This window comes from Zingiber officinale, chromosome 9A (genome assembly GCF_018446385.1).
Source record: "Zingiber officinale cultivar Zhangliang chromosome 9A, Zo_v1.1, whole genome shotgun sequence".
Taxonomy (NCBI): Eukaryota; Viridiplantae; Streptophyta; class Magnoliopsida; order Zingiberales; family Zingiberaceae; genus Zingiber; species Zingiber officinale.
Window position 1 is genome coordinate 133,029,566 of NC_056002.1, and position 72,089 is coordinate 133,101,654.

General features: G+C 39.6%; 3 protein-coding genes and 1 pseudogene across 4 annotated transcripts; 2 read left to right on the forward strand and 2 right to left on the reverse strand.

Annotated features, from left to right (window-relative positions):
• The first annotated feature begins 14,053 nt into the window (after window positions 1-14,053).
• Window positions 14,054-16,917, forward strand: LOC122019605 (annotated as a pseudogene).
• On the reverse strand, window positions 16,911-18,978 carry LOC122018566 (abscisic acid receptor PYL3-like). The gene is made up of 3 exons (XM_042575914.1): window positions 18,681-18,978; window positions 18,211-18,426; window positions 16,911-17,507 (listed from the first exon to the last, which is right to left on the reverse strand). Exons 1-3 carry the CDS (start codon window positions 18,777-18,779, stop codon window positions 17,298-17,300), a joined length of 525 nt encoding a protein of 174 aa, XP_042431848.1. The 5' UTR covers window positions 18,780-18,978; the 3' UTR covers window positions 16,911-17,297.
• Window positions 18,979-21,271: 2,293 nt separating this feature from the next.
• Window positions 21,272-35,679, forward strand: LOC122018565. Its single transcript, XM_042575913.1, has 13 exons — window positions 21,272-21,545; window positions 21,671-21,787; window positions 21,897-22,029; window positions 22,359-22,455; window positions 22,859-22,902; window positions 24,305-24,461; window positions 25,276-25,347; window positions 26,199-26,282; window positions 30,098-30,199; window positions 32,998-33,045; window positions 34,515-34,640; window positions 35,094-35,186; window positions 35,431-35,679. The coding sequence occupies exons 1-13, from the start codon at window positions 21,344-21,346 to the stop codon at window positions 35,563-35,565; spliced, it is 1,410 nt and encodes a 469-aa protein (XP_042431847.1). The 5' UTR covers window positions 21,272-21,343; the 3' UTR covers window positions 35,566-35,679.
• Window positions 35,680-36,202: 523 nt separating this feature from the next.
• On the reverse strand, window positions 36,203-39,196 carry LOC122021156 (malate dehydrogenase, mitochondrial-like). Of its 2 annotated transcripts, none has more exons than XM_042579237.1 (7): window positions 38,878-39,196; window positions 38,601-38,774; window positions 38,338-38,506; window positions 38,188-38,249; window positions 37,981-38,105; window positions 36,954-37,071; window positions 36,203-36,599 (listed from the first exon to the last, which is right to left on the reverse strand). In XM_042579237.1, the coding sequence occupies exons 1-7, from the start codon at window positions 39,130-39,132 to the stop codon at window positions 36,459-36,461; spliced, it is 1,044 nt and encodes a 347-aa protein (XP_042435171.1). In that variant the 5' UTR covers window positions 39,133-39,196; the 3' UTR covers window positions 36,203-36,458. The 2 variants fall into 2 exon arrangements, with proteins under 2 accessions (XP_042435171.1, XP_042435172.1); XM_042579238.1 differs by having other exon boundaries at window positions 36,544-36,599; window positions 36,950-37,071.
• Between the last annotated feature and the right edge of the window lie 32,893 nt (window positions 39,197-72,089).

The window sequence follows — 72,089 nt, forward strand, 5'->3', positions numbered from 1 at the left end:
TTAGGATTAAATTTGAGTCCACCATTTATAAGGCCATTAGGACTACCTGCATAGATAGAGCGTTCTTCCTTAGGTCATGTCCCTCTGCTTTAGAGGTTATAGGCCACTATAACTTAAGGAACCTTGTCGAATGTACCAGTCCAATAAACATAAGTCTATGTGCCGAATTTTGCAATAACCTAGTAAAAGTAGACGATTTCACCTATACCACTAGGGCAGCAGGCACTGATATCGTATTTTCCCCTACGACTATCCGAGAGTTTTTAGAGTTGCGTCCATCTACTTGCTCCTTTTTGTGCTATCCTCCGAGGGATCTTCCGTTCGACGATCCCTACTCACATATTACTCTCGATACGATGTATTCGTATTTTTTTGAGGGAGAGAGAGATCCCACTGTGACACAGTTTAGATCAGTAGAACTTAGAGTCCAGGACTACGCTCTTTATAGGGTTGTAGTTCTTTGCATTTTACCACTGACTACTCGGGACATCGCTGTGATGCGCCCATTCCATTCATTCTTACTTTATGCCCTGATTCATAGGTTAGAGATTGACATTAGCCTACATATCTTCTCCACCATCATTTACTCAGCCGGATTCGTGACTGACAGTCGAGTCCATATACCATTTGGTCACATTTTGACAGCCTATATGTCCTCGTTGCACATTGATGTCACTAGAGGAGACGTTGCCCATATGACCGAGTTCGATGTTATATCCTCTCGGAACTTTTCCCTAGCCGGCATCCACATAGATAGAGATGATGGGACTATGTCTTGGCGGAGGGGGGCACAGCACCAGCCCGATCCAGACGCACAGATGGACGAGTTCATGCTCGCACTATTTCCGGAGGAAGCCGCACCGGCTCCACCACCACCCCCAGCTCGAGCACCACGACACACTCCCCGCACTCTAGCCGACCGTATGACCGGACTAGAGAGAGCCATGACGAGTCTCCAATAGGAGAACTCCGATTTTCATCGGGACATACTGTGAGAGGTTGCCGAGTTATGAGTTGCCGGGGACACCCGACACACTGAGCTGATAGCACTTCTTCGATCCTTGGGATCTGGACCACCCCCTTCATCATCTCAGTAGCTTTAGTGATGACCTACTTCTGTAGCTACACTACTTGTAAAATATTTTGGATTTATCTAGTGGCACTTCAAACTTACATTGCATATGTTCTATCTTAATAGACTAGGATCTTTCAAAAATACTTTCAAAAATGATTTTAACTTATAGGCTAAACTTGGTTGTTTTTCAAACTTTCCATTTTTAGACTTTCAAAAACAGCTTTGGCCTTAGACTAGTTTTACATCCTTAGAAAGCATGTACCCATAGGACTAGTTTTTGAGCATCTCACCAACACCCTAGGGTTACCTTGCTTGTGTTTGACAAACATAGAAAGGGGTGAGATGCATAGGCCAACTGTCTAGACTTAAGATGCTTATTTCAGTGCATCAGCATAAGTCTGGACCTTAAATACAATTCAGATATTAATCAGATTAAAGTTCATCAGTCAAGTCAAACACTGACTGATTATAATTAACTTTATCTGACTAACCAAGTGAAAGCTACTATATTCTGATAGTTAATTAGTACCTAATTGGTTAGACAGCTGGTTAGAGTTAAGTATCAAATTCAGGGGGAGAAATAAAACTACTTTAGTTTTCCAAATTCAATTTCAAACTTAATTTTGAAAATCAAAGGTTAAAAGCAACTTGTTTGAAATTGTGAAATTCACAAACTTTTATCCTTTTTACCTAGTCTTTTGAAAACTGAACTTTTCAAGTATTTTAAACCATGGTTTTAAATCTAGTACTTTTAAACTTTGTAAATTTGGTTTTGGAAAATAAATTTTACAAAAAAACATTCTACAAATATGATCTTACTTTTACCAAACTCCTTTGAAAACTAAAAGTAAAGACTTAAATTTAATTTAACTTTACTTTGAAAAATTGTTCTGAATTTAGTCCTAAAAATTTGATTTTACTTAATTTTTACAATTTGATTTGAAGGTTAAAATTTTACAAAAAATTAGTTTATAAACTAAATCTCTCAAAATCATTTTCCTTGATTTTGAAAATTGAATCCTTTACAAACTTAGTGTTGAAAAATAAATCAATTTTGAAAAATATATTTTCTCAAACTTAGTTTTGGAAATTTGGTGTTGAAAACTTATGTTTGAAAAGCGTTTCAAAGTTGAAACTTATTTTGAAAATTTAATCTTAAAATTTTGACCTTATACACTTATGTTTGAAAATTAAACTTAAAAGTTTTCAAATCTTTATACTCCCCCCAGTCAACTTGATTTAAAAATTGTACTTTTGTCCTTGAATCCTGAACTAAACTCAGTTATTTTTCAAGATTAGGTGTTATTGTTTTCAGTAACTCTACACTATGATTATTTACCCTTGTTTTTTTTGATGATTGCCAAAGGGGGAGAAGGGTTAGGTGGTTAAGTTAGGTGGTTAAGTTAGCTAAACCAATTTGAAAACACAAACTAACTTTAAAACCACACAAATGCATGTTGTTTCATACATATGCTTTCACTAACTTAACCAGGTTGTCATTCCATCAAAAAGGGGGAGATTGTTGGTGCGGGTAGCACTAACGGTCTAACCCAGGTTTTGATGAATGACAAATGGGTTAAGTTAGTTGTGTTGTTGTCTAACACTTTGATCGAGTGTGCAGGAGAAGTCCAGCTAGGTCGACGGGCTGACCGGATAGCTGGCGAGAAGTCCAAGCGGGTCGACGGGCTGACCGGACGCTTGGCAAGAAGTCCAGACGGGTCGACGGGCTGACCGGGCGTCTGGCAGGTAAGTAAGGTAAGTCACTGGAGGGGAGTGACTGCGAGGACGCGTTCCCGGGAAGGGAACATTAGGCGTCGATCCGGCTTAGATCCATTTCGGATATCTAAGTCGAGATCGTGACTAGATTCCGGTCTCAGAAAGACGGAATCTAAGTCATACTCTTGATGCTAATTTTTACTTAGCGTATCTGTAAAAATGTGCCAACAAACTGTGCTGCAGGGTTTATTTGCCTCGGACTAACACTGCTTTGCGGTGAGGAATGAGGTCCGGGCGCCGAATGGCTCCGGCGCTGGAAGTCGGGCGCTGGAAGGGATCCAGCGCCGGAGGCAAATTTATCCCAGGACGACGATGACACTTGGAGCATGTTGGTTGGGAGTGTTACGTCACATTCCAGGCGACAGCATATAAAAGAAGCCCAGCAGAGCTTCAGCTTCTGAGAACTCTGAGTCCAATCACTCTGCTGCTCTGCGCTCCAACGACGTTCACAAAGCTCCGACGACTCACTCCGGCTCTCCTTTTAATTCATTGTTTGTCGGTTAGCTTTGTTTTCTTTCTTTTCATTAGCAATATTTGTACGTAAATTGTAATTATCCGAATTGCTAGTGAATTGCCCAACGAAAGTACTCAAGGAGTACGGGCCTTCGAGTAGGAGTCGTCACAGGCTCCGAACGAAGTAAAAATCAACAGTGTTCATCTCTTTACTTCTTTACTTTTCCGCTGCGTCTTAACTCGAGATTTTCGAATCGATATTCACCCCCCCCCTCTATCGAATCTAACGGTCTTACATCTTCGACCTTTGCCGAGGCCGTTAAGGTCACTGTGGCCTACTTGAAGAAGGGTGGCCACCTTCCTGCGGGAATGCACATTCCCGCCTCCGATCTGGCGGCCATGATAGACGACATTCCGAACGGCTTCTTCAACTTCGAAGACCCTGAGTGAGGAGTGTTCCTTGTCTGTACCTTGTTTTTACGTTTCCTAAGCCCAACGCAACTTTTTGTACTTGCCGTTCGGCATGCTTCCTTTTTAATGTGATTATGTCTTTGCTTGTGTCTTCCTATAAATAATATTCTTCTGTTTGCTTAACGTTTATGCTTAGAGTTAGTCATGCTCTTAAGCGTTCTCCGTCACGCGGCCGGTCAGCTTAACCCATTAAAAAAAATCCGAGCAGGAGGGCCTACTCGCTCTACACGTATCTAGCCAGCGTGAACTCAACAAACGCCAAGTATCGAAGGACCAACGCCCGAGCGGGCCTAAATGTTTTAATACCTGTGGTTTCCGCGGTTTCTTATTTTTTGATATTCGTTCGTCCGCCCGGGGTATTTATAGTCGCCGGACCGACTCTCGATTTTTAACGACGGAGCTCGTCGGTCTTCCGCTCGGACGTTTATAGACGCCGGCTCGTCTCTCGATTTTTAACGTCGGAGCTCGACGGCACGGATATTTATAGCCGGTCGGCGCGGCTCTCGATCTTTAACGACGGAGCTCGTCGGCGCGGATATTTATAGCCGGTCGGCGCGGCTCTCGATTTTTAACGACGGAGCTCGTCGGTCTTCCGCTCGGACGTTTATAGACGCCGGCTCGTCTCTCGATTTTTAACGTCGGAGCTCGACGGCACGGATATTTATAGCCGGTCGGCGCGGCTCTCGATCTTTAACGACGGAGCTCGTCGGCGCGGATATTTATAGCCCGTCGGCGCTGTTAGGACCAAAAGTAGCTAGAGGGGGGGGGGTGAATAGCTCGTCGCGTGCTCGTCGCTCGGCGTTGCTTGTTTCTTTGAAGATGTGCGCAGCGGAAAATACAGAAACAAACATACAACGCTAACACGGTTGGTTTACTTGGTATCCACCTCACAAGAGGTGACTAGTCCAAGGATCCACACCACGCACGCACCCTCCACTATGAAAACACTCCTTTTCGCTAACTACCGAGGGCGGAGAAGCCCTACAAGACTCTCAGTACAAGAAGAAAGGAAAGGGAAACAAAATACAAGCGCAAAGCTTACAATGAGTACAGAAAACCCTAACCCTAGCTTCTCTTCTTGCCTTTGATCCGCCTCTTGACTTGGAAAGCTTCCAAGATCCTTCAAGAACTGGCGATCTGATCTTTGAGAGCGCTGTGGAGGAGTTGGCGAGAGATCTGGAGTGAATCGGTGAAGAGATGCCGAAGGAATCGTGCGCCTGCGGCCTTTATCGACGCCAACGGTCGGATCCCGATCGATTCGATTATTCCCAATCGATCGGGGAGGCTTTGGATCGATCCACGGATCGATCCAGAGCGCCTCTGTGCTCTGGAAAAAACGCCTGGATCGATCCAGCGCTTATCGTGCGAAGCAGCAGCGTCCCAATCGATCCACTGATCGATTGGGACCTCTGGATCGATCCACTGATCGATCCAGAGGCTTTCTGTTCGCTGGGGAAAGCTTGGATCGATCCACCGATCGATCCAGAGGCTTTCTGTTCGCTGGGACAGGTCTGGATCGATCCACTGATCGATCCAGCACTTGGTTTTTGCCCAAACCAAGTCCCAAACCTCCCAAACCAACATCCGGTCAACCTTAACATGTTGGTACATCATGCCTAGCATCTAGTCACTCTCTTGACCTGCTAGGACTCCCCACCAAGTGTCCGGTCAATCCCTTTGACCCACTTGGACTTTTATCTTCGTGCCAAGTATCCGGTCACTCCCTTGACCTACTTGGACTTCCCAACACCAGATGTCAAATCATCCTTGATCCATCTGGATTTTCTCTTGCCTGGCTTTACTCACCAGGACTTTCACCTAGCTTCACTCACTAGGGTTTTCCATCTGCCTAGCTTCACTCACTAGGACTTTCCATTTGCCTAGCTTCACTCACTAGGACTTTCACCTGGCTTCACTCACCAAAGTTTTCCTTCTGCCTGGCTTCACTCACCAGGACTTTCCATTTGCCTAGCTTCATTCACTAGGACTTTCACCTGGCTTCACTCACCAGGGTTTTCCTTCTGCCTGGCTTCACTCACCAGGACTTTCATTCTGCCTAACATCCCAGTTAGGACTTCCCAGTCAAGTATCCGATCACTCCTTTGACCTACTTGACTCTTCTTCAATCAATATCTTATTGTCAAACATCTAAACCCTAACCAAGACTCAGCTTGGTTAACCAGGTCAACCTTGACCTGAGGGATGTTGCACCAACAATCTCCCCCTTTTTGATGTTTGACAATACCACAATAACACTTACAATACCACATGTAAGTTAGGCTAATCCTATAGCCTCAATCTTCATGCCACTAGGTAATGAAACACACAAATTAAGCTCTTCATTCTCCCCCTAAGAGGACACACTCCCTCTAGGTAATGAAAGCCTAACTTACACCCATTCACAGGTCCTTTCATTCTCCCCCTATTGGCACACATCAACCCATCTTTGGGCACACATCAACCCATGCCCCAATTTTGGGTACACATTAACAAATCCATTTGTTGACGACTCTCCCCTGAAGAGTTGCTCATCGTTGTTCACAACATCACTCGTTGTGATCAACACGATAATGAAGGTCCCATACCCTTCATTTATCCTTAACTTCTCCCTCAATGTAGACAAATACCCAACCTTGAGCATTTTCTAACCACTTGAGTTCCCACTTGAAATAATGAGGATATCCACTCCCAATTTCAAGTTCAGAAGCTCATCCATGAGCATTTTCTTTAAAGAAGGTTAACCACCTTCCAAGGTTCATGAAAAATAATTTTTCATGTCTTTAAAGAGTCCCTCCCCCTAAAGACATGGTGGTAACTTCTGTCATTGCACCAACAATGACTTGGAATCCCTAAACCTTTAGGAAACCCAAATTTAGAAGTTTTGAGGTTCAAATGTTCAAAATTTGAAACAAACCTCAACCTAAACTTCAATGAAGCCTTCTTTAACCAATCCATCCTTGCTTTCACATGAAAACACCCTTTGTATGTATACAAATGTATTTTAGGGGTTTGGAATGGTTACCTAGACTCAACGAGGTTCAAAGATGCTGAAATCAGGCCTTCCCAGCCATAATCAGCAACTTGGATTGATTGGAGTTGGGATCCAATCGAATGAACCTTTCTGAATCGATCCACTGATCGATTCAGACTACCTGGATCGATCGGCTGATCGATCCAGCGAGCTTCTGCTCGTGGGAGACTTGCCGTCTGAATCGATCCACGGATCGATTCAGGCATTCCAATCGATCCACGGATCGATCGGAGGTCTGATAGTTGCTGAAATTCCATTTCAGTCAACTTCAAAAACTCCTAGAAAAATCTACAAAAATCCAAAAATCATGAAATTTCGTGTAGACATTATTTAGGGCATACTTAATCATGGAAAAATATCTTTCTATGAAAATACATCATATTTTCAAAGATTGACACAAACTTGAAAACTTGCAAAAACTTTAGTGTTTTCTTCAAGTTTGTGTCTAACTATTCAATGGTGATTACTATCAAAAGATAGCCCGCACCAAGGTTTTCCAAAAACATTTTAAAAACATTTTCAAAACCAATATCCCATCATGTTCCTTGGGCATAATGCACATGACTTGTTCATTAGCTTTCCCAATGATGGGAAAACACATAACTATGTGTTTTGATGAACCTAAAACTCTAAAGAATGCACTAAATCAACATCTTGAGTTTTGTCCATCATCCTAACATCTCACTTGTATCTATTGTGCACAAAACACATACAAGTCATCTTATAGGTCTTTGTGAGATGTAAATTTTGGTTTTGCCCTAAGTTAGGGATCATGCATATCTATCTAAGCATTTTAGAGATATTAGACATCCACCTAGGATGTCACTTGTTAATAAGTGTTATTAAATGTCATTTGTCCTTAATTACAAGGAATTAAACTTAATGCATGATTATGTTATGACATACATCAAAATAAAATAACTTTCAAAAGAACGATTCCTATAACTACATGATGTATGTATGTCATGACATGGTTTTTTTTTTTTTTTTTTCCTAATAAAGAAATGAATGCAAAGTACAAAACTAAATATGATGTCATGACATATAATGGGCAAACAATCATGGCAAGATTTAGCATAAATAAAATATACCTAGATTATCTATCTAAGTATCCTTAACTACTTAGCTAAATCAAAAAGTACAATCCTAGATCGCCCAATTTCCTTAAGAAAATGCCAAAACCCAACTTGACATTTCTTTAATCTCTTGATTTGTTTATGCCACTTGGAGATTTAGCATGTCCTCAAATGTTGGCATATTCCATTTTTCCTCAAGAATGAGCACCTTTAAATTAAGGCCCGGATCGCCTTAAATTTCCTAAGAACATACCAAAATCCCAACTTGGTAGTTCTTATGGTTTTCCCAATTTTGTGCCATTTTAAGATAAAATCAATTTTTCCCACCAATAGGCACATTTTACTCTTTCAAGGAGTAAACAATAATTCCATTTCATTTTCAAAGGTTAACAAAAACCTTGAAAATGCTCCTTGAGTGTCAATTTCCTCAAAGTTGGGTTAACTACCCTTCTAATCGGAGTTGACACTCTCTAACCCATCTATGGGATAGAGAAGATGCTCCTAGGAACCCAACACCTATTGGTGCTCCTTGGATGCTCTAGGTACTCACTAGGGATAACTTCCCTAGATACTTTCCTAGTGACCTTGTTGGGCTTCTTAGAAGCCTTGGTCACATTTTCTAGGTCAACTCTAGGGATAGCCTCCCTTGTGACCTTGTTGGTGACTTTCTTAGACTTCTTAGAAGTCTTAGTCACATTTATTGCAAAAATACTCTTAGGGATGACTTCCCTAGTATTCTTGGCTTGACCACTAGACCTAGGGTTTGTTCCATAACTATATGAAACTCTATGGTAAGAGGGCACATCCTTCTTAGCCTTTGGTTTGTATCCCAAACCTCTATGGCCATTGGATGGCTTTGATTTTCCTAGCCCTAGGTATGGCTCATTTTGCCCTTTTAGGATGTTTTCCATCCTTTTTAGGGTCTTTTCCATTTTATCAAGTCTTGACCTCAAGACTTGATTTTCTATCATTAAATCCTTAGTGTTTGGTCCATGAGCACTTTTGTTTCTAGGCTTGTATCTAAAATCCTTAGAGTTATTGCCTAGATTTTCACCTACATTCCTAACCTTAGGTGTAATCTTGGCATGTAGGGCCACATGCTTTTCCTTAAAGCCCTCATGCTTCCTATTCTCATGGTAAATTGCATTAAAATGATAAAAATTTGACCTAGCATGCTTTTTACCATTTTGCAAGGGAATAGGCTCAATAAAAGATACCTTGTTTTTTACCTCGGAGGCTCCCCCCTTGACTAGAGCTTCCTCCTTGAGCCTTGACCATCTTCTTCCCCTTAGGGCATTGACTCCGGTAATGCCCCTTTTGATTGCAGGAGAAGCACACAATGTGCTCCTTGCTCTTCTTTGTTCCGGGGATGGTCTCCTTTGGCTTCTCCTTGCCCTTAGGTGCCACTTGGCCCTTCTTCTTGGCCAATTTATGGCACTTGCTTTTGTAGTGCCCATGTTCCCTACATTCAAAACATATAATATGATTCTTATTATTAATTGAACTATTTATACCTTCTTGTGTAGGGGTGACACTTGCTCCTTTGGATCCGGAGGTAGAAGCTTCCTCTTGACTCGATCTTGATTCTCCTCCATTTGATTTTTCTTGACTTGAGGAGGTAGAAGCTTCTTCATCCTCTTCTTCTCTTGACCCGGATGTGGAGGATTCTCCTTCTTCTTGATCCGGCGTCACCAAGGATTGCTCCCCCTCAATCCTAGAGGTGGAGGCTTCATCATCTTGAATATGAAACAAGGAGTATGCTCCCTCCTTGTTCCCTTCGTTGCATTCCCTTGAAGATGAAGCTTCTTCTTGGACTTCTTCTTCAGAGGTTGAGCATCTCTCAACCTCGGAGTCCTCCTCTTGGTCTTGATCCAATGAGTCACCCTCTTTGGATTCTCCTTGATTTGGTACAGTGGAGGGGATCTCATGAATTCTTGCCAATTTGCTCCAAAGCTCCTTGGCATCTTCAAACTCTCCAATTTGCTGCAAGATGTTGCTTGGCAATAAATTGACCAAAAGCTTGGTCACTTTGTCATTGGCCTCACATCTTTGGATTTGGTCTTGGCTCCACTTGCTCCTCTTGAGTACTTTGCCCTTGGAATTTGTGGGAGCTTCAAAACCTTCCATGAGAGCAAACCATTGCTCTATCTCCATCATAAGAAAATTTTCGATTCTTGATTTCCAAGAATCGAAGCTTGTAGATGAATATGGTGGAGCCACCCTTGTGTCAAATCCAAGTCCATCTTGGAATTGCATCTTGAAGTTGAGCTCGATAAAATCTTGAACTTGAAGAATTTGCTCCAACTTCTTCACCCTCTAGCTTTTCTTGTTGAGCTTGACCCTTCCTTATCATAAGAATTTGCTCCAACTCATCACATCAGGGGTGATAGACGGGTAGGACCCTTGCCATGGCTCAGAGAAGTAGTTTTTCTGGGGGTAATTAGCATCGCTATCGTCACATAATTTGTGGATATTCAAAAGCGTCCTTTCTGTTAAAGGTGTTTGTATGAAGCAAGGGAGTTCTAGTGGGAAAGGAGTAAAGAGATAAGAATAAAGACTGAAACTCGATTAAATCTACATTTAATTGATAAATTATAGGGGAGCGCCTCTCAAAATATCATTCTTAAATTTGCAAAGACCTAGAGGTTATCTAAGTGCTCAGAATTCTCTTTCGACACCAGCCATGAGTCGGCCCCTCGGGCAAAAGAGTTCTGCTTGGCCTACTTTCTCAAGATGGATTCGAGCCTGTTCTAGCTCAGCTTGAGTCAACTAAAGAATGCGTCGTTGTTGAGCAATTTGTTTCATCTTTAATCTTTGCTTCTTCTTTGCAAAAGAGATATGGAAGAGGCATGTTTCTCTTTCAAATAGATCATGAATTGAGCTTGACTCTCTAGGTGTGAATAGACTTTCTGTTTCAGCACTACTTGAGCACGGGCTCGCGATTTAGCAACTAGCCAGAGTTCTTCGATTTCCCTACGAAGAGAAGACTTAAAATCCCTCTCCTGCGTCATCTCAGCTAAGGCTGTATCCTTTTGGGTAAGCAGTTGGGTCATATGAGCTAGTTGCTGGCGAAGGTGTGACAGTTCATCAAACTTGAATTGCAACTCCATGATTAGGGGACGTCAGTTAAAGGAAAGTATGTCTCTACGGGTGGAGGTCAGCCTCTTTTAAAGAGGAAGAGGGGAGAAGTCAACTTCTGTAGAGATTTAAGTATCCTTTTTCCCGAGGTTGATTGAGTAATTAAACATGTTACAATACCGAAGGTCTGGGAAAAGAAGCAACATTTATAGTCATAATGGCGAAGTAAATGAAATTCGAGTTTGGGTCTAGTCAGTCGGACTTGAGCCTCCTTCGACTAGACTTGGAGGGGAGGCTTGTGATACGGTGGATAAAGGTGAGGTCCGATAAGACCAGGTAGTGAGAAATCAAGGGGACGTGGCAGTCAAGGATAGTCCAAAGTCAAGGGAACGTGACGATCAGAAGTCAAAAGGGCGTGACAGTCAACAGTTAGGAGGGGAAAGGAGTTAGACCACTTAACGTTATGAACCGCATAATTCTCGGCCGGGTACAGATAGATCAGGGCCCTATATCTGAGACATAAGATGTAGCCTGGAGTAATGCCTGACTTGCCCCGACTGGCCGGGTTTCCTTAGCTCGGTCCGCATAGCCAGGCCTTGTACTTTTAGTAAAACAACTCCGGTCGGCCCTTTAGCGATCCAAACGTGAAAGATGGGGCTCTCACCACAGCTTGCCCCCCTCATCAAGACTCGAGCCAGGTGTTACACCCTAACGGTCATCACGAGCTATCCGTAGCTAAACCTGGACGGGACAGAAAGCACTAGGTGACAACAATGTCAGGGAATCATAACCTCCAATCAGGGAATGACTGTCATACGTCAGGAAATATTCCAATGGTTTGTTATCATCTACGAATGGAACCTTCGTTCCACCAATAGGAGGCCACCGTACACCTTTTCTCATCCGACAGGCTCTGACACCCGACATTCTCTGACAACATACAGGCTCTGAAAGTACACAACATCATATAAAAAGGGAGGTCCTCTCCCTTAGCCAAGTACACGCACATTCGCACTCATCTTCTACAATTCTTTTTTCCTTCGTACACTATTCTTCTAGGGAAAAAGGACCTGACTTGAGCGTAGAGGGCCTGCGCCGGGGACTTTTTCCCTGATTTTTGGTCTCTAATGTTCCGTGTGCTTGTCTGAGTGTGCACAGAGCCTATCCTCCAGGTCTTATGGCCCGAAGTTGATTACGGGCCTTGCAGCTTGTTCTTGGCTGCATCCTACCAAAATAGGACGACGACCCCGCACAGCAGCCGAAAGGAGTTCAGCACTAATTGATGTAAAGAGATATGAAAATATTTGCAAACGGTTGAGAAAAAAGGATGGATCGGAAACTGCAATTCGGCGGTAAATTGGTCCCTAAAAAAGGTTACAAAACCGAGTGGCGGTTCATTCAGACGATCAAAAGCTGAGGGTAGGCCAATTTGGTAATTATAAGGAATTTCAAAAACGTCTCTCAAACTCTCAGCGTCGCCTCCGTCGAACTTGAACTCAAGGGATGTGTATCAGAGCCCAGGGACAAAAGCATGAGGTTGTGAGGAGCTTGCCATCGAAACCAAAAATCAACGGGAAGCAATGAAATGTGACTGGGAAAGGGGACACTAAGAGGAACGAACAACTTTGATTGAAGGGGGACAATGACTTACTAGAAAGATTGTAGAGATCGTCGGAGGAAGATCATGAAGGAGCAAAGCGCGGTCTCTTCGAGATGCTCGCAGATGAAGATGACGCAAAGTGGAGAAGATAATGGCCCACACACGACTTATAAACCTCACGGTCAGTTTCTATCAACCGTTCGATTCGGCGATGCGAAAACCTAAAAGTAGATCCGACCGTTCATTTCGAAACGACGCACGTCCCGAGACCAGTGGATATCCTCTTGTCACATTGGGTATGTGGCGATAGTAGTAGACACGTGTCATTCGATCATCAGGAGCATTTAATACGCTTAATTACAAAGGTATGGTCGCATGCTCGACCATAATTATCAAGGATTTGCACAGGCTTCGAGAAATATGGGCGACGTTAGCGACGACCAAGACCACTTGAAGAAGCGCGTTTTGAGAATTCTCCAAGTGTCACCGCTCATTGCCCCGCTCGGCATAGAGACCCTCCGACCGTCCGTTGGCCATGGACAGACAGACTGAGTGGCGTTGGTTGATGCACCGATCAGAAAATGAGGGACCATATAAAATAGCATCGATCGGACTTATAAAGTAGCCAAGGACCAATTGTCCAGTCAGCCGGATCTGTAGCCTCGTTCGACTAGACTTGAGGGGGAGACTTATAATACAGTGATAAGGAAGAACCCACCTGTCACGGGTTAATTGACATGGTGTCGATCAAAGTCAAAGCGGTCAACACCAAGCTCACAACTATCCAGGTCGGCAAAGGAGTGGCCGAGCGGACATCACCCGCCCGGTTGAGACATCATGAGCCGGTCGGTAGTGAAACGAGCCGCTCAGATCGCCCGTCCGACGCAAGGAATGACGCTATACAGAAAGAGACGAGAAAACAAAAGGGAATATGTCATGTATCATTAAATACAAAAAAGTCAAGGCAAAAAAAAAACTACACTTATCATTAATGCACAGAAGTCAAGACAAATAAGTTTTTCTCTAACAATTAATATCATTAAATAAGGACAGATGGACGATCGCAGAAAAAAGTATAAAAAGGGACGCTAGGTATGAGGAAGGCAAGATTTTCTAATTTCTTGATTACTTCATTCTCTCTCCTTGATTTTAACTTGAGCGTTGGAGGGTCAACGCCGAGGATCCTTTTCATGATTTTGATTTTGTTTGCAGGATCGAAATGTTTATCCCATCAGCAGTCATCCCATTCCTTATTTTTCAACTTCCTTCATTCGGATAGTTCGGGCATGATCATGTTGTATTAATATAATTGGCAGTCTAGATAAATGCTTTCCTGTATAAATACAAGGGAGGTAACTGTGGGATACCCAAGACTGATGGTGCTCATCCCATACACAAAGCAACCATTATGTCCTGGGGTTCTGCACTTGAGATGAAACATCCATTAGCAAGAAGCAACTATTATTAGCTCGCCTAGATGTCTGAACAATTGCATGGGAGGGAGGGTAGTTGAAGAACTCATCTTTGGTGAATAGAGTATTACAACTGGCGCTAGTAATGATCTCCACACAGGTACAGATTTTGCCCATTATATGTTATTTATTGGATATATGTGAATGGAAAAGAGATAGAACAAATATAAAGATACATTGTAAATGGGACTTTAGTCCCACATTAAGAATTTCAAGACGTATTGGTTAATTTATATTGATTTATATGTATTAATGATGTGAACAATTGCATAAAAAAAGACTCTTTCATGTGTGGATGTACAGAGAGTGCAAATTCAATGTTAGCGTTTCATAGCTGGCGAACAATGTTATCCATTGATTTGAGCTCCTACATAAGGAGGCTACGTGTACAAGCTACGTGCTGGCAAATAACGATCATTAATGCTCTCGGTTGTTACCGGCCACTTGCTCAACCTCTTCCTCCGCTTGGTTGCACACCCATACTGCTCGACCAGTTTGCGCTGCTCAAATATTCTCAACAGATAAATTAGATTTAAATTAAGCTAATTCTCAATATTTCGGCAAGAGATTCTTTTCTCCAAGAGTACTCTCTTTTGATAAATTCAGCTACATTTGGAGCTGCTTAGCAGGTGCCTACCTGTGGGATGAGTGATGCAATTCGCCCAGTGCATGTCAAAGAACAGTGGCGAATAGATGCAGAAGTATGTTTTCTAGCATTTAAAAGTTTACCTTCTTTTAGTTGTTGATTACTTGAATTTTTCTCATGATTCTGTTTGAATGCTCGAACATCTTATATACTTCTTCTTTAAATTGTAGGTAGTCAAACTCTTACCAGAGGCTTATGACCGTGTTAAACGACCACTAAAAAAGGTCCGTTAATCTATAGCTTTCTTTGAATTTATCCTTTATTTTAAGTCTATCATGATCTTATCGATCTCCATGATAATGCCATGCAAATTTAAGTAGATGGTAGGATTCTGCCTATTCAAATCCACGTTGACAATACCATACAATCTTCAATACTCGAAACATTTTTACATAGATTAAACATTAACACAGCTCGAGTATTCTTGTTTGACGACCATACTAAGTATATATCTTATCGACAAGGAAGAGCAGGACAACAGGCTGGTGATTTTGTTTGCTATGTGCAGACAGACAGTGACATGTTTGTACCACGTGGCATCCCGTTCTATCACGAGACCAATGGATCGGGAGCATCATCAACTTTGTTTTTCGGCTTTTTCTTGATCATTTGTCCTTTTATTTTGAATTCATTTGCCAGATAAATTTATTTTCATGCATTACTGCAAAGGTTCCACCTCTGTTATAGCCTTCACAGGAATTATCATGGTAATTTGGAACACTCAGAATGATAAAAAGGCAGTGTCCCAATTCAGTAATAAAATCCACACATGACCAATTGCTTCATCAATTGTGATTATAGTTCTTAATCTTATCCGGAAGTCAAGAAAATGGAGGTTGGGGACATGACATTTCTGTTGACCTTTGAAAGACTTTGCACTTTCTTGTAACACAAGCAACATCAATGCCGAGCCAGGGAAGGGTTTTTCGGCGATGATCTTTCGACGGTCAAGTCAGTCTCCAACAGTGAATGGAAGCAAGGAGACAGATGAATAATAGCAACAACAGTAATGTGCGCATACCTTCGCTGAATCTTGGACCTCCTTTATATAGGGTTTATGTAGCGTGTGTGTACTCTTTCTCAAAGCGGGCACAATGTCCCAAGTTTTCCCTGAAGAGACATGTCAATAAAGTGTCCCTGACACAGTACCTTAACGAGCCGAGAATATCTCTGAAGTGACAGTGGAAACTTCCGTCGTACGATCTTCTGCTTGACCACGCCGTCCATCGGCGACACTAACTCCCAAAAGGATGTTGAAGGATCTCTCTGGTATCTGTTGCTCAGCCGAACGGGACGACCGCTCGATTGGGAGTTCCCGTGTCGTTCGTTGCTGGGCTGAGCGAGGTGGACGCTCGGCTGGAGTCTGGCTGATAAATCTACTACTTGGCCGAGCGGTTATCCCGCTCGGCCAATACTTCCACTGCCCGATTGCTGCAAGTCTAGAACGAACGGAATAGCCGCTTGGCTGTAATAGCATTGTCCTCGTGTGACTCGCTCGACCATGACTCTGATGATCTGATCATTGATGTAGAACCGAGCATGGTGGGCGCTCGGCATGCTTCGCAGACACTTGGCGCTTATTCCTGTCTTGAGCGTCTCAGCTCAGCCAATGGCCGAGCTAGTGATGATGTTGGATCGGGCCTTTCATATCTTGGCTGAATGAATTATTCGTCCGTCCGACCTATGATAGAAGGTGTTGATCGTTTTGACTTTGATCTCCATCGTGACAGAGACCTTTCCCAAGATGGGTCCCTCCTTTTCACTGGATCAGTTCTCATTTGATTTTTAACAATTCTTTGCAGCATGAAAATGCACTCCATGCTCTAGCAAATGCGGTGGCGATGAGATTAAACGATTCCTCAATCCGTACCAGGAAGTTCAAATTGCCGAACAACAGGAGCTGGCTTTGACGTGAAGGATATCTTCATCTTTTTTTCTTCGTTTTTTTACCCCACTGCACAGTAGTGTACAGTAATTCAGACATAGGTCCATTTTTATACATGGCATCTATTAATCTTCAGATCCAGCTTTTGCAGGCGACCAAGGGAACCAAGGGAGATCCCACTCCTGGACACGGAATAAGGCACCTTGGGAAGGTGAGTAAAAGATGACACTATGTTTTTTAGGGACAGAATCTGCCGGGATGCTGCTTTTACTTTGAAATATATTCACAGAAAATAAGTGGTCAATTCTGCAGGTAGTCAATAAACACAGTGCCGAAGACGACAAAGATTATTAGCCCCACCCATTATACTTCACCATCAACAACAGATGCTTACAAGAGAGGGGTCTCACTTTCAAAATAACACAATTATTGGAGTCACATGGTCCTCCATTGGGATTGCATGTAATTGGCACAACATCATGGAGCCGATACAAACCAAAGCACAGTGCAGCCAAAAAAATCTCGGACAATTCTGCACAGTAAAGCCTAAATGTGCTTGGCTTCAGTGCGCCATCCACCGACAACCACAATTTTTTTTTTAGCTACAACTCAGTTTCAAACATATATAATTGTTCACTTACATACCAAGAATTTCGAATTTCTTTAAGGATAAAGATCTTGGCAGCTCATCTTGTAAACCCCCCATTGTGCCCATTACCTTCTCAATCATGTGTTTATGCATCGGGTTGTTTGGCCTTTTCCACCAATTGCTCGCAGACATCAGCTAGAGATTTCAGGTTGCATTTGATGAAGGCCTCCACGAAGTAGCAGGTTTCATCCTTGGTGTTGCCCTCTGGCACATCTACTACAAAGGACTCTATAACAAGCGTGCCTGGCCTTCCATCAATCACCATTGGATGGACAGTAATAATGGAGCAGTAGTTCTGCAAGCCAAGCAACATGAAAGGAAAGGAAAGGAATGAATGAATGAAGACATGAAAGGAAAGGAGCTACTGCATCAGTTGCACCTCATCCAACTCTAAAGACTGCTTGATCCTAGTAAAATGACACCAGATACTTTCAACAAAAAATATGCTGCCTCAAACATAAAAAAGTTCCTGAAAGTATCATGGAAATTTTTTTTTTTCATCAAACTGAACACTTTGCTATGCTATATCTTACCATACAATGCATTTCTGCTTTTTGGAACATTGCATCTTCACAGTAACCAAAAATAGAAAAGTATATATGTATATATATATATGTTTGTGAACTAGAAGTGGAATAAAGAGCTAGTCCTTTCAATAGTAAAGCTAGTTGCCATTAGAAGAATAAAATTGAGGATGCTGATTATAATTCCAAGGGCTACTAATTGCTGCCAATACTTAGAACTATGCTGTCTATCTGAATGTAAAAATGGAGAATGAAGAACAGATCCATCATGTTCTTTAATCACTTGGCACATCCTAAGACAAGATGGCATCAACCAACAACTTGGTCAAGTGTCATGGTGAATTAAGAAGTTTCATGGCAATATCGAAGCTTGCTTACAAAGGATTAAGAATTTGATCGAGTTGATATTTGCAAACAGGTTGCGAAATAAGACAGTGGATGAAATGGGGGGGAGAGACAAGACAGATTACAAACCCTTAGTCTGTGATCTCCGCCGACAATCTTGACACTGAGGACGTGCTCATTGTCATCTAGCTGCTCCAATCTCTCCGTGCTGGTCGTCGCCGGAAGCCCCGATTTGACATTGACTTCCCGGACACTGCCGATCTCCAGATCACCCTGCGCCACGCATCTGCTGACGAAGGGTTTATACTTCTGTGGCTGATCAAATTGTCTCACCAATGACCAAACCTGTAATACACACGGACAATAAATCCAGTCAAATTCCAGAAAGCCACAAGTAGGTTTTACAAAAAAAAAAAAAAGGCCCTCTTTCAGCTTCCCCTCTTCCTCGCGATTACTGAATCGATGAAATCGTGAACAAAATCGTTTATAATAACCAAATCCTACGAGAATATATCATCAGTTAAGCTCGATTCCTCAAGATCGAGATTCAAAATTTGAAAAGAAAAAAAAAACCAAGAGTAGAGATCGAGAGGGGATACGAGATGGGCAGGAGCCCTGATGTGCTTGACGAGGGTGGAACTGCACTGGTTGTCTCCGGGCTCGTGACTGTGGTGCCTCCGAACGTACTCTTCCTCCATCGTCCGCGATCCGCCGCTCGTCTGGTTGCAACACCACCGCCTGCCGCCGCCCTCAAGGCCTCGCCACCGCCGCTTCCTCCGCCTCCGTCTCTCTCTCTCTATTTCTCTCTCCTCCCAGCTCGTGCGATCCCTTCGGTCTCCGCCTCCGCTAAGCTTATCCTCTTCTCCGACGCCGCACACTGCTGTCTGTTAGTGTAGCTTATAACTGTCGCCGCCCACAGGAAGAGAAGGGCAAGCGGATTAAAGTGGTGGGTCCCGCATTTGGCTTGCCAATAAGCAGCCCGGTAGCGGACGAAGTTATCCATCTACCGAGATGTTACGTAAATATCTAACCGCACGCACTTGATATTTTTTTATTTTATATAATAAAATATGTAATAGATTAATTATATTTAAAATACATGATAAATTTATTATAAATAATAATAATTGATCTATCGGTAACTTATCGAACGACGCAATTAAAATTATCGAATGTACCTCATTCCTATTTTATCTTTCTTTACTATTTCCAATTCGATTGGTTGATTGGTAAATTTATTAATCAATTGGTAATGATTTACGGAACTCTAAATTTTAAAATTTAATTTATATTTTTTAAAAAATATTATTCTTAATATAATATATCAGGATTAAAATCGATTGATAAATTTAGAGGATTAAAAATGACATAGAATATCTTAAATTGATATATTATATTGAGAATAATATTTTTTAAAAAAAGTAATTTAATTGATTATACTATAGTAATTGTGCTAATGAATAGGGATAAATATGAAGGGGCAAAATGAACATAAAGGTATATGATTTAATAATCTTGAAATTTAGGCATGGACTTGGATATTTTAAAACTTCTTCTACATGTTAGATGATCGGTTGATTATCTTTTTTTTCTGAAGTCATACTGGAATTTACAAATATTAGATTTACACTCTTCGATTGCTTAATGATACTTCTATTTTTTGATGGACTTATTTCCAATTTACATTCACTAATACTTTTGCCATTGCCCTCGAGGGACATTCTTTTCAAGGGAATTAATATGTTTTTGATCACTAGCGAGCGTGCCGTGAGATTCCGGCTAGCCGATGAAAAGGAAATGTTAGTTCTATCCAATTTGGGATGGAGCAAAATCTAGTTAAAATCCATCATTAATATGAATGACGACGATTTTATTGCATAATTTATGATAATAATAAAAATAAATAGGACTATAAAGGAATAAGTCAAAATTAAATTTTATATTATTCAATCTTATTTATAAGATAATCAAATCAAGTAAAATCTAGAGGTCAGATCCTCTGGACCGTAAAATACAGTTCAAGGATGGACCACTTCACTCATAGATGAAAATTTATGGACCCTACCTGTTCTATAAGATTCCACCTATCAACCATCCCTAGTCCAAGAGCGGACCAGGGATTGCGGTCCAGGGGATCCCATTGCAAAATCTAATATAAATTAATTAAGCTATTATATTTTATGTTGAATCTTAATTTAGTTTTATTTTTATGAGATTGAGTTTAATTTAAATTTAATTTGAGTTTGATTCATGTAGATATTATTGAGTTATTACTTCAAGATTGTTTGATATATTTTTAAACTTATTTAGTTGATTAATAAATTTAATATTATGAGTATATTTGATTGTTTTGAGAGTTTTTATTTATTTATTTATTTATTTATTTATAAATAAGTTAGATAATTTTTTTTATTAAAAGTATGCTCATTATATTATTTTTATCTCTAAATATATTTATTTTAATATTATTATAATCGTTATGAGCATAATTATTACAAAGTATAGCGATTATAATTACAGTTGTTATAATATATAAAAATATCCGTATTAATTTAAACATTAATATATGTCACAATTTTTAAAAATATAAGATCCACGTTAACATAACATATCCATATTCATTTTGATATAACCCTTATTATTTATAGATGCTACTTTATATTTTATTTTTATTTTATATTAAATAAATAAATATATTTTTAATTATTTTTTTATATTTCATACTTGTTAACTACGTGCAAAGATCCGCATGTGTGGTAGTTATAATAATCAGCACATTGATTGTAACACCATTTATGCATTTTACAATTCATTTTTAACTTTCTGACCATAATTATTATCATAATTATTTTAATCATGATTATTTTAATTGTTATCATCATAATTATTAGTTATTACCAAGTTGAAATTATTTTAATAAAAAATATTTTAATATGATATTATTTTATATATAATAATTTTGATTAAATTAAAATAATTGTAATCTAGGATATTATTTCATTTTTAAAAAGAATATCCTTTTAATGAAAAAGTTTTTTTTATTTTTTATTTTAATTTCTAAGTGCTTTTTTTTATATATATATAATTGGTCAGTGACGAAAGCCACGGCAGCAATTCCCCCGCACGTGCTCTACACGTGTTATTTATCGCCGCGCGCCAAGTGTCCTGTCGGTGAAGGATTCCTCGTTCCGGCCGTGCTTATTTGGCGACAGATAAGAGAGAGAGAGCGTGACAACTTGAGCAGGCGCACGGAGCCACGTTCATGGTCTCGGGCGTCGTTTCGGGAGGCACCGCTCCGCCGCCGTTGCTGCTGCCGCCCTTCCCACGCCCCTCCTTCCCTCGTCCTCTCCCCTCAGCCGTCTCCATGGCCGCCACCTCCGCTAATCGCAGCGCCCGCGCTCATTCCTCCTCCCCTTCGCCCAGATCTAACCCTAGCGATCCGCCTTCGTTGCTTGTTTTCTCAGGTCTCACCCTATTTCTCATCTCGCTCCCAGGCTTCATGTTTCCTTCTTCATTACGATTCCACTGCATCGTCGTCTTCGCATCTGATAGACTGATCTTGGAGTAACGTACCTTGAGATTGCCTCAGGCGGCACTGCGTTCAACGGTGTTGTGGAAGAGCTGAAGCGGCTTACAACCAGAGTGGCCCATGTTCTTCCTGTATCTGACGACGGTGGGAGTACGGCCGAGATTGTCCGCGTGCTCGGTACGGTTAGGACCATCGCTTATACTCTGGATTAGTTCTTGTGACAAGGCTATGATTGTGCTTATTTATGCAGCATTCGTGTTTTTCCAATCTTATGCATGTCTCGCAGGAGGACCGGCTGTTGGGGATATAAGGTCAAGATGTTTGAGACTGTCTGATGAAAGCACTGCTGAGGCACTTGCAGTTCGACGATTACTTGGTCATCGCTTGTCTCGTGATGCATCGGAAGCTAAGTTAGAATGGTAAGCAATCGGCGCTACCATAGTCAAAGACCGTTGTCTGATTGAGCGTTGGAATAATTTTGCTACCGGTTTACTAGAATTTACTGGCCTAACTAATACAAATTGTTATTGTTTCTGATATCTCGCTTAATCCATTCTTTCTTTTATGCTTTTTTATGACAGTGATATCCATTTTACAAGCACACCTAGCAAGCCTTTTTTTTTCTAATAAAAGTTACACTGAATGAGCTAACTCTGCCATACTTTTTCTTCTTCCTGTAAAGTATATATGTAGTCGATAATTTACTTTGTTGTTGGATCCATACTACCTCGAGTTGAAAATTTGGCAGGTATCAGATTGTTGAAGGAGAACATTTTCTATGGAACGGTGTGTCACGACCTTATGGGGAAACAATTCGGTCGTTTCTAGCTTTTTTCCAATATCAGGTGACACAGTATAAACAAGATTGTGTTTCTCGATAGCCACATTATTCTTTGGACATGCTTAACCAAAGGGCCTATTAACTTTACTATCTTTTTAGACAATGTTTTATTTAGTTAAACATTTGTATACGTAGCACATCTATGTTCTCAGTGCGTTAATCAACTTTTAACTTTTCTTCGTTTGATTTTAGTATTCATCTTTCTCTTCATAGTTTTTTATTTTTTATTTTTTATTTTTGCATCAAGTTGTTCAAAATAACAAACATAATGCAAAACATCACATCGCTTCAGTGACACAAATAAAATATAAATTAACTTTTTGGCAATGGATTGTTGATGATTGATGAACTCTTTTTTTTTTGCTTGCGAGATCATTCAACAATTCACTGTGATCCTGTTTTAACAGATCCTCCAAAGGTCCAGTGAGTCATTTTGCTTCAGTAATGGAAGGTATGCCTTTAATGCTAAAATCAGAGCTTTTGTTGTTCATTATGTCGGTGATTGGTGAAAAGATGTTAGCTTGAATATTCATAAGTTACCGCTGGTGTAGTTGGGATTAACATGAAAGTAATTAGTTTAATTTTCTCATTGGTCAAAATTAATAAGGATGATTATATGAGAACATAGATGTATGTGCCTTCTTTTAACCTGATAACAAAATTTGGAGACTAATGATAACACTGGGTTTGTGCCATATGTCTTCTATGTATGTGCCTTCTTTTATGCATTGATTCCCTGTTTAGTATGAACTATTTACTTTTTGGTGCTACACAGACGGAAACCTGAAAGGTTTTTAGTTTCCACCAGAACAGGTTGAATGGAGACCATTAATATATTGTGCATGTTGTTTTATTCAAAGCAGTGGAAACCCACCCCACTATATTACCATGCAAGTCATTTATGAAGGCCTACATTTTTGCAAACTAAAGTGCACCTTACCTTCTATAAATGATATATCTAAGAGCACAAATTCCTAATGTCTATGGGCAATCCCTCTAAGATCAGAGGCATGTTTCTCATAGTTATGCTTAACTACTTTCATGTTGTATAATACATTCCATGCTAAACCCTTGCATTCCGTGTGGAAGCTAAGGACAGTGGACAAACAAATCTAGTTAATGGAGGCAAGCTAACATATGATAGCAATTCAAATATGTAGGCACTGTAGTTGAAGTTCCAACTGAAATGAACCATAAATTATCCTTGGAATTTACTAGCTAATGCTTGAAGTTAGTCACCGACTCACCCATATATAAAATATATTACCTGTGTTATTCACTGCCATAGCCAAACTGGATTTGCATATGTGCCTGCTGGTACCCTTGAATTTCAAATTGTTGCTTCTTGATGTTCATAGATTGGTCATGAGTCATGCTCGTAATAAAAATCATTGGATTAGTTGGTCTATGTGACACTTATCATGCTAAGTTGGGTAGCATATTTATATATCCCATCTATTCACAGGCAACGTGAATCTACTTTAGCCTGGAAAGTTCTAGTTGATCAAATCCATCAAAGTATTGAAGCCAATTTATCCGTTATGAATAGTGTGTATAGGTTGTTGGTAGCAATTATACATCCTTTATAGTAGTGAATAAATTGGTGTTCAACCACTGAATTACTGATTTTTTTTTACACGGAAACTGAACTATCATCATCAATCTGTGTTATAGAAGCTGAATTAGTGCACAAAATTACTGAATTGTAAATATTTTAGATTTGCTGCATTTATATGGGTCTTTTAGTGGTTCATATATTTTTCACATTTTGTGCATGTTATTTGAGATCTAATAATTAGTTAAAACAGCTAAGATATAAAGGTATGTTGTAACAGATTGATTTGCTTTTGCAGCATTGGAAATTTCTTCTTTGCTGGAGCGCGTATATTTTTTCAGTCATTAGATGCAGCTGTGTTTTTGTTTTCACGTGTCTCAGATATTCCAAATGAAAGTCTGGTTCTTCCTGTGATTTCTACCAATGACAGATTAACATTGGGATGTGAATTATGGGTATTTGCATTCTAACTTCAATCTTTTAAATCAATATCTTAATATGTATCATATTGTATTATCTACTGATTTGTGTTTGTTGTTTTTTCTCACATTTATAATGCTTACGATTTTTACCAAGGTTTTAAATTTTAATACTCTTACACCACTGGTTTGAAGAAACTCTGGTTTATACTTGCCTTACTACTGTTATATCAGACAGAAAATAGAAAATGGAAGAAATAGTTATGTTCTTCTTCTTTGGATCCTTTTCTCTGATTCTTCTGCTGTTCATTCTCATTGGTCATGTTAATCTGGATTACCTGGGTAGACATCAACAAATTAGATCAGTTTGTCTAGATGTAGAAGGTTAGCTTGGAGGTAGGCCATCCACTGATACCATACTGCTAATTATCTTGTGTTCCTGCAGTGTTGAGCATTTGCCTATCAAGGGTAAATCGATCAGTCCAATCTCACCCCAACAAGAAAAGTAGATAAGCTATGGCTTAAACTATTCTAGTAGGGTTGTTCATGATTGGATTGGTGTATAATATGAGGCATTTTCTGAATAAAAATAAATAAATCATGTCAGAAATAATTCATAACTTGAAGATAAAAGTTAAACTATGTATAGCACCCCTACATATGTTTGCACTATTAAGTTTGCCTTCAGATTTTATATCATACTAGGTTTCATTCAGTTTATCGATATTTTTTTCTTTCATTCGTGGTAATTATGGGGAAAACTTCTTTCTTTCAAGTTTGGTGTAGTTTGCTATGAAGATGTTATTTACAAATGTTTACCTTTTACCCTGTCTGAATTTTGAATTCTTAGGATGGAAGTATTATACGTGGTCAAAACGAAATTTCACACCCAACTAATGGATGCATGGAACCTATTAACAAGGTATAAGTGGAGCAGAGCTTGCCTTTCTAGGTCTGTGCGCACTCTTTTCCTGCCATTTCTTCATTATAAATCTCTTTATCAACATTAGGGATCATTCAAGAGATTCCATATCTTTCTTTTTTATTTCCATTTTGAGAAAGAGGAAATAAATTATCTTTTATCAAGCAATAGATATCACATTTATTACTATGCGTGATGGTTAAAATACTTTCTGTGTTGACGAATCCAGTTTGATGATGATGAGGATGATTAAGGTTAATTGGCTGTTCATACATACTAATGTTTTTCAAAGGAAATGTTCCTTTTTATTTATCTCATCCATGTAGACATATGATATGTCATTATCTGCTTATCTTCCTCATATGTTCTAGTTTTTTTTAATGGTTCTGGATGTTTAAGGCTTTAATTTGATCACGCCATGCAATCTTATTGTATTTATTCAATTACCATAATTTTTATTATTTACGTTTGAATCTACTAATTTTTGAACCATAGAATCACCTAGTATAGCTGATGCATCACTTATCTGTCAGACATATGAATCTACTCTTTTAATTGTTTCATGGATTAATCACATGTTACTTGATAACATGACTTTTGTCCTTGTGATGTTTTAATAGTTATAGGGATTTGTCTTCCAACCAATATCTAGTCTTTTGTATGATTTTCATATGAAGTTGCTGTGTCATGTTTATCTTGATGGTAATTAATGCCCATCCAAATGTGATTCTATGCATCCAGTTAAACTTTGCCTACTTTCCAACTTCTGCAGTGCTTTTGTAAATGACCTTGTTTGAAATTATTTGGTTCGAGTAATCTTGATTGGAATTTATTGGTTTGCTTCTGGATAGGATTGTGCTTCAATCTCAAAACTGCCTTCTGGAATTAAACGAGTCTTCTACATGTCAAGTGAAGGTTGCAATTTGTTGCATGAGGTTAGTCCTATATCCTCCTATATCCTCTTTAGATGCATGGAGGGTTCATCCTATGGGTCACCTACTATTTGAACCTTGTGTTTTTTCCCAGTTTACTTTCAATCTATATGCTGTACGGGACATGATTTATGTCAGTTAAATGTATGCCACAGTCTAGTGTTTTTTTAGTTCTGTACTAAGGCCAAGCAACTATTTTTTGATTGTTTCCTATGACCAAAAAGAAAAGTTTATAGTCATTTCTAGTTATCCTAATTTTTACGATTATAACTTCTGGTCTTTCTTGCCCTATATCCAAATGCCATGTCAGTCACCACTTAACAATTTTTTCTCCCACTCGTTCCCTGTTTATTTGTTTAGATGAGTTAACTTTTTGATCCTCAAAGGAATTATTGTCATTTAATATTATCAAGCATTGAAAGGATTTCTTGGTGACAGGCAATGACTCTGTGTTCCCCATGTGGGGACATTTGTGGCTACTGTTAAGGATATTTAAAATCTTTATATTGACAAAGATAACAAACATATATCAAATAAAGATCCTAATCACTCCATTCAATTCACAATTCCTAAGAATTACTTTTTTTAATTGTCAAATGAACTGAATAAATTTTGTTTCCTTTTCATAGCATGGATGACTTCACTAACCAGCATAAGCATGAGCCTCTATGTGCTTGCGTAGCCCTTGGTCAATCTAAGTGCTCCCCTGACACGTAAACTACTTAAAGGGATCACATCACACATGCGATGTGTTTTGTGATGTGTTCTTGTCTAAAATGCCTAGGTAGTTGCATAGAGGAAAATGGAGCTTGCCTAATATTGGATGAAACTAGATTATATATAAGCTTAAGGTTTGATGCTTGTTTTTAGATCACTAGTTCTGACCAATATTATTCAAGTTCATTTTTCCTCTAGGAAGACCTCACATTTTGAACATTACTGATGTTATGACCCAAATATCTCCTAACACTAATTCAAAGGACGGGATCAACTTGCCACCATGGCAATTCTATCAGTATCATTTATGCTCAGTGTTGGTCAGTATGATAAGGGCATTATAAAAGAATGCATATGACATAACCTTTAGCTAGCCAACAACATAAGCATAAAATAGTAGATAAACAAATAAACTTTTATGTACGCAATGCCACATTTTACTAACACTAGCAAACATTATCCAGAAGAACATAAATGTAAAGAGAACAAAAAGCAAATGTTGCCTCTGAAGTCTGCAAGAGAATTCCCTTGAAATCCAATAGCTATATATGCCTTAGAGCCGTCACCTAACTCCTTTATGTAATCCCTCTAGCATTTACTTACCTTAGGGAATCTAGAGGCAAAAACATAAGGAATGCCAGTTAGGAAAGTAACTGGTAAAAATGCATCAGTATTTATGTAGCAAGAAGTGTTAACAAAAAGCCAATAGGAAATGGACTAATATAGCAAATTATGCAATAATTTTGTTATCATCATACACCATGTTTAATAATTTAAATAACTTATGCGATCAAGTAAGCTTAGCATAGTGGACCTGTGCGTTATCCTACACTTTGAAGCCATGAAGATTGAAGAGGTACACTATGTATGCTGAACAAAGTGAGGAGTGCTAATTGGGTAGTAGATCCACTGTGGCCCTCTTAATTTTTTTACCCAAAAGAGTAACTAGGTGTAAGCCAGAGAGTTGCCGATGAGGAAAAAGATGACAATACAACTCTCCAGTGTGATTCTTTGTTATCTGGATCTCAACCTAGATTTTTCCATACATCTCAATCCTAAACACAATCAGAGGCTATGAACAAAGGGAAGGGGACAGCTCCTTCAGTAGCTACCAAAGCTAGAATATCTTCAATATCAATTATACAAAAATTGATCGATAGGAGAAAGGACAATTCGTGTGATTAGGTACAATTATTTTGATCTTATTGATGAACAAGAAATTGATGAAAATGACCAGACTTCATCACCTTTGCTCCTATAGTCCTAGGTTATGTTTGAAATGTTGATAGCTATTTTTGATAATAGTGCAACTGATAATGGAAGAGATGATAGTGAAGATGCATGTTATAAGGATGGAAAATCAAATAATTGTGTTTAGGGTTGAGATATATGGTAACATTTATGTCAAGATCCATAACAGAAATATAATGAAGGCTACATTATCATTTTCTTCCGCATCTCTTACTTGCACCTCTCTACTTAATTAATTTAATAGCTTTAATGTTATTAAGTAAGCTTTAGAATAGCCAACTTGTGGGTTATCCCTTTGCTCCAAAGCCATAGAGAGGTCCATTGTATGCACTTATTATAGATAGAACTAGTATAACTAATGAAGTAGCAGATCCACTATGGTCATCTCAATGTCTTCTATACATCTCAACCCTAAACACAATCAAAGGATGACAAATGGAAAAGAAAAGCTCCAATGATACTAACAAAGAGAAATATCTTCAAAAACAATTTGTCCGAAGCTAGAAAAACAGCAATGGGTAATTAGGGACAATTATCTCGATGTAATCTATGAGCTAGAAATTGGTAAAGGTGAGGAGACTTTGTTCTCTCTGATATTGGTATCCTATTTAGTGGCATTGATGATAGTGTGGTGATGATAGTGGAGATAAATCAAATGAAATTAATGATTATTGAAATTTGCAAGTGAACTTAGTTAAGATTTTTTTTAGATTTCTTATCAATTTTCCTACTTTGTTTCTAATCCATTATATGGTGATTCAAAGCTCAGTAACTAACCTATGAGTATTTGTAACATGTGCTTATTTTTAATTGTGTCAGTAAGTTTTAAGTTTTATTCTAAGTGGTTAATCAAGAGATATATTGATGGACATATAAAAAAAAAAGGGCAGCCCGGTGCACGAAGCTCCCACTATGCGGGGTCCCGGGGAAAGATCTATTGTACGCAGCCTTATCTTGCTTTTTGCAAGAGGCTGTTTCCAGGATTCGAACCCGTGACCTTTTGGTCATATGGCAACAACTTTACCGTTGCGCCAAGGATTCATATTGATGGACATATGAATGAATTAAACTAAATATCAAATTATAATCAAAGCAATATTTTATTTGGAGTTTTAAAAATTATAGTGTTGATCTTAGTCCAACTCTATAAGAACTGATGCTCCTAGCTAATGATCGACACTCATTTTGTTCTTAGTAAGGTACAACAATCATGAGTAGAAATAAATCTTCTTTTTTGATAACTTGTTTCTTTAAAATTTTAATTCAATCGACTCTCTAATTGTTATATGCTATATTTTGAAAGAAGACAAGCCCAAGTAAAAGAGATTATAGGATTAAAATTCATGTAAATTCATCTTGGTATGCTTGAGTTTAGGCATGGTAGGACATATCTATGTTCATCTTGGTATGCTTGAGTTTAGGTATCATAGGATATCAAACTATATTGATTCTGGCCACGTTCCAAAATTTTGGCTTAGAATGATAATTTAGACCTCTATTGTAGTTTGTACAATCTTAATTGCCTTAGTTTCATTTTTTTTAATATTCAGTTACTGAATTATTCATTTTCTATAACTCTTTACTCTTACCCACCTGCCTGAAATTTTGAAAAAGAAAACAATTTTATTTTACATTTGAAGGCGCATGATCTTCATAAGAACACATGGTTACCTAGTTTGACTAACATACTGCTTCTACTCTATAGATATAATATTCATTAATTTTCCTGTCCAATTTAATGGTTCATTCAACTCAAGGAGCCATTTATCTTCTTTACAACTAAACTATTGTTAATTAAGATCTACAAACAGAAGATTTTAGCACACCAAAATAACCATTCTCGTGTGTAGGTTTTCCCTGCAGTTAATCCTACTGTTCTGGAGCAGTTGGGGAAAGTAGATTGCATTGTTTATGCTATGGGCTCGCTTTTTACCTCTATTTGCCCTTCATTGGTAATGAACTCGTAATCTTTTGTCTTGTATTTTTTTCACATTCAGCAATCATCTCATCTGAGATGTTGATTGTCTTGATTTGTCATCAGGAACAATGTCTATTCTGTTTTATTCTTATATAAACCATACTCATATCTGAACATACAGATAGGTGATTACTTGACTCAAATTTTTTTCTCTGTTGATATTGGTAGACTTAGCACTAAGATTATGATGTTTGGAGTTTTGAATTCATGTGTAAGCTTGCATTACCAACAAGGCTGCAGATTTTATAAATTCCATCATTCTACTTGGATTGATCTTTCAATTAAGCTTTCCTAGAACATAGTAATAGACCTTGCCTGCTAAGCATAGTTGAAGTTAGACCCAACTTACATTTGTTTGCAACTATGACCACTGAGATGTTATTGGAATTATTTCTATTTGGCTCTTGCACATGTTAAATAATTTGTGAAGATCTCCTAGAGCTGTTTTAGTTGATTGTTGGTCACATTAAGGTTGCTCCAAGGTAACTGAACTTTCTTTTTTGTTGAGCAACTACAAATGCATTTAGGGGTAGGTTCTCTGGACTATAATTTCTTCAAACTTTCAGCACCTACTTTTACATGCCAGCCTATGCTTCTTACTTTTATTTTTTTTTACATAGGATTAATGAGAATTCACTGTCAGACAAAACAGGGTATAATTTCTGTCATTCATATTAACCCATCTCCAAAAGAATTTCATGACTCATACAGAAGTTGATTTCTTTTTTGTAGTCCCTTTTTATTCTTAGTTCTGTCCCACTACTATCAAAAGGAACCCAGGCTAGTTATGATACTTGGATTCGTTGTTTGCCTCTTTTATACTCATATTGGGCACTTACACTCTGAGTTGACGCTGGACTCTCCAAGTTGACACCCAACAGTCCTGTTGCTTACATAATTTTTTGTAGTAAACTGTGTTGGAAACGGATCCGTAGATTTGGGTCCTACTAAACAGTAGTTGAATGCCTGGGCACTAAAAAAGCACAGAAGTACTTAACTGCCTTAAATTTGTCAGACAGACGGGCAACTTCAATTAGGCATCACCTATGCCAGTATTTCATGAGTGCTGCTAGCATGGGTCCTAGTGAGGTTGCTTGTTTGCCTAGACATTCTGTTGCTAGTAAGTAAAAAATCTGACTAGCTAGCAGTAAAACACACACCATTTGGGGTAATTTGCAATGCTATCAACATATAGCTTGAGCAACAAATTTCTTTGTCTTCAACAGAGTACTCTAATTTAGTACAGTTTTGAATAAAAAGTGTTTTGATGCAAACTTAATGGAAGTTTGAGGATCATAGCAATTTCCTTATTTTCCTTGCTTGTTTCATATCTTTTCTCTACAACAATACTTTTATTTTCTACAATTTTTCTCTATTTAATTTCTATTTCAAATGTGTATTAGTATAATCAGAAGCTAAGGATGCAACTCTAGCATTTTATGAAAAAAAATTCTCCTTAATTGACACTTTATTTATGAAACATAAAAATAACTTCATATGGAAAACTAAAACATACCTTATCCAACGTTTATTTAATGTCATTGAATAATATAATAATCCACTTACTCTTGAACCTATATATTTATCATCCTATTTCTTTCTCAACCCTTTACACAAAAGAAATAAAGCTTTTAATGTCTTTCATAACAGTTAAAACATACTTGCATCACTTGGATCTAAACTTTCTCAACTTTAGTGTTTTAATTCTGTTATCCATTCTTAGAGAGCACATTGCTATCATGCCAACTTCATGATTCCCTCGACCCTTGAACTCGTAATATACTTATTGCTCCAATGCTTATCAAGCAAATTACTCTAGTTGCTTCACTTCTCGTCCCAGCTAGCTGGACATCAAATAATTCCTTAAAAATTCCAACACTGCTTGTGGCTATTCTGATAATTTGATGAAGCCTCTATCAAGGTATTGTTTTAGATGATTTAGAAATTAAATATGTTAAAGAGATTTGAAAGTTTTTTTTTATGGAAACAGGCTGATAGGGGTGTTGTATGGGAGATGAAATGAGAGGGAATTATAGGCTTGTTGGTAGTTGGTATACTGTCTAGTGATGGTGCTATTCTATACTCTCATACTTCGTGCCTACTGCCAATAACCTATGTTCACTTGTAGACTTCCTGAGTCAGGTAGTCCTGTTGTCCCCTTATCAAATTCAAACATTTTGCAGCAATGAGTGGCTGTGTATGAAATTGAAAATCTTGCATGCAAGGCCATGGTAACTTAAAGTGTTAAAGAACTTGTAATGACATGGCCTCGCCCTTAGTTCATATTGGCCTGGTTTCACTTTTCGATATAATGAGAAAGATTACTTCATTCATAAATGCAATATTACTTGTCTGTTCAATCTGTACATTTGATTCAGAAGTAATGTGGTTAGTTCTATAGATTGGTTTCCTAAATTATTTTAGTGGCAACCAGAAGCTTTTGCCCACCATGGGCAATGTGTAAAAGTTCCAGACTTTGCCTATGTACTGGGTGATGGCACCAGAAAACCATGTCAAGTGGAAGCCCAAGCCTACTTATATTCATGGGCAATTGGTTCTTCTAAAGAAAGGGATGTTGAAATGGAATCCTTGACATGATGTTTGGTTTACTATTGATCACTTCATGCAAAAGAAGGAATTCATTCAGTATATTGTTTGCACTTTCTATTATATGTTGTTCTATGATGTAATTATTTTAAAGCACAATTTCTGCAATCAACATATTGGCACACCAAAATCTCTTTGTAATTCAAACGTGGCACATGTTTGCAGGTTTTAAACGGGATTGGTGAAATTATTGCCTCAAGATCTATTCCCAAGGTTGTTTTCTGTCTACATAAAATGAGATCACAATTATCTTGGTGATGTTTCCCTGTGCATCATTAGGCCACTTGTTTCTTTGTGTTCAAAATATATATTTTTCTCATGGACACTTTAATCAGCATTCTCAGTTCTGGCAAGTGTCTTTGTTAGGTGCATACCAGGTATTCACTGGATAGTTTAGAATCATGTTTACTGGTACTGATAACAAGTGCTTAGAGTGCAGTAATATACTCCGGTTGGAATATACCTAAATGTTTCTAAAAGCTGTGTTCTCTAAATCAAATGTTAGCATATGATGATATACTTGTAGAAAGATTTGGTTATCTAAAGCAAATAATCTGTCGGATGCCTTTCAGAATGATTAAGCAAGACATTGCTGCTACTAGGGGTGAGCAGTCAACCCGCCAAACCGACCAACCCGCTTATACTGACCCGAATTGAATAAAAAAAAAATAATCCGCCGGATATAGGGCCGGATGTAGGGTCCTAATGTTGCATTATCTGATCTAGTAGGGCCGGATAGTTTTTTATCCCAATAACCGAACCAACCCGATCCATGATCACCCTACTTGTAGCAACTAATGTTGATAAGCTATTACACGTTGTAGCAACTACTGTCGATAAGTTGCTACACGTTGTAATAGTTATTTCCGATTAGCTGCTATAACGTGTAATGAGTAATGTCTATTATCATTTTAAATTTTATTTTATTTTTGTTATATTTATATTTATATTTTATATTTCATTGGATATAGGATCGGATATCCAAATAGCTGACAACCCGTTGGATATCTGATACAGAAGAACCGTCGGATATAGGGTCGGATGTAGGTTCCGATTTTACATTATCTGATCTAGTAGGGTCGGATAGTTTTTTAATCCAATAACCGAATCAATCGGATCCGTGATCACCCCTAGCTGCTATCTTTCAGTGTTGAATTAGCAAATGGACTATCGGACTAATTATACTTTAAATTGCCAAAACACTATCGTTCTAGTCAACATCCAAAACTCCAACACGATTTGAGATTTTGAACTTTGGGTTGTCCTGTATCTACAAACAACTAATGATCTAAAGAAATTATTTTGTAAAATTATAAAGTTATGCATCTCTATTGCTGCGGGTTACGAGAATTTTCTTCATCCAATATTTCATAGTCAAATCCTCTAGAGTTGCATTGCAAGATGGTAAATAGAGCTGATTTGTTATTGTTTACTTGAAAAAATTGTGTTTTTCAAGGTTACTCGATCACCATATTAGCTATGAAAACAAATTGCAGATATTTGATGCAAGATAATAGATCACTATTCCTGGTTTATTGTGGCATCCAATTGTATAATGAATTAGGGAAGTATTATTTCACAGCTTGTATTCTCTTAATATAAAAAATGATTCAGATTTTGATTTTAGAATTCATGCACTTGGCAATAGTTCTTCCAAATGATTTGCAGCCTGTTGAATGTAGGTGCTTTTGTTGAATGGTAAGCATGATAGGGAAACTACTGGCTTGTCAGCATCTGGCTTTGTGACGGCAATTACGGATGCTCTAAATCGAACATATGGAGATCCTGGAAAAAGTTTAAAAAATGGTGTAAGTGTCTCAATTTATTCTCCAATATTTCAGTTTTATTTATTCCACTGAATTGCCATTTGAAAAGGCAGATAAAGACATGGTTATAAAAAGATTCATGCGTGAACACAGGCGTATTTTAAAATTTTGATTTCGGTCTGGTTTTATGTTTGGTGGAAATGTTACACTATTGATGTCAACATAGAGAATAAACACCCAAAACGGCAATGTCAACATAGTTTTGTGCTGGCTTATCCCTCTGATCATTTTCCACTTGATCTCTATACTTATCAAAGTAAGAAATACATTGATTTCATAGTCAACATTAATATTATTAAATTAAATAATACATTAATTTCATAATTGTTACATCACATTGAAACAATTTTAACTAGTATGTTAGTGGTCAATCATAATTGTTATGTCTGCCCAATTTTAAACAGTATGTTCTTGCTCACTGTACATTTTGTGCAGCCATTTGACTATATCAATGCTCTCTTGGTTCCTCAAGATGGTCAAATCCCAATAGATCTTCAATGTTTGGCTGCTCAAGGGATCTTTCGGGTGGTATGCTTTTCAAACAAAATATTTGTCGCAACTTAGAACTTATTGAAGTAAAGAACTATTGTTTCAATTCCTTTTTTTTAAAATTTATTTATAAATTGTGCTATTGCAAAAGTAGTAGTTTTGCTACCTATTACAGATTGTTTAGTATTGTTTTTGGTGCTATTCAATTATGTTGCCACAATTAGTATACGCCATTGTAAGTTTGTGTTCTTCAACTAGAATCGCTGCTGCATCTCACTTGCAGGTCCATGTGGATTGTATACATGATCCCAAGGTGGAAGCAGTATTCGAGCCCAAATCGTTGATGAAAGCGCTTGGCGATCTGATAGTAGAATACGAACAAACTGATCTCATCATGGAGAACGACCAGGCATGTTGAACTGGATACTACATCATGTTAATCTTACCGTCGTCACAAAATTAAATTATTACCTTGTGTTTTTCATAGTGGTTGAACCCCAGACTTACTAAATTATGAATTTATTTTCTTTTATTCATGAATTATAAATTTAGATAACATACGTTTCAGTTCCGACCTCAATTACATAAGGGTCAGTTAAATTGATTTAACACCATATTGTTTGTATTGTGTTTGATTGAATCGTTTAGTAAATGAATCACTTCCGGATTAGAGTGTTAATTTGTTAGGAGTCAAGATGGTGCTCTACACATTCACTCAAATATACTTGCTATATTAGTAACCAAAACCCACAACAAACGACGAAGAATGAGCACCAATGCACAATCATAAAGTTCTTATAAGACCAAATAAAATGTCCTCGAGGCAAGAGACGGTGCATTACTAAACAAAAGATTCAATTTTCATACCGAACACATCTTCAACAATTGAACTATTGATGATGTTGGATCATAAGTCACCATGCTTCTTGAATTTTTCTAGTGGATGAAATATTAAACAGAACTGTTCATTCTGGAATTTAGTTTGCTCCCAAGAATTGGACGAAAATTTGGATTTATTCTACTTTCATTTATCAAACAAAATTTAAATACTTAGATTACCAAAATAAAACCTTAGCAATTATATATTCTACGAAGCGCTAAGCCCACTCAAATTAAACATCAGGAGTCCAAATCGGTACAATCGAAATGAAATGCTCTCATAGGAAATCGAGTCATTGAGGTTTTCTGAATAATTTATTTGAACAAGTTTTGAAGGCCGAATTGGCCCACCCTCTCAAATAGAATGACGAAAAAAGGACATCGAGACTCTACCGGCTCGCAGCAGCAAAATTTTTGTGACTGGAAATCTCATTAATTTTGGTTAGCGAACTTGATACCCTTTTCTATCGAGGCTTTCAGTTCTGGCTTAAGATTTTCCAAGCCCTCTTTCTCGTAGTCAGACAGAGGCCCTAGTCCGAGAACTTCTTCCACTCCGTTCTTTCCCAACCTCACCTGCACCACGACAAGGAAGAAGAATTAGTGTGCGTGCTAGAACAAGATATACCACACACATATACATTTACTATTTTGAATTCCCCTTGCAGTATCACCATATCGCAAGTGTAATGGATATTCACTTGTGTGAATTCACTATTATGATGGTTGAGGGGGATATCTCTTTTGAAACATTGAAAGAGATAAAGGAAAGCACATGTCCAAACAACCAACAATGGCTTCTAAGATGCAGAAGATCTAGATAGATCCTAGACCAAAATGCTAAAAAGTATTTAACGATTTCAAGGATTTGAAGCCATACTCTACAAACTACATTATCTATAATCGACTTAACCAGTTGAAAGAACTAACCTTAGATGCAAAAAATGGCAACTCTGTAATGGATGATTGCACAAATGAACACTCAACAATGTCAGGAGTGCCATTAAGACCTTTCAAACATGCATCTGCAAAAATTGCTCCAGCGTATCTGCATGATAATCTACCATTTAGTTTCAAAGAATAAATTTTAACGTTTGGCTGCAGCTACATCACCCAAATAGAAAAAGGAGAAACAATTAAGACCGGTGATTATCAAAGCTAAGACATATAATAACATACTAGTCATCTAAGCAAGATACAATATGGTTCACAGGATAAGATTTGATCCAAATCCAACTTGTCCTAGGAAGGTCGGGCCACAAAATAATAAAAAAAAAGGATAACACCAACATGTTGGAAAGATAATCCTGTGGGATAACATATTTAATTAAATGTGTTCATAAATTGCTATCTTAAAAGTGGAGCCAATTAAGTGATCTAATTAAGTTATATTTATTGGGTTCGAAGCATTAAATTTAAATATGAATTTTATTTTGTGTAGAGTTTGATTTTCTTATTTACTAATTTATGATGAGTTAAATTAAAAATAAGAAAAATTTATAACTTTTCAATCATAAATAAGGGTTGAGGTTCCCAATTCATATGTAACCATAATTTTACTGGCATCCCATCATTATAAAATTTCAACAAGATTTAGCAACTATCGTTATGGACTTAGGTATGGTCCAAATATACTATTGTTTATCATGTTGATATGAAATGGAGGATCGTGGATTTGGATTTTTATTTTTGAATCTAAAATTATTTTCTAACACAAGGGAACTGAGTGTCTTAAAGCGCAACACAATCTTCTTTATATACACATGACACTTTTAATAGCCAATAAATAAGATTCAAATCTCACACCTGAACTAATTTAGCCTGCAATCTTGAAATGGCACTCAAACAAATAATGACAGTTACTAGATAGAGATATGCATCATTAAGATTTGATTAAATAAACGAAAATAAAACAGAAATGAATCATTATATCATAAAATAAGAATTTATAACTTACGCCATTGACAAGGTCGCAGAGCCTTTTCCAGCCTTTGCCTCCACAACCTCCGTCCCACCATCCTGGGTCCTCTTGGTGAGAGCGTTGATATCCTCATGAGACAAATCATTACTAGCAGGAGTTGCCTGTAGAACAGAAACCACAAGCTATCAGAGATCAATGGAAGTGCAAAAGCCAACATTGGTACATCAAATCCACAGCAATCACCTGGGAGAACAGGGGCAAGATGGTTATGCCAGCATGCCCACCAACAACGGGAACATTAACATCTGCATAAAAGACAAGCATTTTTCAATTTGAATGTTGTTATCACCTAATCAACACTCCAGTATATCGCATATGATAAGAGGGCATTACCAGCTGCAGGAATATTAGCTTTCCCAGCATAGAAGGTTTTAGCTCTGACTACATCGAGGGTAGTGACACCGAACAACTTTCTCTCATCGTATGTTCCTGCCTTCTTGAACACCTCAGAAGCAATTGGCACAGTAGAGTTCACTGGGTTGCTGATCATATTAACAACAGCCTGATCCAGAAACAAGAGCACAAATAGATTGTCCTTAAAGGGGAAAAGATAAAGAGGAAGTTCATATGTCAGTCGATGCGAAAGAAACACATACGTTAGGGCAGTACTTGGCGATGGCGGTGCATAGGGACTTAACGATGCCAGCGTTGATATTGAAGAGATCGTCACGAGTCATACCGGGTTTCCGCGGCACGCCAGCGGGGATGATCACAACATCGGAGCCCTCGAGCGCCTCGCCTAGCTGCTCCTCGCCAGCATAGCCGGCCACCTGCAGATCCATTGAGTAACAGATCCGGAACCACAGATCTGATCAGATCCGCCGCGAGGGACCGGCCTAAAGAGGGCAGAAAGAGCGAGGGAGATGCGCTAACCTTGGCGCGAGTGTTGATGTGGCTGACATCGGCGGCGACGCCGGGGGTGCCGGCGATATCGTAGAGGGCGAGGCTGGAGACGAGGGGGTTGAGCTTCATGAGGAGGGCGAGGGGCTGGCCGATCCCGCCGGCGGCACCAAGGACTGCGACCTTGCGATCGGGGGCGGAGATGGAGGAGAAGAGGCGGCGGGCGGAGGGGCCGTTGCCGCCGCGTCGGAGCGCGGATTCAGCGGATCTGACCAAGAAGCTCCTCATGGTTCCGAGCCGTCAAAAACGATGAAGCGAAAAATGTGCGGACTGAGGAGAAATGAAGCGAGGGTTAGTAATGGCCTATTTATAGGGAGGGAGAAACCGCAATCGAACCAAACACAAGTTCTATACTTAATATTATTGAATCTAATGATATTATCATAGTAAACTCAAATGATTTTAAATTGTCCTATAGGAGCGGTGCAGTGGTAACAATATAGAGCGTTATCATATGAGATTTTAAGGTCAAAATTTAACGTATTATTTTCGATATTAATGTTGTTAATTTATTTCTATTTTTAAAAAATCTTGTGAGTAATAGGTTTTAGAAGATTATTTTCGACATTCGTATTTCGAACCAACAGAATCAAAATTAGGATAATCTTATCGGATAATCGTTATTCACCTAGGATAATCTTATCAGATAATCGTTATTCACCTTAACCTTAATTTTCTCACCCCTAGCAACAACAACACTCTTACCCTCATAATAGCAAGATGTCAAATGGCAGTGTGGGAAGAAAGGTAATTAAGAGGGTGGTTAAGAGTGACAATGAAGAAGGGTAGCAATTTTGCATTGGGTGATGATAATGATTCAATTAATTCAGTGGAAGTGCACGTTGTATCGAAATTGAGTTATTTACTGGTCTTCTGTAGAGCTAGAGTTAGGGTGTACATATGCCGAGCAAGAAGAGCTTGATTGAATTCAAGATCTGTTTAATTTATTCTCGAGTTTGTTCAAAGTTGTTTATTAAAAATCTTATGAATATAGACACCGTCAACCCAAACCCTAAGCATTATCCTAAGGCTATATTCATAGGACTGTCATCCCAAACCCTAAGCATTACCCTAAGTCGATTGAGCCTCAAGGACTGTGGGCTCCAGATGGGAGACATGTTCAATAATCACATGAAAGTAATTGGGCATGAGAATGAGAAATCTGAGAAATTGAGCTCGATATAAGGAGTTTGGGGGGCTCAAAAATATTTGGAGAGGACAATTGATTAGGGGACTTGGGTACTAAGTCATATGAGGTATTTCTAGAGGCTAAATGATGCCGAACATAATAATAATTATTTTGGAGACAGGAGTTTAGAGAATTGAGAGGAACATAGACTCGAGAAAATCGACAAATGAAAAGAAATCACCATCTCTAATTTTACCAAAAAGAAGAAGTTTGATTTAATAACAAAAGATAATCCTAAAATAATTTGACGCGGTGATAATGAGGGGCTCCACCTCATTGTCGCGGTGGAGGTTAAAGTCAAGATATTCAATGTGTAGATGACATCGGTCTGTCGAGCAAAGCATATCTTGAACGGGGAGAGGGCTCCGACCCGCCGTCTCCTTCGACAAGGGGAACAGTCAAACAACTGACGCTCAAGGGAGGCAATGTGCAGAAGTCGAGCCGAGCGGCTACCTCGCTCGATCAGACAACAGAGCTTGATGTGAGCAGAGTTCGACTTCGGCTTAGCGGTTACCTTGTTCAGCCTGGCAGCAGGCCTAGGTAGTGACAAAGTGGACCTTCTGTCGAGCAGGCACACTGAGGAATAGCGAGATTCTGGCCGATCGGACAGGGCACCAGAGCGGTGGAATGCCAACCGAGCTGTCAACCCGCTCGGCCTAGCAGTACACTCTCTCTGATATACAGAGACATCCTTTTGGGAGTTGGTGCCGTCGACACAAGGCATGAACAGCCAGAAGATCATACGGTGAAAGCTTCCACTGTTACTTCAGAGATATACTCGGCTTGTTAAGGTACTGTGTCAGAAATATTTTACTGACAATTCTTTTCAGGGAAAGCTTTGAGAAGCGTGCTCACCTTGGGAAACGTGCACATGCGCTACCGGAGCTCTATATAAAGAGGAGTCCAAGCATTGGCGGAGGTATGCAATATTCACGGTTTGTGCTATAGTCTTCTTGTTGCTCCGCCTTATACTTCATCGTCGGTGACTGACTTGAGCGTCGGAGGACCAACATCGGGAACCCCTTCCCTGGCTCGGCATTGACGTAGTTTGTGTTGCAGGTCTAAGCGGAGTCCACAGGAGGTTAGCGTGTGCGCAAATTCCCAGCTTTCCGTCTCTTCGACTTTCGGACATGATCATATTTGGCGCCGTTTGTGGAAACATAACCTGCATCCGAGTCGAGAAGATGGAAGACGATGGACGACTCACCACCGTGACGCTCACCCAGGAAGAGCTCAAGATGCTCATTCAAGCCCGATTGACGAAGATGATCGAGCAGCAGCAACAACAGGCGTTAGCCGATCGGCAAGCGCCACAACCTGCAACATCGGTGGTCGGTAGGTGAGCGGGGCAGGAAGATCGAGAGAGGCAATCTCCGTATGAGGGCAGAACAGAAGGCTGACCGGCACACAGGGGGAAGCGTCGTTCGCGTCGATCCCCTTTCATCGTGCCTTGTTCCAAACCCCCTTGGAGATAGCCCAGGCGAATCAAGAGCGGCTCGTCTTCAGATGATGCTCCCGTTTGGGATGCACGCGAAGGCAAGGCGCCCCGAAGCAACGCGTCTCCCAAATGGATCAACTGATAGTCTCCGAGGAGATCTTACAAGACCCTCTGCCCAGACACTATACCCCCGCTGGCGATCGGGACATACAACGGATCGACCGATCCGGATGATCATCTGGATCGATTCGATAATGAAGTCACGTTGCACTAATATACAGATGGAGTGAAGTGTCGAGTCTTTCTCACTAGCCTCTCCGGATCGACGAAGCGTTGGTTTAGAAGATTGTCAGACGGCTCAATACGCAACTTCAAGGACTTCCAAGCTGCCTTCTTACATCACTTCGCCAGCAGCCAAGGCTATTAAAAGACGAGCGTCAACCACTTCTCCCTGAAGTAGGATCAAAAGAAACACTCCAAGTGTACATACAGCGTTTCAATCAAGTAGCCATGGATATCCCCTCGGTCTCATCTGAGATAATGATGAACACCTTCACTTAGGTGCTCGTCGAGGGAGATTTCTTTCGATTGCTCATAAGGAAGCCGCCCAGGGATTTCGACCACATGCTCAAGAAGGTCAACGAATATATCAATGTGGAAGAAGCCCAGATGGCTAGAAGAAAAAAGGAGCCGACCGAACCCTCGGTGCCGACCGTCAAGCAACCATTAGCCGCCCAAGGGGTCGAGGGTCGAAGGAGCGCGGTCACACCAGGAGACCAGGGCACATGCCATATAGCATGTGGCGTCCGGTCGGCCGAAGACGTTGAAGGGCAAAGTATGGATGCCGATGTTCTGCTCTTTCCACTAGTCGGCGACCCACAACATGCGTGATTGTCGCGGTCTAACACCAATCATTAGCCGACCGACTCCACGCGGATACCGTCGTCGATCTCCTTCTCCTGATCGGCAACAAAGACATCAATCTATTGAGTGGCGAGAGGACGACAAAAGGGCGCCTGAGCGGCACCACCAGCATCAACGGAGGAATGATACTGATCCCTCCCAAGTACCGACTGAGCTAAATAGACCATTCGCTTGAGAATAAGAAAACAGGAACAACGCATCCCAAGGAGAGATAGGCATGATCATCGAAGGGTCGATCGACGGCGATTCTGACAGAGCCAAGAAGTCGTATGCCCGGCGGCTGGAGATCCACGCAGTGAGATGCAGCAGGGAGAAGGCCGAAGGGTCCGAGATTAGCTTCGACCCCAGTGACTTGGAGAGAGTGGAGATCCGTTACGACGATGCACTGATCATCCGAGCGGTAATCGCTAATTACATTATTCACCGAACTTTTGTTGATACAGGGAGTTTGGTGAATATCATTTTCAAGAAGGCATTTGATAAATTACAAATTGATCGGAGCGAGTTGCTGCCCATGACGACCCCTCTTTACAGCTTTACAAGCAATGAAATGCTGCCTCTCGGGCATGCCCGACTGCCATCTCGCTCAGAGAGTAACAACTAAGGAGAATCAGGACCACCAACTTCATCGTGGTGGACGCGTCGTCGACCTACAATGTCATATTGGGCCGACCAACCCTTATCGAGTTCCGGACGATAGTATCTACTTACTGCCAAAAAATCAAGTTCCCGGTAGATAACCGGGTGGGCGAAGTAAAGGACGATCAGCTGACCGCTCGGCGATGCTACATCGAGATGGTCAAGTCCGAGGTGAGAAGCGCTCGGAAGAACTCACGCATGGAGGTAAACACGATCCCTGAAAAACCTCCTACCTTGGTATACGAAGAAAAGGAGGAGGTCCAGATCCACCCCAGCCGAGCGGAGGCAACAACCTTCATTGTCGCCGACCTGGAGGTGGAGAAGAAGGCAGAGTTGGTCGCCTGCCTTAGACAAAATCACGATGTGTTCGCCTGGTCGACACACGAGCTTCCCGGTATCTCCCCGAGCGTGGCTCAGCACGAGCTTCATGTCCGACCGAACGCTCGGTCAATGAAGCAAAGAAAGAGAGACTTTAGCACAAAGCAAAATGTGATCATCCGAGCGGAGATAGAGAAGTTGTTGGAGGCCGACCATATTAGAGAAGTTCAATTCCCAAACTGGCTAGCCAATGTTATATTAGTCTCCAAGTCAGGCAATAAATGGCGGGTCTGCATCGACTTTTGTGATTTGAATAAGGTGTGCCCGAAGGACTTCTATCCGCTGCCCAGGATAGACCAGATGGTGGACTCAACGGCGAGCTATGAGTTAATCTGCATGCTCGACGCATACCAAGGATATCACCAAGTGCCACTCGCCCGCGAGGATCAGGAGAAGGTCATCTTCATTATTGCTGACGAGACGTACTGTTACAACGTCATGTCGTTCGGACTCAAGAACGTTGGAGCCACTTACCAGAGGCTGATGAATAAAGTGTTTCGACAGTAGATCGGTCGTAATATGGAGGTATACGTCAATGATATATTAATTAAATCCCTCCGAGAAGCTGACCTATGTGCAAATATCAATAAGACCTGTCGAACGCTGAGGAGCTATGGAATAAAGTTGAACCTGAGCAAGTGTTTGTTCGGCGCGAAGAGTGGCTGCTTCCTGGGGTACATTGTCACCGAGCGGGGCACTAAAGTCAATCTGAGAAAGGACAAAGCTTTGCAAGACATGTCGCCGCCTCAGAACTTGAAGGAAGCTCAATGACTGAACGGTCGGATCACGACATTGTCCAAATTCATATCCAAGTCATCCGATCGGAGCCCGCCATTCTTCAAAGTGCTTCGCCGAGCCACGAAATTCCAATGGGACGTCGAGTGCCATTGACATTAGAAAAGCTCAAGGAATATCTGAACTCCTTGCGTTTATTGATAAAGCCTGTTGTTGGTGAGCCACTTTGGATTTATCTATCATCCAATGAACATGCCATTGAATCGGCTCTGGTTAGGTAGAACGACCCAGAGTAGCAGCCTATATATTTTTTTAGCCATATATTGAAGGATGCAGAGTCTCGCTACACCGTTCTCAAAAAACTAGCGTATGCTTTAATTCTCGGAGGCTTCGTCCGTATTTCTTAGCGCACAAAATCATTGTGCTAACTAACAGTGCCCTGGGACGAATTCTTCTCAACCCCGAAGCATCAGGAAGGCACTTAGAAAATGAGGAAGAAATAATTTCTTATACAAAAGAATAGGTACACGACTCTCTTGTTTATAGAGAAAATTTACAATAGAAAGAGAACTAATGAAAAGGAAATTAAATAATAAGGAAACTAATTAAAGCTAATTAAAGCTAATAATTGACAAATGATCCTTTCCTATTTTTTCTGATTTATATATCTTTGATTTTAATGATGACAGGATTAGGGGTGACAATTTTCCCCATGGGTTCGGGGCCCCATGGGGAAAACCCGAAATGGGGGCGGGTTTGGGGAGTTAATTCGGGTATGGGTTCGGGTTTGGGGATTTTTAAAATCCCCGAAATTAAATCGGGGCGGGTATGGGTATGATATCCCCATCCCCGAACCCGCCCCGGTTTTAATAATAATAATAATAATAATAAAAGTGTGATAAAAAAATCTCTAATTCCTCAATCCTCAACAGAAAACCCTACGGCATTCAGCCATTCGGCCATTCGACATTTCGACGCCATCACGCCGTCCCTTCGCGCATCCATCTCCACTGACACCGCTCCCTTCGTCCTGTCGATCTCCGTTGACGCCGCTCCCTTCGACGTGGCAACGCCTCCGGCCTCTCTAGTCTCCCGTCATCGTTGATCGCTCCCTACCTCCCGTCCAAGTGTGATCTGTGCTCTAGTCTTCCGTCGACGTTGTCATCCTACACATCCTCCGATCCTTCTATGTCATCAACACTTGCTCCCGTTATCAGTGAGGTGAGCCATATTTCTAGTTTTTGTCATCAACACTTGCTAGCCAAAGTTGTTAGAATCACTGTTCTCACCTTGATGCACATGCTCTTTCAGATGGAAAGGAGAATCTAGCAATATTTTCCTTCTTTCCATCTTGATTAAGGGTGAAACTAGGCCTTATTGCTGAATGTTTCAACAAATTAAGCAATTAATGGCTTTGCTCTGTTAGAGGAATCACTATTGCTAATCAAATCATCAATCCATGTTGCTTTGGCATAAAAACATGATGTTGATCAGTTGATGGTTATGCTAAACTTTATTTATTCAAAATTTTAGTAACTCAACCACTTTCACAGCTAGGAACACTAACAAGCTTGGCAGAGATAGTGAACTAGTGATGTCTTTTTTTTCTCTTTTACTTGTCTAATAAAAGAAGACAATTAATTAAGGATATATACTCTCTGATAGATTAAGATTGTGCTACTTTTATAATGATTAAGGATATCAATCAATTAAGAAGACTTTTCTTTAAAAGTATGTTCCTAAAAAAAACTCATCTATAACATTACCTTATTTTGTTAATGTAGGGATTATGTGGATGAGTAGAATATGATTTTTTGATATTATGATATATCCTTTCAGATGGAAATTAATGATAACGAGGTTGAGGGTGCTATGCTAACTACTCCAACTGTGGGAAGTGAAATTCATGCAGCGACTGAATCGCATTCGCAAAATGAGAGTGTTCCAATAGAGGCAAATGAAGCAACTCTAAATAACACTTTAGATGTTGAAATTTCGGGTACAAATGGTGAAAAGAAAAGAAAATTTAGATCTATTGCATGTGATCATTTCGAGAAAAAATTAATTGAAGGAAAATGGAAAGCGGTCTGCAATGATTGTAAGAAGACCTTAGGTGGGGAGACTAAGAATGGTACCAAACATTTACTTGATCACATGAAAACATGCTTGCACAAAAAACAAAAGACCATACAACAATCTCTATTGCAGCCAACAAAATCCAATGATGGGACAACGCAGCTTGGGACATACCATTTCAACCAAGATCAAGCAAGGGCAGAGCTTGCAAATATGATTATATTGCATGAGTACCCGTTATCTATGGTTGATCATGTTGGCTTTAGAAGATACTCTTATGCATTGCAACCAATATTTAAAGTTGTTTCCCGGAACACAATCAAGACTGACATCATGAAGATATTTGAGTATGAAAGAAATAAAATAATGAAATTATTAGACTCAAATGCTAGTCGGATTGCGTTGACAACTGATATGTGGACGACAAGTAATCAAAAAAGAGGATTCATGGCCATCACTTCACACTTCATCGATGTTTCATGGAAATTACAAAGTCGCCTTGTCAGGTAAATTTTTTTCTCTTTAACTTTATACTTGCATTTACCATTAATAGTATTACTATTATCATTACAATGTATTATATTTCTTTTTTTACTAGGTTTATATATGTGCCGTGCCCACATACTGCTGAGGTCCTTACAAATGCACTTGTTGATTGCCTCTTGGATTGGAACTTGGATCGTAAGTTATCTACTTTAACCGTTGATAATTGCACAACTAATGATGCTATGATTGAGCTTATTCTGGACAAGCTTCCTCCGAGTTCACTTATCTTAGATGGAAAATTATTTCACATGCGGTGTTGTGCCCATATTTTGAATTTGGTTGTGAGGGATGGACTAGAATTAATCAGTGATAGCATTGAAACAATTCGTTATAGTGTTGTATTTTGGACAGCAACACCAAAAAGAGATGAAAAATTTGTTAAAACAGCTCGACAATTGAAGGTTCCAAGCACAAAGAAACTAGAACTTGATTGCAAAACACGATGGAACTCTACATATTTAATGCTTAACACTGCATTGGAATATGAAGCTGTGTTTGCTCGTTTGAAACAACGTGAGACTTTATATAAAAGAGTTCCCACACAAGAAGATTGGTCAAAAGTGAGAGATATTTCTTCTAAATTGGAGTTATTTTTTGATGTCACGGAGTTGTTTTCGGGGACCAAGTATCCCACTATAAATCTTTTCTTCTCAACTATTTGCGATATTAAGTTGGCAATTGGTGATTGGCTTCTCTCGGATGATAATTTGGTGAAAACAATGGCAACAAATATGAAAGTAAAATTTGAAAAGTATTGGGACGTAATGAATTGTTTATTGGCAATTGGGAGTATTTTAGATCCGAGGTACAAGATGAAGACAGTTAAATTCTATTATCCTCTTGTTTATGGTGATATGTCTTCATATGAGATTGAAAAACTAAAGAAAAAGTTGTGTGACATAGTTGAAGAGTATGAGAAGAAATCCAAACAATCGCAAAAAGTGAAAAATGCACAATCTTCTTCTTCAAGGTCTCCACTTCCTAAGCGTGGTAGTTATGCTGATAAATTTGAGATGTTCATGGATTCTAATACTAGTACTGAACATAAGTCAGACTTGGATTATTATTTATAAGAGTCTCTTTTGCCAAGAACAAGTGAGTTTGATATCTTATGTTGGTGGAAGACAAATGGGATCAAATATCCCATTTTGCATGATATTGCTAAGGATGTGTTGGCCATTCCTGTGACGACCGTTGCTTCCGAATCAACATTCAGTATTAGTGGGAGAGTTTTAAATGCTCACCGTAGTAAACTTCATTCTAAAACTGTCGAGGCTTTGATGTGTGCTCGAGATTGGTTATGGAGTGAAATTCAAGGTTATAAATAGTTTTCAAATGAAATTGTTTCTATTTCTTTATTGTTTTTCATTAAAATATTTGTTATTTATTTTGTCTTATTAGATTCTACAATTTCAAATGATCAAAAGTTTGACAATGATGCAGATATTGAGGTAAGTTATTTTTATTATTGTATTAAAGTGTTTTAAATTTAATTAATCTTTTTTTCTATATGTCTTATTATTTTGTAGGAGTCGGAGTCATGCTCACACACAGTCACAGATAGCAACTCCATAGAATGTTAGAATTTCTCCCCTTTTTATCAGTTTCATGAATATATTCTGATAACAACTTAATCTCTAAGAGATTGTTCCCTCTTACTTATATAATTCCTGCAAACCAAGCATATCTGATCATTGAAGACATAGATATCTCATGTTTGGTTATATAAGACACTTGGAATTTTATTCTATTGGCTTCATTCAGGAAATAATTCTAATATGTTAGAACTTAGAATTGCTTTCTAATTGTTTTTGAGATTATTGCCTAGTATTAATGGATCTAACTAACAAATGCAAATTTTTTATTTTTACTATCTTTAATTCTCTAATACTGATTAATTGTTCTATTCTTTATCAAATCTGCTATTAGTTTTAACTCCATGGACCATGGCTGCTCTATCATGGTCACAATTTTGAGTGATCAATATTTGCAATATTGTTTACAGGCCTTTAGAGAATGAGAAGGCGAGGAATGAGTCGGAGAGAGCAGTGCAAATGTTTTGGTGATCTTCTTGTCACTCTTTTATTGATACCTGAATTGATTTTCATTCTGCAAATGTTTCAAATCATTCATTAAATCAAACTAGTTGCATTTTTTTTGTTGCCTTCATATGGAATTAATTTGTGAGACTGATTGATTTTGCATAGCAAAGTATTCTCGTTGAACATCAAAAATTTGTGGTAATAGATAGCCTACCTAATATAGCATAAGGTATTTGGTATTTAGGTGCATGAAATTATAATGAGTTCCATTTCAAGATGAAGCATAAACTGTATGGTATCACAACATCAAAAATTACCTGTTCAATGACGGAGCTTCTACAACATTTTGACTTGAGAGAATCCTGAACTTATGCATTGCCGATGATAAGTTACCAGTAAAATTGTTGCTTCCTAGAATGCTGCATTCAAGCATGCTCAATTAGGAGCTATACAATTTTTTCAAGTAAAAAACAATAGCTGATGTCATATGCATATCATTTACTTACAGTCTTTTGAGATACAAGATATCTCTAAGATTGGGTGGAAGTAGTCCACTGAATTTATTGTGTCCTAAATCCAGTACCTCCAGCTTTTGTAATTGCCCAATGCTGATAGGAACAACTCCATATAGGGAATTGTTATGTAAAATTCTACAGAATAAGAACACAATGATTCTCAGAACATTAGCTCCTTTGTATATGAGCTACACACAAGGATAGGCTTAAGTTGTATCCTTGTGTGTATCCAATCCTTTGTATATTTGTATCTGGCAAACAACTTCTGGAATAAGTTATTCATAAAGGGATGGATGTTTTTTGCAATTAAATTTTCAGATCCCACTCTTGAAAGCACTACATATTTTATTGGCAAAGAAAAAATTAACGGAGATAGCAGAATTGTCACATCAGTTAAACAATTAACAAGGATTCATAAGTTAGCAATGCTCACAAAGCAGTCAAATGTTTGAGTTTGCAGATATCTGGTGATAATGTATCCACTAGAGAAAGATCCTTCAAGTACCTAGAAAAAAAAATTATAGATAACACTCAACTAGATAAAATTCTAGTTGAATAAGTGCCATATCATTATAAGAAAAAAGATGGATGCCTTGATTCAATCATAGCACAACAGATGTGACGAGACGAATATAGGTTCCAGTTAATATGTGAAGAAAAGCACGTGGTAGGATAGTGACATGTAATAAAAATTACATATGTTCGTTGAGAATTAATGAATTATCTAATCACCTAAGTAGTTTATATCTCAATTTTGTGTGTTTGATATTATCACTTTGCTGGAATAGACTTTACATATAGCATTTATTTTACAGGTCTAGTGGAAACTGGAAACTGATCCTTAAAAAGCACTTACTGGTTTTGCAGAAGTAGTGTGTATAGAACTTGAGAAAGCTGAATGGTAATCACCTGCCACCTGATTTGTTGTATTGATCCCTAAGGTTTGGCAATCAATGCTATGTATTTTGCACCTGATGTATATGCATTGTTTGGACCTTCAGTCCTTTATCGCTTTGTTTATTGATGGTGGATTTTACTCCTTAAATTATGGAATATTAATCCCTTTTTTGTAAACATCAATATAATATTTCATTAGCTTTGTTTGACAGATTAAAGAATTTAACGCATGTTGGTTTGAAAAAGGATGGTATTGTTATATTATTGTAATTGGTGTTTTGAGAATCTATTGTATTGTTATATTATTTAACTCATGTTGGTTTGAAAAAGGATGGTATTGTTATATTATTGTAATTGGTGTTTTGAGAATCTATTGTATTGTTATATTATTTAAAATGAGTTGATATATAATTTTTTTTCTAAAATCGGGGATGGGGCCGAGGGTCGGAGCGGGGATGTAATTCCCCGATAAAAAAAATTGGGGACGGGGGCGGGGATGGGGATTTAATCCCCCTGGGGCTGGGGGCGGGGATTCCCCGATTAGGAAAAATTGGGTATGGGGGCGGGGATGGGGACAGGGATAAAATTCAGGGGCGGGGATGGGAATGGCAAACCCGCCCCCGCCCCGCCCCATTGCCATCACTAGATAGGATTTCCAACACTCCCCCTTGTTGGAATGTATACTGAAAGCCTAAGCTTTTATAAACATTTATTTTGAATAAAGAATTACATTTGGTCAAATTGTCTACATTTGTTTGTAGTTGTTCAATTAATTTATGTTGTAGATAACATAGTATGTGGTGTCACATACAGAAGATGATATTATCAGTACCTTATAAATTATAAACAGCAGCTCACGACCAAAATGGAAAGGAACAAACCATTGGAAGGTCGTAGTGTAATTAGGAATTAGTTTATCTTAACTATATAATTACACTAATACACTTAGAGTGTATTGAGTAGGACCATTTGAGGTTGTTTCTCTTATACTGACTTTATAAAGAAACAAATACCTCAGTTATTATGGAAGTGTGTGCTCTTAATCCTAATATAATAACAAGCACATATATTTGATATTTATTTCTTTAATTTATCAATGGGTGAGATTTAGTTCGATAAATCAATAAGCCCGATAAGTTAGGAAATGATATCATTTATAGTGTGTGTTGTTGATTATAGAAGGAAACTGTGTCCTAGAGATACTAGGTTGATAATGTCCCCAAGAGGAGCTCATAAGGATTGTCATGTTAAACCCTGCAGATGGACTTAGTCCGATATGATGATAAGGTTGAGTGGTACTACTCTTGGACTAAGATATTAATTAAATGAGTTGTCAGTAACTCACTTAATTAGTGGACATTCGATATCTTAAACACAGGGAGACTAACACACTCATAATAAGAAGGAGCCCAAAAATGTAATTTGGGATTGATGCGGTAGTTCAAGAATAGTTCTCTAGTGGAATGAATTATTATTGATAAAATTAAGTTGTGTGTTCGGGGCGAACACGGGATGCTTAATTTTATCGGGAGACCAAAACCAATTTCTCCTCTCGGTCCCTATCGTAGCCTCTTATTTATAAAGTACTATACCCACCTTCTATACTCACCTAAAGGGGGCCAGCCAAGCTAGCTTGGGAATCAAGCTAGGGTCGGCCTAAGCTTGGTTTATGGGTGGCCGGCCCTAGCTTGAACCCAAGCTAGAGGGGGCCGGCCATAATAAAATTAAAAAAAAATTAATTTTAATTTTTATTATGTGAAAGATATAATTTATTAAAGAGAATTAAAATTAAAATATCTCTTTTAAAAGGATCTACAAAAGATTAAAGAAAGAGATTAGATCTCTTTCCTTATTTGTAGATTGGAAAGATATTTTATTTTTTCTTTTTAAAAATTATTCACGTGTTGAAAAATTAAAATTATAGAAATTTCTTTTTATCAACCATGAAGGGATTATAAAGGGAAATTTTATTTTTTAAAATTTCCAAAGACAAATAAGGAAGTTTTAATTGTTGATTGAAACTCTCCTAATTTTTCTATTTGAGGTGGTCGGCCATGATTAATTGATTAAGAAATTTTATTAAATTTTTCTTAATTAATTGTTGTCAAGGAAAGTTAAAGAAATTTTATTATAAATAAATTTCCTTATTTGCCAAAGCCAAGGAATATAAAAGAAGGGGTAGGGGTGCCTTCATGGGAGACAACTTCTATTGTTCTCTCCCTCTTTTCCTTGGTGTTGTGGTCGGCCATCCTCTCTTTCTTTCTTCCTCTTTGTGGTGGCCGAATTCTTCATCTCCCTTGGAGCTCTTGTGGTGGCCGGAAACTACTTGGAGAAGAAGAAGAAGAAGGAGAGAAAGCTTGCATCCCTTGGAGCTTGGTTGGTGTTTTTTTCTTCTTCCTTGGTGAAGCTTTCTTGTATTGGTCGAACCAAGCTAGGAGGAGAAGAAGGTGTTTGGTGGTTTCTCATCTTGGAAGATCGTTGCCCACACAACGTCCGAGGTTAGAAGAGGAATACAGTAGAAGATCAAGAGGTCTTTCTAAAAGGTATAACTAGTAATTTTTCTTTCCGCATCATACTAGTTATTTTTGGAAATAATACCAAATACAAGAGGCTTACGATTCTAGTATTTCGAATATGTTTTTCGATGTTGTGTTCTTTTGATTTATTTTTCCTTGTGATTTGATTGTTCCTTTCGGTTAACCTAAAGTTATTTTAGGAAATTAAATATTAGCTTTCCATAAAAGGTTTTGTCTAGTCGGTGGTGGTTGCTCCCATATCCAAGAAGGTCATGTGCCTCGCCACGTCAGTACTGAGAATCAATTATGGAAATTAATATTTAATGAAATTAATAACTTAAGGTGATTTGGATCGAACGTGTTAAGTTCCGCAGGAGATCCAAGTCTAAACCTAAAAGAACAAATAGATTAAGTTTTGGATCAAACGTGTTAAGTTCCGCAGACGATCCAAAATTTAATTTAAAAGAACACATGGTAGCTAGGAAAAAGGTTCAGAACTTTGTACAAAATTTTTGTACAGTGGAACTGTTAGGACCGAAAAGTAGCTAGAGGGGGGGTGAATAGCTCTTCACGTGCTCGTTGCTCGGCGTTGCTTGTTTCTTCAAGGATGCGCAGCGGAAATACAAAGAAACAAATACAAACACGCTAACACTTGGATTTTACTTGGTATCCACCTCCAAGGGAGGTGACTAATCCAAGGATCCACACAACGCACGCACCCTCCACTAATGAAACTCTCCTTTATGGTAACTACCAAGGGCGGAGAAGCCCTACAAGACTCAATACAAGAAAAAGAAAGGGTAGTAAAGAAATACAAGCTTACAAGCTTACAATGAGTGCACAAACCCTAACCCTAGTTTCTTCTTATTGCTTTGATCCGCCTCTTGACTTGTAAGAGCCTCCAAGAACCTTCAAGAACTGGCGATCTCGAGCTTGAGAAGAGTTGTGGAGGAGCTGGTGAAGATCTGAAATGAATCTGTGAAGTGATACCGAAGACAATGCTCGCATGCGGCTCAAATACGACGCAACGGTCGGATCCCAATCGATCCGATTATTCCCAATCGATCGGGGAGGCTTTGGATCGATCCACGGATCGATCCAGAGCGCCTCGGTGCTCTGGAAAAATGCCTGGATCGATCCATGGATCGATCCAGCGCTTATCACGCGAAGCAGCAGCGTCCCAATCGATCCACTGATCGATTGGGACCTCTGGATCGATCCACTGATCGATCCAGAGGCTTTCTGTTCGCTGGGAAAGGTCTGGATCGATCCACTGATCGATCCAGAGCCTGGATCGATCCACTGATCGATCCAGAGCTTGGTTTTTACCCAAAACCAAGTCCCAAACCTCCCAAACCAACATCCGGTCAAACTTAACCTGTTGGTACGTCATGCCTAGCATCTAGTCACTCCCTTGACCTGCTAGGACTCCCTCACCAAGTGTCCGGTCAATCCCTTTGACCCACTTGGACTTTTCTTTCATGCCAAGTATCCGGTCACTCTCTTGACCTACTTGGACTTTCACCTAGCTTCACTCACTAGGGTTTTCAATCTGCCTAGCTTCACTTACTAGGTCTTTCACCTGGCTTCACTCACCAGGATTTTCATACTGCCTAGCTTCACTCACTAGGACTTTCACCTGGCTTCACTCACCAGGATTTTCATACTGCCTAGCTTCACTCACTAGGACTTTCATCTGCCTAGCTTCACTCACTAGGACTTTCACCGGCTTCACTCACCAGGATTTCCATCCAGTCAGGTATCAACCTACTTGACTCTTCTTCATTCACACTGATCAGTCCCTGATCAGAATCTCCCCATATGAACAACTGCACCTGCATTGTCCATGTGTCTACATGTATTGTCAAACATCGAAACTATGACCAAGACTCAAGCTTGGTCAAACCAGTCAACCTTGACCTAAGGGATATTGCACCAACAATCTCCCCCTTTTTGATGTTTGACAATACCTTTAAGTTTGGACCATTCTGAGTTAAGCTAATCCCATAGCCTTAACTCCATTCATGCCAAGGTATGAATGTTGGTTCCCTTCATTCTCCCCCTATGACCTCCCCCATAGGTAATGAAGGTCTAACTTAAACCACACATTCTCCCCCTATTGGCACACATCAACCCATCTTTGAGCACACATCAACCCGTGCCTCAATTTTGGGCACTCTTCAACAAATGCCCCATTGTTGAAAACTCTCCCCCTGAAGAGTTGCTCATCGTTGTTCACAACTTCACTCGTTGTGATCAACACGATAATGAAGGTCCCATACCCTTCATTAACCTTAACCCTACATTCTCCCCCAATGTAGGCAAATGCCCATCCTTGAGCATTATCCACTTGAAGCCACTTGAACAATGAGGATATCCACTCTCCATTAAAGTTCAAACGCTCTACCTTAAGCATGTTCTTAACGGAAGGTTGACCACCTTCCAAGGTTCATGAAAAATAGTTTTCATGTCTTTAAAGAGTCCCTCCCCCTAAAGACATGGTGGTAACTTCTGTCATTGCACCAACAATGACTTGGAATCCCCAAAACTTTAGGAAACCCAATTTTAGAAGTTTTGAGGTTCAAATATTTAAAATTTGAAACAAACCTCAACCTAAACTTCAACTTAGCCTTTCTTAACCAATCCATCCTTGTTTTCCACACGAAAACACCCTTTTTATGTATACAAATGTATTTTCAGGGGTTTGGAATGGTTACCTACACTAAAATAGGTTCAAAATGCTGAAAATAAGCTTTCCCAGCCAAAATCAGCATCTTCGATCGATTGGAGTTGGGTTCCAATCGATTGAACCCTGCTGAATCGATCCACCGATCGATTCAGTCTTCTTGGATCGATCGGCTGATCGATCCAGCGAGCTTCTGCTCGCTAGAATTGCCTTCTGAATCGATCCACTGATCGATTCAGACACTCCAATCGATCCACTGATAGTTGCTGAATTTCAAATTCAGCCAACTTCAGAAACCCCTAGAAAATTCTACAAAAATTCAAAAATCATAAAATTTCGTGTAGACATTATTTAGGGCATACTTTATCATGGAAAAATAGTTTTCTATGAAAATATATCATATCTTCAAAGATTGACACAATCTTGAAAACTTGCTAAAACTTTAGCGTTTTCTTCAAGTTTGTGTCTAACTATTCAATTGTGATTATTATCAAAAGATAGCCTTCACCAAGGTTTTCCAAAAGTCTTTTAAAATAATTTTCAAAACCAATATCCCATCACATTCCTTGGGCTTAATGCACATGACTTGTACATTAGCTTTCCCAATGATGGGAAAACACATAACTATGTGTTTTGATGAACCTAAAACTCAAAAGAATGCACTAAATCAACATGTTGAGTTTTGTTCATCATCCTAACATCTCACTTGTATCTATTATGGACAAAACACATACAAGTCATCTTATAGGTCTTTGTGAGATGTAAAATTTGGTTTTGCCCTATTCTAGGGATCATGCATATCTATCTAGGCATTTTAGAGATATTAGACATCCACCCAGGATGTCACTTGTTAATAAGTGTTATTAAATGCCATTTGTCCTTAATTACAAGGAATTAAACTTAATGCATGATTATGCTATGGCATACATCAAAATGAAATAACTTTCAAAAGAAAGATTCCTATAATTACATGATGTATGTATGACATGACATGATATTTTTGTATTTTCATAATAAGGTATGAGTGCAAAAATAAACATGATGTCATGACATATAATGGGCAAACAATCATGGTAAGATTCAGCATAAATAAAATATACATAAATTACCTTTCTAAGTATCCTTACCCACTTAGCTAATCCCACTTGTTTTAACTTAAAACGTTAAACCTAGATTGCCCTAAATGCTTCAAAGAAATGCCAAAACTAAATTGACATTTCTATTTCTCTTGATTTGTTTATGCCACTTAAAAATTAAGCATATCCTCAAATGTTGGCATATTCCATTTTTCCTCAAGAATAATCACATAAATCAAGGCCCGGATTGCCTTAAATTTCTAAGAGAATACCAAAATCCCAACTTGGTATTTCTCTAGGTTTTCCCAATTTATGCCATTTTAAGATAAAATCAAATTTTCACCATTAGGCACATTTTACTCTTTCAAGGAGTAAATAATAATTCAATTTCATTTTCAAAGGTTAACAAAAATCTTAAAAATGCTCCTTGAGTGTCAATTTCTTCATGATTGGGTTAACTACCCTTTCACTTAGAGTTGACACTCTCTAACCCATTTATGGGGTCGAGAAAATGCTCCTAGGAACCCAACACCTATTGGTGCTCCTTGGATGCTCTAGGTATTCACTAGGGATAACTTCCCTAGATATCTTCCTAGTGACCTTGTTTGGCTTCTTAGAAGCCTTGGTCACCTTTTCTAGGTCAACTCTAGGGATAGCCTCCCTTGTGACCTTGTTGGTGACTTTCTTAGACTTCTTAGAAGTCTTAGTCACTTTGGTTGCAAAGATACTTCTAGGGATATCTTCCCTTGTATCCTTGACTTGACCTCTAGACTTAGGGTTTGTTCCATAACTATATGGAACCCTATGATAACTAGGCACATCCTTTTTAGCTTTGGGTTTGTATCCCAAACCTCTATGGTCATTGGATGGCTTTTGTATCCCTAAACCTAGGTTATGCTCATTTTGCCCTAATAGGATATTTTCCAATCTTTTTAGGGTCTTTTCTAATTTATCAAGTCTTGACCTCAAGACTTGATTTTCCCTTACTAAGTCCTTAGTATTTGATTTTTCATTTGATCCATGAGCATTTTTATTCTTGGGCTTGTATCTATTATCCTTAGTGTTTTTGCCCAAATGTCTATCTACCTTCCTAACCTTAGGTTGGGTAGTCTTGGCATGTAGGGCCACATGCTTTTCCTTAATGCCCTCATGCTTTCTATTCTTATGGTAAATTGCATTAAAATGATAAAAATTTGAACTATCATGCTTTTTACCATAACGTAAAGGGGTAGACTCAATAAATGTTACCTTCTTCTTTACCTTGGAGGCTCCCCCTTGACTAGTGCCTCCTTGAGCCTTGACCATCTTCTTCCCCTTGGGGCATTGACTTCGGCAATGCCCTTTTTGTTGACACAAGAAGCACACAATGTGCTCCTTGCTCTTCTTTGTCCCGGGGGTGGTCTCCTTGGGCTTTACCTTGCCCTTTTGTGCCACTTGGCCCTTCTTCTTGGCCAATTTAGGACACTTTCTCTTGTAGTGCCCATGTTCCCTACATTCAAAGCATATAATATGATTTTTATTATTAATTGAAACATTTATACCTTTGCTTGTAGGGGTGACATCTTTTCCTTTGGATCCGGAGGTAGAAGCTTCCTCTTGATCGGACCTTGATTCTCCTCCATTTGATTTTGCTTGACTTGTGGAGGTAGAATCTTCTTCCTCCTCTTTGTCTCTTGACCCGGATGTAGAGGCTTCTCCTTCTTCTTGATCCGGTGTCACCAAGGATTGCTCCCCCTCAATCCTAGAGGTGGAGGCTTCATCATCTTGAATATGAAACAAGGAGTATTCTCCCTCCTTGTTCCCTTCGATGCATTCCCTTGAGGATGAAGCTTCTTCTTGGACTTCTTCTTCGGAGGTTGAGCATCTTTCAACCTCGGAGTCCTCCTCTTGGTCTTGCTCCAAAGAGTCACCCTCTCTGGATTCTTCTTGCTCTTGTACAGTGGAGGGGATCTCTTCATGAAGCTTGGCCAATTTGCTCCACAATTCCTTTGCATCTTCAAATTCTCCAATTTTCTCCAAGATGTTGCTCGGCAATAGATTGACCAAAAGCTTGGTCACTTTGTCATTTGCCTCGCACCTTTGGACTTGCTCTTGGCTCCACTTGCTCCTCTTGAGAACTTTTCCCTTGGAATTTATGGGAGCTTCAAAACCTTCCATGAGAGCAAACCATTGCTCTATCTCCACCATCAAGAAGTTTTCGATCCTTGATTTCCAAAGATCGAAGCTTGTAGATGTGTATGGTGGAGGCACCCTTGTATCAAATCCAAGTCCATCTTGGAATTGCATCTTGAAGTTGAGCTTCTTGAATTCTTTGACTTTGATGAATTTGCTCCAACTTCTTCACCCTCTAGCTTTTCTTGATATGTTTGCCCCTTCCGGCGATGATTCCGGTGAAGAGCAACCTCGCTCTGATACCACTTGTTAGGACCGAAAAATAGCTAGAGGGGGGGGGGGGGGTGAATAGCTCTTCGCGTGCTCGTTGCTCGGCGTTGCTTGTTTCTTCAAGGATGCGCAGCGGAAATACAAAGAAACAAATACAAACACGCTAACACTTGGATTTTACTTGGTATCCACCTCCAAGGGAGGTGACTAATCCAAGGATCCACACAACGCACGCACCCTCCACTAATGAAACTCTCCTTTATGGTAACTACCAAGGGCGGAGAAGCCCTACAAGACTCAATACAAGAAGAAGAAAGGGTAGTAAAGAAATACAAGCTTACAAGCTTACAATGAGTGCACAAACCCTAACCCTAGTTTCTTCTTATTGCTTTGATCCGCCTCTTGACTTGGAAGAGCCTCCAAGAACCTTCAAGAACTGGCGATCTCGAGCTTGAGAAGAGTTGTGGAGGAGCTGGTGAAGATCTGAAATGAATCTGTGAAGTGATACCGAAGACAACGCTCGCCTGCGGCTCAAATACGACGCAACGGTCGGATCCCAATCGATCCGATTATTCCCAATCGATCGGGGAGGCTTTGGATCGATCCACGGATCGATCCAGAGTGCCTCTGTGCTCTGGAAAAACGCTTGGATCGATCCACGGATCGATCCAGCGCTTATCGCGCGAAGCAGCAGCGTCCCAATCGATCCACTGATCGATTGGGACCTCTGGATCGATCCAGAGGCTTTCTGTTCGCTGGGAAAGGTCTGGATCGATCCACTGATCGATCCAGAGCCTAGATCGATCCACTGATCGATCCAGAGCTTGGTTTTTGCCCAAAACCAAGTCCCAAACCTCCCAAACCAACATCCGGTCAAACTTAACCTGTTGGTACGTCATGCCTAGCATCTAGTCACTCCCTTGACCTGCTAGGACTCCCTCACCAAGTGTCCGGTCAATCCCTTTGACCCACTTGGATTTTTCTTTCATACCAAGTATCCGGTCACTCTCTTGACCTACTTGGACTTTCACCTAGCTTCACTCACTAGGGTTTTCAATCTGCCTAGCTTCACTTATTAGGTCTTTCACCTGGCTTCACTCACCAGGATTTTCATACTGCCTAGCTTCACTCACTAGGACTTTCACCTTGCTTCACTCACCAGGATTTCCATCTGCCTAGCTTCACTCACTAGGACTTTCACCTGGCTTCACTCACTAGGATTTCCATCCAGTCAGGTATACCTACTTGACTCTTCTTCATTCACACTGATCAGTCCCTGATCAGAATCTCCCCATATGAACAACTGCATCTGCATTGTCCATGTGTCTATATGTATTGTCAAACATCGAAACTATGACCAAGACTCAAGCTTGGTCAAACCAGTCAACCTTGACCTAAGGGATATTGCACCAACAGGAACCTCTAGGTTTTCCGAGTAGCAACCAACACCCCTCTAGCTAGTTTATAGATATCTTCCATAGCCAGCTTACTAGTCAGCTTATCAAATTATTTCTTGTGTAGTCCCCTCGTTAATACATCAGCTAATTGTTCATTTGTTGGAAGGTATGTCATGCATATTACTCCAGTGTTGATTTTCTCCTTGATGAAATGTTTATCCACCTCTATATGCGTTGTGTGATCATGAAGAACAGGATTATGAGCTATGGAAATAGCAGCTTTGTTGTCATAATAAGCCTTTATATTGAAAAAGAAAGCTTCAATTTCTCAAGAATTCTTTTGATCCACATTACCTCATAGATTCCATGGGCAACAACTCAGAATTATGCTTCAGCACTACTTCTGACTACCACATTTTATTTTTTACTTTGCCACGTAACTAGGTTCCCATCAACAAAGGAACAGTAGCCTGATGTTGATCTCCTATCCATAACGCTCTCTGGCTAGTCTGCATCTGTGTAGACTTCGACTTGAAGATGTTCATGTTTCTTGAATAATAAACCTCTTCCTGGAGTTCCTTTCAAATATCTCAATATCCTATATACAGCCTCGAAATGTTCTACTCCTGGTGAGTGCATGAACTGACTTACCATGCTAATTGCGAAAGCGATATCAGGCCGCATATGAGGCAAGTAAATCAATTTTCCTATGAGATAAAGGTCCCTGTTCTTTACTTCTTCAGTCCTAGCAGCTTGTAACTTCAAGTTATGCTCAATTGGAGTCTCAACCATTTTACATCCCAGCAAACCTGTTTCTCCAAGGAGATCAAGAATATATTTTCTTTGACTAACAAATATACCTTCCTTGGACCTTGCAAATTCCATTCCGAGGAAATTCTTAAGGGCTCCTAGATCTTTAATTTGAAACTCTATTGCAAGTCTCCTCTTTAGGTGTGCTAATTCTATTTCATCATCATCGGCTAAGATAATGTCATCAACGTAAACAATTAAAACAACAACTTTATCCCTTTTTGAATGTTTATAAAATATTGTGCGATCTGCTTGACTCTGCAAAAAATCATAGCTAATAACAGCCTTTCCAAAGCGTTCAAACCATGCTCTTAGTGACTGTTTAAGTTCATATAATGCCTTGTTTAATTTGCACACTTTTTCACTGCCAAGTCCCTTCTCAAATCCTGATGGTAGACGATCATGAACACCTCCTCTTCTAGATCACCATTGAGAAATGTGTTTTTAATGTCAAGTTGATATAGAGGCCAATCTAAATTTACTGCAAGAGATAACAGAATTCCGATAGCGTTTATCTTAGCAACTGGAGCAAAGATCTCTTGATAGTCAATCCCATAAGTCTGAGTGAAGCCTTTAGCCACCAATCTAGCCTTGTACCTTTCAATGCTTCCATCAGCTTTACATTTTATTGTAAACACCCATTTACACCCAACTTGTTTCTTGCCTTTGGGTAGATCAACTATCTCCCAAGTGTCACTTCTCCTTAAAGCATTCATCTCTTCCATGACTGCTAAATTCCAACTCGGATCATCCAACGCTTCCTATATATTCCTTGGAACAAACAAGTGTGAAATCCTAGAAGTGAAAGCTTTATGGTTTTTTGACAGTTTTTTATAGGAAAGATAATTTTCAATAGGATGATTAGTGCAATTTCGAACACCTTTTCTAATTGCTATAGGAACATCAAGATCGGGAATAGTAGGTGAAAAATTAGACACAATAAGAGGAATCAAAGCTAGACTTGTGATAGGGTTACTTGAAATTTCGAAGCTAGAGCTCGGTTTTTCAAATGGGTGTTGTGCAAGCTTGACATTTGAGTCTTTATTCCTCAGATGAAATCTCTTCCTAGTATAAACCTAAAGCTCAGAATTCAGATCACGATGATCAATTTGTGGTATGTCTCCCCCTAATCAAGAGTTTCCAACACTAGACACTAGAGGTGAGTGATTATTTTTAAGATTGTCGAAAAAATGATATTGGGAAGTGGGCTAGAAATGTCAAAAAAATTATCTTTTTCTTCACTTGTCATCTCTTGAAGAGAATTTTTAGAAAAATAGAGTTTTGTTTCTAAAAAGGACACATCTATGCTCACAATTTTTTTTTTGTTTGAGGATCGAAACACTTATACCCCTTTTTGTTCGACGAATAACCCAAGAATACATATTTTATAGCACGTGGTTCAAGTTTTGAATGAAATTGACATGAAACATGAATATAGACAGTACATCTAAAAATTTTGACAGACAAATCAGAAAACAATCTAATTTCAGGAAAAGAATTTTTAAGACAATCAAGAGGTGTTTTGTACTTTAACACCTTAGTAGGCATCCTATTTATCAAATAAGAGATTGTTAAAATTGTTTCACCCCATAAATACTTAGGAACATTCATATAAAACATCATGACACATGCTACTTCAAGTAAATGTTTATTTGTTCGTTCTGCAATGTCATTTTGTTGAGGGGTATCTCGACAAGTGGATTGATAAATACCTTTTTCATTGAAAAAATCACCCAAGTGCTCATTAAAATATTATGTTCCATTATCAGAATGTAAAATACAAATTTTGGTTTGAAATTAGTTTTCAATCAGAGTGTAAAAATTTTTGAACAAATTCTTACTTTCAATTTTTTATTCATTAGATAAATCTAACATAAACGTGTATGGTCATCAATAAATGTTACAAATCATTTTTTCTATAAAGAGTAGTAATTTTAGATGGGCCCCAAACATGTACTATGAATCAAGTAAAAAGGTTTGGAGACCTAGTAATTTTTTGGTAAATAAGTTGAACGATGAAATTTTGCAAAAAAACAAGTTTCACAATGTAAAGAAGAGCAATCAATGCTTTTAAATAATTCTAAAAATAAGATTTTTAGATAAGGAAATCTATGATGTTCTAGTCTATAGTGTCATAGCATTATTTTTTCTCGAACTGAGTTTGAACTAATACTATTAAGGCGCTGAGCTGTTTTTATTACTAACAGGTATTTCATCCAAGTAGTAGAGACCTTCAATCATCCTAGCACGCCCAATCATCATCCCCGAGTTCTAGTCCTAAAATTCACAATGTGATTCAAAACATATAATACGATAATTAGAATATTTAGATGTTTACTAACAGACAAGAGGTTGCAGGCTAATTTAGGAACATGAAGAATATAATTGAGATTAAATTGTTCGGTCAGTTTGATAAGTCATTTGCCTGCAATAGGTGAAAAACTACCATCGGTAATTCTAATTTTCTCATTTCCAGAACAAGGGGAATAAGTATCAAATAAGTGTGAGCAACTAGACATGTGGTCTGCGCTACAACAAAAATGACTTTTCGTAGCGCGTAAATTCGCTTTTCGCAGCGCACATTGCGCGCTGCACGGTTAAAAGCTGTTGAAAGTCATAAATTATCCGCAGCATGCTTTGGCGCTACAGATAATATTTTCCGCAGTGTGTAAAGCACGCTGCGAAAAAAATTTTATGCGGTATGCTTTGCGCACTGCAGATAATATTTTCTGCGGCGTGCAAACATACGCTGTTGATGGTCTTAACTATATTAAAAAAATAATTTGACAAAAATAATAAACCAAAATTTTACAACAAATTTAGTGCAAATCAAATCTATACAAAATTAATAAAAGTCATAGTTTTTCGTTATACCAAAAAACTCTAAAGATCTAAAACAAGATATGAAATCTTTAACAAACTAGCAATTACATAACAACAATTAAAATTACAATCCACACAAATTAGTATAATATGTACCAATCACACAATTCTATAAATTTTGATAACCATGCGACCGTGCTTCCTATGAAACTGCATTTCATCATTTGGTCGAATTAGGTCCACCTTTCCACCAAAATCTAATCAACCCAAACTTTCCAACATGATCCACCAAGAATAATGTGATGCACTTTTGTGTTTGGATCTGTGGATGCAATTCAACCTTTTGCAACAACTAATTCATTGGCAGACCAATGAAGTAACTTATGTTTGGTATTAGCACAGATATCTCCATGGCTCACATTTCTCAAATTTGATTGTAAATAAACAATACAAAGTTATTAATTCAATCATGTATATTTTTGTAACAATTTTGTGATTTAGAAATACATAATTTATGATAATTACCTGGAAAACATGACCAAAACCATCATTTTTCTACGGTTTGAAAATTAAAATAGAGGGGAAAAGAATTGCAAGGTGGAGTAGAGTAGTACATGACGCAGTTTACGTTGCAATATTCCCTGCCCTTGTAAAAAAATCAAATAGGAAATGAGTGGTTAATTGATTAAATCAGGAGTTTATGTTTTTTCAACTGAAATTTATTCTGTCATCGCTGATGAACTCCAAATTGATATTCAAGAATTTGAAATGCATGCACACAACAAAAGAAGTTGAATCTTTTGTAAATAAATTGTTGTTGTATTTTAAAGATGGGAAGATAAGTAGAATGACTACACTATACATGTCAAGTGAATATCAAATAATTAACATCACAATTCAACTTGTGGAAGAATGAACAAGAAGTGCTAACACATGCATAGTGGAAAGAAAATTGAAATTTTTTTGGATCGATAATGTACACAATTTCCACCAAAATCCAAAATAAAAATTTAAGAGTCAATAATCACCATTCATAACTCTTTTGCTATAATACTCATCCCCCCTGTCTTCCTTAATGAGAGTCTACACCCATTACAACAAAGAAAATGAAGAAAAATTTTAATTGGAGCATAGGCGGGCAAAGCAATAAGTTTAGGGACTTAGATATTAGGGTTACCTTTGGCTTTGAGCTTTTGGCTTGATGCAGAGTGTGGAGTGGTTAGCATAGGGCTTGCTACTCTTGTTGTGGTCCTACGATGCAGAGGGACGGAAGTCTTGCGGCAGACGACGGTGAGTGTGGAGAGACAAAGTGGAGTTGTTCAACTGATAATGATCAGTGAGGAGAGGCAGAGAGGAGTACTACAGCTGGTGGCGGTGAGTGCGGAGAGGTAGAGAGGAGTCCGACGACGGTAGTGAAAAGAGGCGGACAATTGTTACGGAGAGGAAAGTTGTGCAGCGATGGCTTCGGGCGGCTTTGATCGACTTATTTTTTTAACCTAACATTCTTTGATTTTAATTGTGTTTTTTTTATTTACTTATTGTATTTTTTATTTACTTACTTTAATTTTTCTTTACTTATTTTTTTTAACCACGTAATCTTTTTAATCATGTGTTTTTTTCAATTTAATTTTTTAAAAGATAACTTTCTTTTAAACTATAATTTTAAAAGAAATTTGAAGTTGGTCAAAACACATTCCTTTTAATTAATATGGTCGTAAACAATAATTTTTTTTCTTATTTTTTTTAAACTAAACGCAGCATGTTGCATACCGTTGATAATTAAAAAAAGTATTCGCAGCGTGCTTATTTTTGCACGCCGTTATTGTTATTAAATATTTATAGTATATTAACGACATACTTTTAATGTGCACCGTTAATATCTAGACGTAATTTTTTTTCCACTTCAAGTTTATACTATTAACAACACACATCAATATGCACGCGGTTAATAATACTATTAACAGCATGATTTTAATGTGCGCTGTTAATAGCAAGCTGCGAAAAGCTATTTTTGTTGTAGTGGTGGCTCCAGAATCTATGATCCACGGAGAGGAGTTTAAGCAAGAGAGAGCTTTAGACATGTGGAGAGCTTTAGCATTGTTACCTGTTTGTGCAAAGGAAACACTAGGAATACGAGATGAGAAGTCAGATTTTATCAGCTTCAAGAGTTGATCCATATGTTCTTTGTTGAAGGGACATGTGTCAGCTTCATTTGCGGTAGGAATTTCACGATTCTTCTCTCCTTGCTTGCTATTTTTCCAGTTGGCACGTTTGCCATGAATTTTCCAACATGTCTCACGTGTATGGTGAGGCTTGTTGCAGAAATCACACCAAACCCGAGGTTTATCATCAATCCTGCACTGGTAATTTGTAGCATTAGTAAATAAGGCAGAATTTTCAACTGACTCACTGGTACTACTTTTTCCGAGCATGACACTCCTTCGGCTTTCTTCTCTTCTGACTTCGGCAAATACTTCACCAATGGATGGGAGAGGAAGTCTCCCAATAATCCTTCCTCGCACTTCATCAAATTCGACGTTGAGACCAGTAAGAAATTTGTAAATATGACCGTCTTCCATGGTTTTTTGTGGTGGTTGCAGTCATCAGTAGATTTCCATTCGTATGTGCTGAAGAGGTCAAGATCCTGCCACTATCTTTTCAATGAATTGAAATATTTTGTGATAGAATCATCTCTTTGATGCATTTCCCCCAACTTTAAAGTAAATTTAAAAACCTGAGATTGGTTACCTGGGTCAAAATACATCTAACTAACATTATCTCACAGCTCTTTTGCAGTAGGATAACACATGTAATTGGTACTTATATCCTCCTCGGTGGAGTTGACTAGCCATGTCATAACCATGGAGTTTTCAGCATCCCATATGGCATGCGATGGAACATTAAGAGCAGGAGTCTTCTCGTCACCCGTGATATAACTGATTTTCCCTTGCCTACGGATATACATTCGGATGGATTACGACCATCGGAGGAAATTGTCACCATTTAGGTGGATGCTGGTGATCTGGATTGAATGAGAGTTGGAATGATGTTGCAGGGTCTCAAAAGGTTTACCATAATGGCAGGGATTGTAGTGGTTTCAGACGTGACTTCTGACATCGCTCTAATACCAACTTAGAAAATGAGGAAGAAATAATTTTTTATACAAAAGAATAGGTACACGACTCTCTTGTTTATAGAGAGAATTTACCATAGAAAGGAAACTAATGAAAAGGAAATTAAATAATAAGGAAACTAATTAAAGCTAATAATTGACAAATGATCCTTTCCAATTTTTTCTGATTTGTATATATTTGATTTTAATGATGACAGGATTTCCAACAAAGGCTAATCAAATGGACGATCGAGCTAAGCGAATTCGACATTCAATATCAACCCCAAGAGGCAATTAAGGCTCAGACCTTGGAGGATTTCGTCATAAAGGTCCAGAGTGTCGAGTCGGAGGCAACATAGAAGATATATGTTGACGGCTCATTCACTCGGTAAGGCAGCGAAATCAGCATATTGCTTATCTCATCTCGGGAGGACCGGATGAAGCTATCCGTTTGACTGGACTACCGAGCCACTAATAACGAAGCAGAGTATGAGGCGCTGATAGTCGACCTACAGGCAGCTTGGCATGTGGGAGCAGTTAAAGGCCTCATCCACTCGGACTCCCAGCTTGCCACTTAGCAACTATCCGGAATATTCAAGATAAGCAATGCCCGACTCAGGCTCTATGCGGAGGCCTTCGAGAAGCTGAAGACCAACTTTCAAGAGGTCATCATACAAAAGATCCCCCGATCGGAGAACCAGGCGATGGATGAGTTAGTAAAATTAGCCAGTTCGCTGTCCCCGATCATCATAGGGCAGCCGATCAAACAAGTCTCGCTCATGGCACACATCGACTGGATGGAAGGAATAACCTTCCTGAATGACTGGAGGACGGTCCTAATAGAGTTCTTGTGGTCGGGAGCTACACCTGTCGATCCAGAGAAGCTCGCTTGCTAAAGAAGAGGTTCAGACGGTTCACCTTGATGGGGGACCAGCTTAATAAGTGAGCCTTCGCCATGCCCCTACTCAAATGTGTCGGGTCGAAAGACATCGAGTAGTTCTGCAGGAGGTGCACTAAGGCTCCTGCGGAGGCCATCCGAGCGACCGTGCATTGACTCGAAACATACTCCTGGCTGGATATTTTTGGCTGACTCTCCAAGAGGATGTCACTCGGACGGTGGCCACCTGCTTGTCCTGTCAGAAGTATCACAACCTGCCGCACCGACTGACCGAGGAAATGAAGGCGTCCACAGTATCTTGCCCGTTTAACCAATGGGGCATGGATATAGTTGGGTTATTCCCCATGGTGACCGGTCAGCGGAAGTTTCTGCTTGTCGCAGTCCACTACTTCTCTAAGTGGGTGGAAGCCGAGCTGCTTGCAAAAATAACCGAGCAAATGATCATTAAGTTTGTTTGGCAAAACATCATTTGCCGGTTCAGCATCCCTCGCCGACTTGTATCTGACAATACAATTTGCCAGTCAGAAGCTCAAAGAATGGTGCGAGGGCTATAGTATCCAACAAGCCTTCACCTATGTGGCCTACCCTCAGGGAAATGGGTAAGCCGAAGTCGTCAATCGGGAGATCCTCAAAGTTTTACGCGCGCGACTCGACCACGTTGGAGGCAACTGGGTCAATGAGCTCTCTAGTGTGTTGTGGGCTCTTCGCACGACGCGACCCTGAAGGAGGTGACCAGCGTAACCCCCTTCCATTTGGTATACGATGATGAAGCAGTTATCATCGTGGAGGTCGGAGTAGAATCTGATCGGGTTCTACACTACGATGAAGGAAACGAGGAACGGAGGCTCATGGAACTCGACTTGGTGGACGAAGCGCAGGCGAAAGCAGCGGTTCGGCTAACGGCGTACCGGCAAAGGATGAAACAGAACTAAAATCGGAGGGTAATCCCGAGGTTCTTCCAGGTCGACGATCTCGTCTGGAAGAAAGTGAAGTCGGTTGACAACGTTACCAAACTTGAGGCCCCATAGGCAGGACCTTTCAAGATCGTACAAAATCTCTGTTTAGGCGCCTACTATATGAAGGATGAAGAGGGAAGGCAGCTTGAGAGGCTATGGAGCGTGAATCATCTTCAACCCTATAGGGTTGGATGAGAGATGCGCGAGTGAATACTATATATTTTTTTTGTATGTTTCCCGAACGCATGTCAAAATATGAATAAAAAGCGAAGGCCTATTGAAATGTGTCTCCCTTAACAGTCGAGCGGCGACCTTAAACCCGGGTTTAAGTCAACAGTTGAGCGGCGACCTTAAACGCTTGTCTCCATCAATGGTCGAGCGGCGACCTTAAATGCTTGTCTCCATCAACGGTCAAGCGGTGACTTTAAATGCTTATCTCCATCAACGGTCGAGCGGCGACCTTAAACTCTTGTCTCCACCAACGGTTGAGCAATGACCTTAAACGCTTGTCTCCACCAACAGTCGAGCGGCGACCTTAAACTCTAGTCTCTATCAACGTTGAGCGGCGACCTTAAACCCGAGTGTTCACATAATCTTCCTCAACGATCGAGCAGTGACCTTAAACCCTTGGCTCAGTGAGAGGGCAAGCGTCGATGAATAGCCGACCGTGAACCCGAACTACTCAAAAGCCTAAGTCTTCAAAATATAGTGATCGTTCGGCACTATTCTTCAAGACATTCCCGGGGCCGATCGAAAGTTCATAGAATCATGACGGAATTGAATACAAAAGGGATCGGTCGACTGGATAGACCAATCATGGACGATCGGAGTCACGAGGCAACGAGTCCATGCAATGCTCAAAGAAAAGGGAAGTCAAAAATACATACAAGGAGATAAAGCTCGTCCAAACGGACGGACATTCATTAAGACTTCAAAAATTTTATAGAAATTTTACAAGGATTCTCGACTTCACTCAAGGTAGTCCAAGGCATCATCAGGCAGTGCTGCAGTGAGTTTATCCCGATTGATGATGCTGCTGGTCAAAGCTGCCAGCAGGTAGCCACCCTCTCCAAGCTGGTCGATCATCCCATCAATGGTCAGATCAAAAAGGCGCAGAGCCCTATCGACGACCTTCTCGTTGAAAGCATCCGACCCGTTCGACGGATTCTTGGACAGGAGCGGGGGTCGACGTCCAGACCCATTCGGCGGACCGCACCCTCGAAGTGGCGGAGTGCGACGAAGGCTCCACCAGGCGCCTCTTAAACTTGATCAGTGGCTCAGCTGAGGAGGTTGAGCCAGAAGCCCCCTCAACTTCGATGACCGACTGCCATTCAGAAGGAGGTTGGGAGCCACCAGTCGCTCTACCACTTGCCAGAGTGGGAGCCGGTTCGCTCTCATCCTGCGGCTCCTCTTATGAGCCGACCAGCTACAGGCCTCGACCCTCCAATTCTTCTACAGCGGTCGCATTGATCGCAGCATCTGTGAGCTTCACCTTGCCGCCCAGACGTGCACGTAGCATGACTTCGGCTGCACGAAAGGAAGAAAAATCAATTAGAATAAAAAAAAGGAGTAAAGTGGTCTCATACCTAGGCTGAACGAAAGTCGGGTGCGGATCAGACTCAAGTCAAAAATATAGAGGACACCCTCCAGTAGCAGCTTGTCGTTGTCATATTTTCTGACCGACCAACATTCAGGCTGCGTTGAGGTAGTCGGACTGACTCTTGTACTTCTTTAGTAGAGGCTGAGTCACCATGTCGAATTGCCAGTTTGTTGGGAAGTCCAACCGCTCAAGAAAGCACACAAAAAAAAGTACTCCTTCTAATGTTTGTTAGAAGTTGACATTTTATCATAGAAAACCAAGCCCACTCTGGCTTGGAAGAGAAAAGTCCCCAGCTCGGACAGGAGGAAGCTCAAAAGCGGCTTTCAGGCTCTCAACATCGCCGACGTCAAACCGGGACTCGGTAGAAGTGTACCAGAGCCCAGGGATGCCGACGAGAGGCGGTGAAGAACTCGCCAGCTCAAAACAAGGTGGAGATTCGAAGGACAGAAAACCTACTGCAGAATTATCGCCGGAACATTGACACACCGAAAAACTCAGAAGACGGGGAAGGACAGATGCCGAAAGAGAGAGCAAGGGGCGATGGGAAAAGAAACTTAATGGAAAGAGGTCGCCAGAGGAGCAGGAAGAAGGAACATCGCTGGAGCACATAAGCGTCGTCGAAGAACCCGAAGAAGAAGTGCGCAGAGGAGGCGATGCACACGGGCTTATAAGCTTCGGGGTCGGCCGACCGAAGCCGTCCGATCTAGGTTATAAAAACCCAGGCCGAGATCTGACTGTTGAATTTAAACCATCAAACGTCACATTACAGCGAATATCCGCCTGTCACGTCAGGCATGCGGCGGCAGTGGGCAGGACACGTGGCACATCGCCACGGGTCGACATTTAATGAGGGCATGGAAGCGTTCCCTGCTTTAATGCGCAAAGATTTGCATGATTTCCCAGAAATCTGGGTGGCGTAAGCCTGGTTCGTGCTTGCCCAAGATAGTCCAAGCAAAGATTTTACAAGTACAAACTTTCGTTGTGTCGATTAGATTGAGGGAGCATACCTACGGCCAAACAACAAGCTTCAACTGGCCAATTGGCTGGGAGCGGTCGTATCCCGATCAGAAACCACATAGTGTTAAAGGCCGATTGGGTGGAAAACTTGCTCAGACAATTGTCCAGTCAGTCGGACTTGCAGCCTCCTTCAACTAGACTTGAGAGAGAGGCATGTGATATGGTGATAATGAGGGGTCCCACCCCGCTGTTACGGTGGAGGTCAAAGTCAAGGTGGTCAACGTGTAGATGACATCGGCCGGTCGGGCAAAGCATGCCCTGACCGAGGAGGGGGCTCCAACCCGGCGCCTCCTTTGAGACGGGGAGCAGTCAAACAACCGACATTCAAGGGAGACAATGTGCTGAACCCGAACTGAGCGGCTACCCCGCTCGGCCAGACAACAGAGCTTGATGTGGGTAGAGTTCGACTTCGGTCGAGCGACTACCTTGCTCGGCTTGGCAGCTGCCTCGGTAGTGACAAAGTGGACCATCTGTCGAGCAGGCACACTGAGGAATAACGAGGCTCTGGTCGACCGGACGAGGCACCAGAGCGA

Excerpts from the sequence above, each read along its gene's own strand:
- LOC122021156 (XM_042579237.1), bottom strand. The coding sequence starts at position 39,132 with ATGAGGAGCTTCTTGGTCAGATCCGCTGAATCCGCGCTCCGACGCGGC. Across the intron at positions 37,072-37,980 it reads TCTGCGACCTTGTCAATGGC|ATACGCTGGAGCAATTTTTG; the intron begins GTAAGTTATAAA and ends ATTATCATGCAG. Across the intron at positions 36,600-36,953 it reads TGCCATTTTTTGCATCTAAG|GTGAGGTTGGGAAAGAACGG; the intron begins GTTAGTTCTTTC and ends GTCGTGGTGCAG.
- LOC122018566 (XM_042575914.1), bottom strand. The coding sequence starts at position 18,779 with ATGGAGGAAGAGTACGTTCGGAGGCACCACAGTCACGAGCCCGGAGAC. Across the intron at positions 18,427-18,680 it reads TCAGGGCTCCTGCCCATCTC|GTTTGGTCATTGGTGAGACA; the intron begins GTATCCCCTCTC and ends TGTGTATTACAG. Across the intron at positions 17,508-18,210 it reads GCGGAGATCACAGACTAAGG|AACTACTGCTCCATTATTAC; the intron begins GTTTGTAATCTG and ends CTTGGCTTGCAG.
- LOC122018565 (XM_042575913.1), top strand. The coding sequence starts at position 21,344 with ATGGTCTCGGGCGTCGTTTCGGGAGGCACCGCTCCGCCGCCGTTGCTG. Across the intron at positions 21,546-21,670 it reads TTCGTTGCTTGTTTTCTCAG|GCGGCACTGCGTTCAACGGT; the intron begins GTCTCACCCTAT and ends AGATTGCCTCAG. Across the intron at positions 22,903-24,304 it reads TTTTGCTTCAGTAATGGAAG|CATTGGAAATTTCTTCTTTG; the intron begins GTATGCCTTTAA and ends TTGCTTTTGCAG.